Source organism: Lithobates pipiens, unplaced genomic scaffold, assembly GCF_037356315.1.
Source record: "Lithobates pipiens isolate NorthernLeopardFrog02 unplaced genomic scaffold, aLitPip1_a1.2 Scaffold_3, whole genome shotgun sequence".
In the NCBI taxonomy this organism is placed as follows: domain Eukaryota; kingdom Metazoa; phylum Chordata; class Amphibia; order Anura; family Ranidae; genus Lithobates; species Lithobates pipiens.
Window position 1 is genome coordinate 73,262,848 of NW_027507790.1, and position 72,089 is coordinate 73,334,936.

The following is a 72,089-nucleotide window of genomic DNA, read 5'->3' on the forward strand; positions in this document are numbered from 1 at the left end:
AATCGCCTGCTAGTTTCAGTTCTTGTAGAGAACTAATTATTTTTTCTTGGTCAGCTCCCTCCTATATTGGCAGACCATCCAGAGATCGCTTTTCTGACTGCAGCCTCTATTGGGAGGGTTACATGTCTTGCGAGCACATTAGGGAAGCGTCTACTACCGGTGGATGAATTAGCGAATAGTGATGGACGAACTTCCGACGGGACGTTTCGCGAACGCGAAACGCGAACGGACACAAACGTTCGCGAAAACGACCGTTCGCCGCGGGCTCCATTGACTTCAATGGGAGGCGAATTTCGCAAACCTTTAGGTCGAATTTGCGGCCACGGGGTAATTATTAGGGGGTAGCACGTAGTCCCACCACCTGGACAATAGCATAATACATGTATGAGGTGAATTTGGGATCGATAACTACAAGCATTTTTTTTTTATTTGGGAAATTGTTCTGACAATTCAGGACTATGGAGCTAATGAAGGCAATGGAGGAGAGGGAAGGTCAGGGACCAGGGTAGGCAAACAAGAGGGTGCAGGAGATACAGAGCACTGACAGCAGCACCGTAATACAGAGCACTGACATCAGCACCGTGACATACAGCGCTGACAGCAGCTCCGTGACATACAGCGCTGACAGCAGCTCCGTGACATACAGCGCTGACAGCAGCTCCGTGACATACAGCGCTGACAGCAGCTCCGTGACATACAGCGCTGACAGCAGCTCCGTGACATACAGCGCTGACAGCAGCACCGTGACATACAGCGCTGACAGCAGCTCCGTGACATACAGCGCTGACAGCAGCTCCGTGACATACAGCGCTGACAGCAGCTCCGTGACATACAGCGCTGACAGCAGCTCCGTGACATACAGCGCTGACAGCAGCTCCGTGACATACAGCGCTGACAGCAGCTCCGTGACATACAGCGCTGACAGCAGCTCCGTGACATACAGCGCTGACAGCAGCTCCGTGACATACAGCGCTGACAGCAGCACCGTAAGCAGCCCCAGGAGGAAGTCAGCACAGCACAGGGATGGTGTGATCCCCTCATAATAAGAACCCCCAGGAGGAAGTCAGCACAGCACAGGGATGGTGGGAGCCCCTCATAATAAGAACACCCAGGAGGAAGTCAGCACAGCACAGGGATGGTGGGAACCCCTCATAATAAGCAGCCCCAGTAGAAATATGACACCGCTCAACCTCTTCAAAGAGGAGGGTAGGGGCATATAGTACGGTGTGCTTTTTTGGGTCAGGGAAGTGAGCCAAATGAATTAAGAAGGTCTGTGTGCTTGATTCCAAAAATTGTTTATAGACATATACATGGTCTACTGATCACATGTGTTGAATTCCTCCGAGATCCATGCCTCATTCATTTTTAGAAATGTGAGGTAGTTAACACTGTGGTGAGCTAGGCGAGTACGCTTATCGGTCACAATCCCCCCTGCTGCGCTGAACGTCCTTTCGGACAGGACACTGGATGAGGGGCAAGCCAACAGTTCGATTGCAAATTGGGCAAGCTCTGGCCAGAGGTCAAGCCTGCCCACCCAGTAGTCTAGGGGTTCATCACTCCTCAGAGCGTCCACATCGGCCGTTAACCCAATGTAGTCGGACACCTGACGGTCTAGGCGTTCCCTGATGCTGGATCCGGATGACACCTGTCGATGGGTCGGCTGAAAGAATGACCTCATATCCGAAGTCACCAACACATCTTCAAACCGGCCTCTTCTTGCAGGCGCTGTTGGATTGGTACCCGCAAATCCTTCTCTGGGAGTGGGAATTGCTCCTCTGCCAGCGCACGCAAAAGCAGAATGCAGCATTTCTCGAAGCAAGGCCTGGAAGTGCTGCATTCTGACAGCCCTCTGCGACGGCGGTAACATTTCCGCCATTTTGTGTTTGTACCGGGGGTCTAAGTACGTTGCCACCCAGTACTGGTCCTTGACCCTCATGCTTTTTATACGGGGGTCCCTATTAAAACACTGGAGCATGAAGGCCCCCATTTGCACTAAAGTGGAAGCGGTGTGGTGGCCTGGCTCCTGCTCATCATCCAGGATAATGTCGTCCTCTTCATTCTCCTCTCCCCATCCTCGCACAACAGGGATCCCAGAAAGGTTTAAAGCATGCTCTTCTTGCTCCTGCTCATCCGCCCCGGCACCATCCTCCTCTGACTCCTCATCAGACTCCTGTTGTTGACTTGTCTCAGATAGAGTAGCCCCCCCTGGGAATTCATCCAGCATTGCGACTTCCTCATCTTCCCGCTCCTGCTCCTCCACAGCCTGATCAATGACACGACGCAATGCACGCTCCAGAAAGAAGGCATAAGGTACCATGTCACTGATGGCGCCATGGCTGCGACTGACCAGTTTGGTGATCTCCTCAAATGGCCGCAGAAGTCTGCATGTGTCGCGCATGAGCAGCCACTGGCGCGGTGAAAAAAAACCCAGCTCCCCAGAACCGTTTCTTTCGCAGAGTTCATACAGGTAGACGTTAACTGCACGTTTCTGCTGGAGCAGCCTATCAAGCATATAGAAGGTTGAGTTCCATCGCGTCGGGCAATCGCAAATAAGACGTCTGACCGGCAGATGGTGTCGCCGCTGAATGTCAGCAAGGCGAGCCATGGCCGTGTAAGATCTTCTGAAATGGGCCGAGATTTTCCTTGCCTGCCGCAAGATGTCCTGGACCCCAGGGTATTTGACAAGGAATCGCTGCACGACCAAGTTTAAGACGTGTGCCATGCACGGCACGTGCGTGATTTTGCCCTGTTTCAATGCGCTAAGCAGATTGGCACCGTTGTCACACACCACTTTACCAACTGTCAAATTGAGCGGTGTTAGCCACTCATCTGCCTGTGAACGCAAAGCTGAAAGGAGTGCCGGGCCAGTGTGGCTCTTTGCTTCCAGGCACAACAGACGCAGCACGGCATGGCAACGTCTCACCTGGCATGTGGAATAGGTTCTGGGGAGCTTGGGCGGTGCAGTGGAAGAGACGCTAGCAGCGGAAAAGGAGGAGGCAGCTGAGGAGGAGAGGGAGGAGGATGGAGTAGGAGGAGGAGAAGAAGAGTCAGGCCTGCATGCAATCCGTGGCGGTAAAACCAAATCTACACGGGTGCCACGGGTTACATGCTTGACGGCCGTCAGAAGGTTCACCCAGTGGGCAGTAAAACTGATATACCTTCCCTGCCCGTGTTTGCTAGACCACGTGTCTGTGGTCAGATGTATCTTGGCACCGACACTGTGTGCCAGAGATACATTCACTTGCCGCTGAACATGGCCATATAGCTCTGGGATGCCCTTCTCTGAGAAATACTTCCTTCCTGGGACCTTCCATTGTGGTGTTCCAATGGCCACAAATTTGCGAAAGGCCTCCGAGTCCACCAGTTTATATGGCAGTAGTTGGCGGGCTATGAGTTCTGACAAGCCAGCCGCCAACCGTTGGGCAAGAGGGTTATCCGGCGTCATCATTTTTTTACGCTCAAACATTAGGCCCACGGAAGCCTGCCTTTTTGCAGAAAAATGTGAGCTTGGCGTGATGGAAGGTGGAGTGGAGGACAATTGTGAGGAGAGAGGAGAAGGAGAAGTAGAAGACGAGGCTGGACGGTGAGAGCCTGCAGTGTGGCTTTGTGTGTTCCGTTGCTCCCACTGGGCTCGGTGATGGCTGCTCATGTGCCTTCTTAAGGCGGTCGTCCCTAGGTGAGTATTGGGCTTACCGCGACTAACGCGTTGACTGCAAAGATTGCAGATGGCAACGCTATTGTCAGCAGCGGACACGTTAAAAAAAGCCCACACTGCGGAGCCATGTGCCGGTGTCCTGGGAGCGCCAGATGTGACCGTACATGGTCGATGACTCGCTCCTGATACATTTGCAGTCTGCTTTGTCCCTGCTGTGCAATGTAAGTCATTGCTGCTTCTCCTCCCTATCTGCTGGTCCATATCTCCCTCTGAACTCCCCTCCTCTTCCTCTCTTGTGGGCACCCACGTGACATCACTAGACACGTCATCATCAACGTCACCTTCCCCACCGCTATAAGTAGAGTAGGCAGCAACACCGGGGACCAACCTCCTCCTTGGGCTGATCTGGGTACTGGCGTCAGACTGCTGAGTAGCGCTTGTTGCTACCTCCTCTTCCTGATCCAATACCAAGAGTGGCTGCGCATCAGAAATGTCCTCTTGATATGGATCGGAAAATAATTCCAGTGACTCAAGCGGAAGGTATGTGGTGGTGGTGGTGGTGGTCGTGTTGTTGGTGGTAGTGTCTTTGGGGGTGCACATAGCAGAGAGTGAAGAAGAGGGTGCAGATCGAGAGGATGAGGAGGGTGCAGAAGAGTAAGGCTGAGCGAGCCACTCAACCAAGTCTGGTGCATCCTTTAAAGTAATTGAACGCACCTTCTGCAACTTCCCACTTTGGCTCAAGCCTGTTGCTCCTGCCCTACCCCTACCACCCCTGCGGAAGGGCCTGCCTCTTCCTCTGCATGTCATTTTTTAAATGACCCTGTGACAAAACTCTTAGTCCCTATACCGCTGAAGGACTGCTGCAGTATAGGTGAGCGGTCAGCAGTGGTGCACGTCAACCCTATCTATTGTGGACCGATAGCGGTCCTTACAGAACAGCAGACTGTACCGCACTCAAGCCTATGTACCGTAGCACCCTATACCAAGTTACCAGTCCTTATAAGAACTTTTGTGGACCAAGCAGGTTGTGTATTAGTGTTTAGCAGACTGTACGTCAGTCCCTATACCGCTGAAGGACTGCTGCAGTATAGGGCAGCGGTCAGCAGTGGTGCACGTCAACCCTATCTATTGTGGACCGATAGCGGTCCTTACAGAACAGCAGACTGTACCGCACTCAAGCCTATGTACCGTAGCACCCTATACCAAGTTACCAGTCCTTATAAGAACTTTTGTGGACCAAGCAGGTTGTGTATTAGTGTTTAGCAGACTGTACGTCAGTCCCTATACCGCTGAAGGACTGCTGCAGTATAGGGCAGCGGTCAGCAGTGGTGCACGTCAACCCTATCTATTGTGGACCGATAGCGGTCCTTACAGAACAGCAGACTGTACCGCACTCAAGCCTATGTACCGTAGCACCCTATACCAAGTTACCAGTCCTTATAAGAACTTTTGTGGAACAAGCAGGTTGTGTGTTAGTGATTAGCAGACTGTACGTCAGTCCCTATACCGCTGAAGGACTGCTGCAGTATAGGTGAGCGGTCAGCAGTGGTGCACGTCAACCCTATCTATTGTGGACCGATAGCGGTCCTTACAGAACAGCAGACTGTACCGCACTCAAGCCTATGTACCGTAGCACCCTATACCAAGTTACCAGTCCTTATAAGAACTTTTGTGGACCAAGCAGGTTGTGTATTAGTGTTTAGCAGACTGTACGTCAGTCCCTATACCGCTGAAGGACTGCTGCAGTATAGGGCAGCGGTCAGCAGTGGTGCACGTCAACCCTATCTATTGTGGACCGATAGCGGTCCTTACAGAACAGCAGACTGTACCGCACTCAAGCCTATGTACCGTAGCACCCTATACCAAGTTACCAGTCCTTATAAGAACTTTTGTGGACCAAGCAGGTTGTGTATTAGTGTTTAGCAGACTGTACGTCAGTCCCTATACCGCTGAAGGACTGCTGCAGTATAGGGCAGCGGTCAGCAGTGGTGCACGTCAACCCTATCTATTGTGGACCGATAGCGGTCCTTACAGAACAGCAGACTGTACCGCACTCAAGCCTATGTACCGTAGCACCCTATACCAAGTTACCAGTCCTTATAAGAACTTTTGTGGAACAAGCAGGTTGTGTGTTAGTGATTAGCAGACTGTACGTCAGTCCCTATACCAATGAAGGACTGCTGCAGTATAGGGCAGCGGTCAGCAGTAGTGCACGGCAACCCTATGTATTGTGGACCGATAGCGGTCCTTACAGAACAGCAGACTGTAACGCACTCAGGCCTATGTACCGTAGCACCCTATACCAAGTTACCAGTCCTTATAAGAACTTTTGTGGACCAAGCAGGTTGTGTGTTAGTGATTAGCAGACTGTACGTCAGTCCCTATACCAATGAAGGACTGCTGCAGTATAGGGCAGCGGTCAGCAGTAGTGCACGGCAACCCTATGTATTGTGGACCGATAGCGGTCCTTACAGAACAGCAGACTGTACTGCACTCAGGCCTATGTACCGTAGCACCCTATACCAAGTTACCAGTCCTTATAAAAACTTTTGTGGACCAAGCAGGTTGTGTGTTAGTGTTTAGCAGACTGTGCGTCAGTCCCTATACCGCTGAAGGACTGCTGCAGTATAGGGCAGCGGTCAGCAGTAGTGCACGGCAACCCTATGTATTGTGGACCGATAGCGGTCCTTACAGAACAGCAGACTGTAACGCACTCAGGCCTATGTACCGTAGCACCCTATACCAAGTTACCAGTCCTTATAAGAACTTTTGTGGACCAAGCAGGTTGTGTGTTAGTGATTAGCAGACTGTACGTCAGTCCCTATACCAATGAAGGACTGCTGCAGTATAGGGCAGCGGTCAGCAGTAGTGCACGGCAACCCTATGTATTGTGGACCGATAGCGGTCCTTACAGAACAGCAGACTGTACTGCACTCAGGCCTATGTACCGTAGCACCCTATACCAAGTTACCAGTCCTTATAAAAACTTTTGTGGACCAAGCAGGTTGTGTGTTAGTGTTTAGCAGACTGTGCGTCAGTCCCTATACCGCTGAAGGACTGCTGCAGTATAGGGCAGCGGTCAGCAGTAGTGCACGGCAACCCTATGTATTGTGGACCGATAGCGGTCCTTACAGAACAGCAGACTGTAACGCACTCAGGCCTATGTACCGTAGCACCCTATACCAAGTTACCAGTCCTTATAAGAACTTTTGTGGACCAAGCAGGTTGTGTGTTAGTGATTAGCAGACTGTACGTCAGTCCCTATACCAATGAAGGACTGCTGCAGTATAGGGCAGCGGTCAGCAGTAGTGCACGGCAACCCTATGTATTGTGGACCGATAGCGGTCCTTACAGAACAGCAGACTGTACTGCACTCAGGCCTATGTACCGTAGCACCCTATACCAAGTTACCAGTCCTTATAAGAACTTTTGTGGACCAAGCAGGTTGTGTGTTAGTGATTAGCAGACTGTACGTCAGTCCCTATACCAATGAAGGACTGCTGCAGTATAGGGCAGCGGTCAGCAGTAGTGCACGGCAACCCTATGTATTGTGGACCGATAGCGGTCCTTACAGAACAGCAGACTGTACTGCACTCAGGCCTATGTACCGTAGCACCCTATACCAAGTTACCAGTCCTTATAAGAACTTTTGTGGACCAAGCAGGTTGTGTATTAGTGTTTAGCAGACTGTGCGTCAGTCCCTATACCGCTGAAGGACTGCTGCAGTATAGGGCAGCGGTCAGCAGTAGTGCACGGCAACCCTATGTATTGTGGACCGATAGCGGTCCTTACAGAACAGCAGACTGTACCGCACCCAAGCCTATGTACCGTAGCACCCTAGACAGACCAAGTTACCAGTCCTGATAAAGAGCTTTGTGGAACAAGTGAGTTGTGAATGATTAGCAGACTGCAGCAGAAGGGCAGCAGTCAAGTATAATATTCTTTCTATATTTGGAAGAAAGAATATTATACGTGTACAAGCCTATTACCGTACCACTGATACCAGTCCTGAAAAGAACCTTTGTGGAACTAATAGTAACAGCAAGTCTTTAAAATTATCCTCACTGCCTGACACACTGCTTCCTGCCTGTCCCTATACAAATTGGCAAAAAAGAGTAGGCTGGAACGATTAGCTGGAACAGCTCTTTTGTGGACCTGATAGTAACAGCTAATGATGATGATGATGATGATGATGAAGAAAGACTAATCTGGCTGAGCTGTCCCTAAAATAGCAGCATACAGCGCTCTGTCCCTTTATCTAAACTGACAAAAGAAACTCAGGCTGCTGACCTAACACCTATACCAGTCCTGAAAAGAACTTTTGTGTACCAAATAGCTAGCGTTTTCTCTGTCCCTACTCCACACAGGATCCTTTCCCTACAGTGACAGAAGAAAGAATGTAAAATGGCCACCGGATCGGGTGTATTTATAGGTTAGGGGGAATGTCCAAGTGTCCATGAGCTGTCATGTCTCAATTGGTTGTCCTGTAACACATGATAAACGTGTCACGAAAGGTTAAAGTTCTTGTATACATTAAACACGTAAGTCCGCCGGGGCGAACGACGGAAAAAGGCGTTCGAACCCGCGGACGGCGAAAGTCGGAAATTCGCCGCGAAACGACCGCCGGGCGAACCGTTCGGCCATCACTATTAGCGAATTCATCTTCAGCTCCTCCAGTGGATATAGCTTGGCTAACCTATTATTCAAGTTAGATCTCTTATCTGACCTTTCCAATTCATCCTTAATGAGGTCTTCCAGCTCCTCTATAAAAGGAAAAGATTCCGGCTCTCTTTTCAAATTAGGGAAGTACTTCCGTATTTTAGGAGGAGCCACTTCTGCTTCTTCCCATGCTATGGTCTACTTAACTGACCTTATAAAGGTTTCCACTAAGGTGAAATTGAATCATGTGGGCATCTCCAATTCATCATTGTTAGAAGCTGTATCTGAATCAATGGGAGTATTATGAGTATTATGAGTAACAGTCAATGTGCTTTGGCCTGCCTTGTCTTGTTCAGGAGCTGAAGATTCTGATATCTGAGGTCAGATACCTCTCTTGCATTCGACTCCTTCTCCCTGGTTGCTTCATTAAAGCATGCACGGCATGCTAATTTGCCTTGTAAAGCTGGAGCTCCGGACACCCAGCAAGCGTTTTCTGCAGGGCAAGTATGATAGCTCTTTTTGGGGAGAAGGAGACCTCCTGTGTGAGTGGCTACTCCACCAATGGCTATGGCGAGAATGGCCATGACCAGAGTGGCGATAGGGAGATTACGACTTTTAACGACTTCTCCCAGATCTCCTACTGCTTGAGGTATGGCTTGAGTGACTTTGATGCCTGGAGATTGACGAACTTGACCTGGAAGGTCTTATCAAACATTCTGAGCACCTCTTACCTTATATGTTGAGAGTGGTCTGCTTGGGCAGTGACCTCCATGAAAATAGTGCACAGAACAGGTAATCAATTCAATTCAAGATTGCTCCACGATCCGCAACCACAACATGTCCACCAACAGCTGAATAATATTACTTATATTGTAGATTAGTGAGAATAGTGGGGTTGACTTACTAAAACTGGAGAGTGCAAAATCTGGTGCAGCTGTGCATGGTAGCCAATCGGCTTCTAACTTGTTAAATTAAGCTTTTACAAAAAAACATGGAAGCAGATTGGCTTCTTTGAACAGTTGCAGCAGATTTTGCTCTCTCTAGTTTTAAGAGTTCAACCCCACTTTTTCTTACATCGGTGATCAGTGGGAACAATGTTAATTACAATGGCAGTCAGTGGAAAAAAATACATTAGTGGTCAGTACTGTATAAGAAAGAATTCCCCTTACATTGGTGATCCTTGATTCTTGGTAGAAGGGTGTTGCTGAGTTAATTCTACTGCCTACTGTCTAATTTTAATTTAAGGGCTAATATGTGGTTATACTTCTTTAGCACAGATCTATCTCCATTTCTACTGCATGGTGCAGGTCAGTAATTAGAAGGGCAGGAATGCCTGAAATCGCTAGGTTATGTTTTAAAAAGGAGCAATAAATTACGCTCTCAATGCTGTAAACCCCTTGTATTTTGTTTCTGGCATGTCTTGTTCTCTCACTTCCTTGTCCTCTAATGAGAGGAACATACCCCTTAATAGTATTTTCAGTTTACATCATACAGCTAAAATTTAAAAAATATATACTGAATGGGTTAATATACAATAACCATTTTTATCTTTACCCTGTATAGTAACTGTTCTGTGAAAGTTTGGTTGAGCAGAAGGGTTATTGTTAGAAATTCTGCAATATAGCTTTCTGGTATTTTAAATGTGAGTAAAAATAATTAACTATTAAATGCAAGTGTAGTTTATAGCAGTTTCAAAACGTGCAACTTAATTATATTGACGATTGTGGGCAAGACACTAAAATAATTTGGCAGTAAAATGCCTTTCCTCATTAGCGTACACTGTCTGAATAAAACTAATTTGTTGAGCATTTCTTTCCACTTGGTTAAGGACAATGTGTATGGAAGTGCGAAATTTAAAACACACTGCAAATTGTTAGCGCTGCTGGAGATGAGTCTTTGGTTTGCTGAAATTGGGCCAAGTCTTGAATCTGCTAATACTGCTTCTTCAGCTGTTTGTACCTGATGAAACAGGACATATGCCCTGAGAATTCTGAGAATGACATGAAGATGTTTAATTTTTTTTTTTTCATTGCTAATAGATAAATTAAATGTAGCGGCCATAACCCTTGGCAGGGCAACCTTAACTTTTGGGTTTACCAGTTACCTCCGCTTGGCTTGTTCTTCCACGTCTAGGGGTTCCCAGAGTTAGTACCCAACAACCTTGGACGCTGACACCAATAAAGTTCTTTTGAAAGGTTTTTATTTGCAGGGGTAACGTCCAACAAACACAGTCTCGTATGGGAACAGAGGGGTCGAGGGTGAAAGAACGCAGCCACCTTGAACTGCAAATATCACAAAGTCTCTACTACCACCCAGAGAGTAGCCACTCGCAGCTGGGCACTTCAAGGCTGAACAAATCTCTAGCCAGATTATGGCAATCAGCACTTTGACTCTGACTCTGACCTTGAACAAGTTGTAACTGGAAGTGAACAGGAACCTTTTTCCTCAGTACCGGGAACATTCTCCGTCTCCTTGACAGTACTGGAAAAAGCGTGAATTTGTCAGTGTCGAACAAACCGCGGTAACGAGATGTTACCGGGTTCTCCTCCTCACACACGATCGGTAACATCTCGTTACCGCTTAGTGTACACCAACACACACTGATTGCCCCCCCCCCCAATAAAGAGGACCTATCACCACCCATCATAGTACCTGTCACTCACAGTCCATCAGAGTAACCAAGTACCTGTCACAGTCCAATCAGAGTACCCGAGTACCCGTCACAGTCCATCAGAGTACCCGAGTACCTGTCACAGTCCATCCGAGTACCCGTCACAGCCCATCAAAGTACCCAAGTACCTGTCACAGCCCATCAAAGTACCCGAGTACCTGTCACAGCCCATCAGAGTACCCAAGTACCTGTCACAGCCCATTGGAGTACCCGAGTACCTGTTAAAGTCCATCCGAGTACCCGAGTACCTGTCACAGTCCATCAAAGTACCCGAGTACCTGTCACAGTCCATCTGAGTACCTGTCACAGTCCATATGAGTACCTGAGTACCTATCACTGCCCTTCAGAGTACCCAAATACCAGGCCATCAGAGAACCTGTCACCAGGCCATCAGAGTACCCAAGTACCTGTCACTAGGCCATCAGAGTACCCCAGTACCTGTCACCAGGCCATCAGAGTACCCGAGTACCTGTCACCAGGCCATCAGAGTACACAAGTACCTGTCACAGCCCATCAGAGTACCCGAGTACCTGTCACATTCCATATGAGTACCTGAGTACCTACCACTGCCCTTCATAGTATCCAAATACCAGGCCATCAGAGAACCTGTCACCAGGCCATCAGAGTACACAAGTACCTGTCACCAGGCCTTCAGAGTACTCAAGTACCTGTCACCAGCCTATCAGAGAACCTGTCTCCAAGCCATCAGAGTACCCGAGTAACTGTCACCAGGCCATGAGAGTACCCAAGTACCTTTCACCAGGCCATCAGAGTACCCGAGTACCTGTCACCAGGCCATCAGAGTACCCGAGTATCCGTCACCAGGCCATCAGAGTACCCGAGTACCTGTCACCAGGCCATCAGAGTACCAAGTACCTGTCACCAGCCCATCAGAGTACCTATCTGCAGCCCATCAGAGTACCCGAGTACCCATTTGCAGCCCATGCCTCATAGAATATACGTTGGGGTGTTTGCTTTCCAAAATAGGGTCATTTTGTGGGTAATTGCACTGTCCTGGTGCTCCAGGACCTTCAAAAGTGTGATAGGTAGGAATGAAATGAGATGTGTCATTTATGCTCCTAGAACGTCTGAAGGTACTACTTCAATGTTCGGCCTCTGTATGTGGCCAGGCTGTATAAAAGTCCTACATATGTGGTATCGCCATACTCGGGAGGAGTAGCAGAATGTAGTTTTGGGTGTAATTTTTGCTATATACATGCTATGTGTTAGAAATATCTTATAAATTGACAACTTTGTGCGGTTTAATTTTTTTTCCACATTTCCAAAAACTTCTGGAAAAAATGAACCATTCAAAAGACTCATTATACCTCACAGATTATACGTTGGGGTGTTAGCTTTCCAAAATGGGGTCATTTTATGGGCAATTCCATTGTCCTGGTACTCCTGGTCCTTCAAAAGTGTAATAGGTGGCTGTGAAATGAGATGTGTCATTTTTGCTCGTAGAACGTCTGAAAGTGTCACTTCAATGTTGGTACTCTGTATATGACCATGCTGTGTAAAAGTCTCACACATGTGGTATTGCCATACTCCGGAAGAGTAGCAGAATGTATTTTGGGCTGTAATTTGTTGTATGCATATGCTGTGTGTGAGAAATAACCTGATAATATGACAATATTGTAAAAAAAAAAAATACAAAAATAAAAATATTCATTTTGCAAAGAATTGTGGGAAAAAATGACAACTTAAAAAAACTCACCATGCTACTTACTTAATACCTTGGAATGTCTACTTTCTAAAAAGGGGTCATTTGGGGAGTATTTGTACTTTCCTGACTTGTTAGTGTCTCAAGAAATGAGATACACCTGATGTACTGAAGGCCTGATCAGATGTGATAAATTTTCAGTGATTGGCACCATAGTTGTAGACTCTATAACTGTCACAAAGACCAAATAATATACCCTAATGTGGGTTATTTTTACCAAAGATATGTAGCAGTATAAATTTTGGCCAAAATGTATGAAGAAAAATTACTAATTAGCAAAAATTTATGACAGAAACAAAGAAAAAGGCATTTTCTTCACAAAATTTACGTTTTTTTTTTATTTATAGCAAAAAAATAAAAAATCCACTAGTGATTAAATGCCACTAAAAGAAAGCTCTATTTGTGTGCAAAAAAGAACGCAAGTTTCATATGGGTGCAGTGTTGCATGACTGAGTAATTGTCATTCAAACTGTGAGAGCGCTGAAAGTTGAAAATTGGTCTGGTCAGGAAGGGGGTGTAAGTGCACTGTACTGAGGTGGATAAGATGATTCTCAGTGCAACTGTTTTTTTTTGTTTCAAACATTTTATTGAAAATCCAATATTATAACACAACAATAATATTGTCATTAAATGAACATTGTACAGTTAACAATACAGTTAAGGCATTAACAGGTGTAGTTCATGTACAGATTTAATTACGGGACTTGTATATAGATCTTCCTTTCCACTAGTGTTATCCACCAGTTATGACATTCATTCCACCTTTATGTTCTTAGTATCTTAGCTTAGTCTGCGAAAAGGAAACACATTTTGTATTGAAGCCTTTAATAGGGAGGGTGCATTTGGATGACCCAATCGTGTTGCTCTGTTCTCTGGACGCCCCTATTGGGTTCATACTGCGTCCCGAACTGTTTTTTTAATCACCCATGTTGAAGTCTCAAAAAACACTACATTTGGAATAACTATATGTATACTAAGAAATCATGATAACTAAACAAGTGATATTAATAGCAAATGATGCTCCCCTGGCAGCTGCTAACTCACCTGGATGAGTTGACCTATATAATAGATAATTGTGTGCTTTCTCCTTTAAGCGGTTCTAACCATCTCCAGATGTATCTTCAGACTCCCTTATTTTCTCAAGATATTATTATGAGGTAAAGCAGTAGAGTGTCTCAACTCAAAAAGATTAAAAAGCCATAAACTTGCTATACCACTTTAAAAATAAAACTTTATTAAAATAATTCGAAGATTACACTTTATAACTAGTGCACTGTATACCCAGTGAACACCTTTTTTTTTACCTCAAAATGTCAAAGCATTGCCCTCCTAAAGTGGTTGTAAACCTCAGACATAAAATACGAACAAAACATGTCCCTCTATAGTGTGTACTCATCTAAATTAAGAGCACTCCTAAGTGTAATTTATGTCTGCTCCTTTGTTCCTCTGCTATCATAATGAATCACTTCTGACAACTTTTCTTGACACCAAGAGAAAATGGTGACGGGGAGGGATCTCCAGTAGATTGAAAGCTTCAGATCTGTTCCTGTTTGCTGTGTGTGGGGTGTTGTCCCTTCCCTCCAATCAGCTCTCAGAGCTCTGCTTACTGAGCTCTACAGAGTGTAATTTCAGCGCTCTACCCCCTTTTTTATCATCTCAGATAAGCTTTATAAATTCTGCACTTTGAATGTATTTATAGAGAAAAGAACGCTGCAGATAAACATGTACAGCTTATGTAGGAGCATTTATTTAATCTCTGGGTAGCACCTGAGGATAGTCACTCCCCTGGTTATATATGTAAGGACTTACAACCACTTTAAGGCCTGAGAATCATCATTACCTCATTAAAAACCTCCAGCTGGTTCCTTAAGGGATTTTAAAAATACATTTTCTACCTGGTACATCTTTCTGATCTCCCAAGACTTATACAAACAATCCATGATGGTCCATTTACTGAACACAGTAAAGGCCTGTATAGTTTTTAGTTGTGGATTATTTCTTATTGGAAAATGGTGCTCCCCTCCACTTTTTCAGTGGAGTGTCTCTTGGTGTCCTCACATCCAATACAGGGCAATGGTCTCCTCATCAATCTTGATGATGTCAGAGGACCTTAGACCACTAGAATGCAGAGTGAAAGAGGCTGCAGAGGCCGATGTTATAGCACCACATAGGGTCATGCAGGACGATCAGGTAAGTAAGACTGCTTTTCCCAGTGCCCTACATACAAATAAGCAGTTAAGCCTTGCTTCACAACTGCAAGGAATTACTTCATGGGGGTCTGCTCTTGAGCTTGGCTTGGCTTCTGGTGGAGCGCCACACTTGAAACGTGTGACTCTGTGTGGTGCTCACGTTCGAGGAGCCAGGTTGTGGCATGTGGGGAGATCTGAGATATGAGGCCCAATTTCTTCAGCAGTGCATCACCCTCCGAGAATGTTGAGAAAGATTGCTTCTTGTTGCGGTCAGTAAAGTTCAGTCGGAAAGGAAACGCCCAGTAGTGTTTTATATTTATGGCTATCAAAGGATGTAGCAGTGGTTTCAGAGCTCTGTGCTTCTGGATAGTGGTTGGTGAGATATCTGCGAAGATCTGGATTTTGTGGTCTCGCAATTGCAGGTCAGCCATTTCTCTAGCTCTGGCCATTACTTGCTCTTTGACCCCGTAATAATGAGGTTTTATGATGATGTCCCTTGGTAGACCATCGTCGCAGGGTGCCGTCAGAGCCCTGTGTGCCCTATTCAAGTCCAGCTTGTGGGAAGGTATGTCAGGGATGAGGTGTTGGATGAGTTCTTTGATGATTGCTTCGGAATCAGGAAAGGATTCAGGGATGCCCTGGACCCGGAAATTGTATCGGCGAGACCGATTTCCAGGTCGTCGATCTTATTTAGTGCATCGTCCAGCCTCTTGTGTATATCTTCAATACATTCTGTATTTTGGTTGGTTGTGGCGATTAGGGATGAGCCAAACACCCCCCGGTTCGGTTCACACCAGAACTTTCAAACGGACCGAAAATTTGTGTGAACTTTAGAACCCCATTGAAGTCTATGGGTATCGAACGTTCGAAATAAAAAGTGCTAATTTTAATGGCTAATATGCAAGATATTGTCCTAAAAAGGGTTTGGGGACCTGGCTCCTGCCCCAGGGGACATGGGTCAATGCCTAAAATGATTTTAAAAACGGCCGTTTTTTCGGGAGCACTGATTTTAATGACGATTAAAGTGAAAAAAAGTAAAATATTCCTTTAAATATCATGCCTGGTGGGGTGTCTATAGTATGCCTGTGAAGTGCCACGTGTTTCCCGTGTTTAGAACAGTCCCTGCACAAAATGACATTTAACGGAAAAAAAAGTCATTTAAAACTACTTGCAGTTTTAATGTAATATCTGGTTCCGGCAATATGGATGAAAATCATTGAGAAAAATTGCATGGGTAGCCCCTTTGGGTCTTGTACGGATATTAAGGGGAACCCCGTACCCATATTAAAATAAGGAAAGACGTGGGGCCCCCAGGCCCTATATACTCAGAACAGCAGTATAGAGTCAGTGCAAACAAGACAGGGACTGTGTAGGTTTGTTGTGTTAAGTAGAATCTGTTTGTAATTTTGATCTGGTACATTTTTAAAGTGTGGCTCCAGTCAAAAAATCTATTTTTAAGCTTTTTGGAAAACATAGGGAAGGGTTATCACCCCTGTATAATTTTTTTTGCCGTACGTATTTTTTCATCACTTCCTGTTGTCTCCTTACATTTGTAAGTAGGAGTCGTTTGTAAGTTGGATGTTTGAAAGTAGGGGCCTGCCCTATATGCTCTGCAGAAATGGCGGAACAAGGTGTTGGTGTTGCCACAACAATGTAAGCCCTCAAAGTGACTCTTGGTGGGCGCTGGAGCACCCTGCTGTGAATGATTATATCAAGAATTGTAATTACATGCCATTGTTGAACAGTGGTAGAAAAATTGGGCCTTTGGTGGTTGTGGTGGTGGTGCTGGTGCCACAACACTATAAGTCCTCACAGTTACTCGGTGGGCAGAGGAATGGGCCCTGCTGTGAAATATTATATCAAGAATTGTAATTACATGCTGTTAAACAGGGGCTGAAAAATTGGGCCTTAGGCACTGCTTGCTGGTGCCACGACACTGCAACCTCTCCCAGATACTCTAGTTGGAGTGCAGGAATGAGCCCTGCTGCAAAGCATTGCATCAAAAATTGTATTACATGCCCCTGTTAAACAGGGGCTGAAAAATTGGGCCTATACACTGCAACCTCTCCCATATACTCTAGTTGTAGTGCAGGAATGAGCCCTGCTGCAAAGCATTGCATCAAAAATTGTAATTACATGCCCCTGTTAAACAGGGGCTGAAAAATTGGGCTGGTGGCATCACCCAGAACCAAAAATGTTCTTCCAAGATATCAGCGGAGGAGGAAGAAGATAGACAGTCACTCAGTATAGGCAGTCTTGAAGGGATGTGATATTTCAAAAAAATTATTCTGTTACATTAGCTTCAGGTACTTGGTGACTGTGGATGATCCAAGACTGATTCATCTTTATGAAGGTCAGGCGATCAACCGAGTCGGTGGATAGGCGCACCCTGTGATCGGTAACAAAGCCACCAGCAGCACTGAAGGTGCGTTCCGAAAGAACGCTGGATGCAGGACAGGCCAGTAGCTCAATTGCATACTGTGCAAGCTTTGGCCAGTGATCCATCCTCAAGACCCAGTTAGCCAGAGGATTTTCGGTCTGAAAGGTGTTCAAGTCTGACCTCGCCCCTAGGTATTCTTACACCATGTAAATCAGACGCTGGCAATGGTTGCTGGAACCGATCATACCTTGGGGCTGCGGGCTGAAAAATTGTCTGAACGTATCAGTCAGACGGCCACCTTCTCCACCGCTCCTTCTGACCGATGCCTCAGAAACACGTTGTCCAGGACCAGGAGTTTGTAACCTCCCAGTCTCTGGGAACGCGTTGCACAGACCTTTCTGCAAGGCCTCCCGGAGATGTCTCATCCTCTGCTCCCTCTTCGACGGCAAGATAAGCACCGCAACCTTACCCTTGTACTGTGGATCAAGGCATTCGGTCCGGAGTCCTCTGGGTCACTAAGGACAACATGTCTGCAGCTACCTCCTCCCAGCCACGTACAAGTCCACGGGTTTCTTGGGACTGTAAATCATCCGTACAAGACTGCTGCTGCTGATGCTGAGTGCCAGCCTCCACTTCCATGCTGACACAATCCTCCTCCTCCTCCTCCTCCTCCTCCTCTTCCTGTGTGATGGGTGGCACAGCAGGAACACTGTCTGGATAAAGGGGGCCTTGAGAGGCAAGGAAGTCCTCCTCTTCCTGCCTCTGTTCTGCCTCAAGTGCCCTGTCCATTATTCCACGCAGCGTATGCTCCAACAGGTGGACGAGAGGTACAGTGTCACTGATGCATTCACCTTCACTGCTCACCATCCTTGTGGCCTCCTCAAACAGTGACAGGACAGTGCATGCATCCCTGATCATGCCCCACTGGCGTGGTGAGAAAAAACCGAGCTCCCTTGACCCTGTCCTGGTGCCGTAGTCGCACAGGTACTCATTGATGGCCCTCTGCTGCGTGTGCAGCTGCTGCAGCATGGCTAACGTTGAGTTCAACCTGGTGGGCATGTCACATATAAGGCGGTTCTTGGGCAGGTTCAACTCCTTTTGGAGCTCAGCCAGCCGAGCACAGGCATTAAATGATCGGCAGAAATGCACAAAGACTTTCTTGGCCTGCTTCAGGACATCTTGTAAGCCCGGGTACCTGCCCAAGAACCGCTGCACCACCAGGTTAAGGACGTGAGCCACACAGGGCACATGGGTCAATTGACCCTGTCGGAGGGCGGAGAGGAGGTTGGTGCCATTGTCGCAAACCACCAATCCTAGCTTAAGCTGGCATGGCATCAACCACCTCTCGGCCTGCCCCTGCTGAGCTGACAAAATATCTCCCCAGTGTGGCTCCTGTCCTCCAAACAAACCAGCGCAAGTACGGCATGGCATTGCTTTGCCTGCGTACTTGCGTAGCCCCTCGAACACCTACGGAGCACTGCTGGTTCCGAGGACAGAGCACTGGAAGAGGCCATGGGGGAAGAAGAAGAGGAGGGGTGGAGGAGAGAGGTGTGTCACAACCAGTAGTAGCATTTTGGAGGCATGGTGGCGGAACAACCTCCAACACTACTGCACCTTGTCCTGCATCCTTCCCAGCTGCCAGAAGAGTGACCCAATGGGCCATGAAAGACAGGTAATGTCCCTGTCCATGTCTGCTGGACCATGAGTCAGCGGTAATATGCACTTTACCGCTGACCGCCCTGTCCAGCGAGGCAAGGACATTGCCTTCCACATGCCGGTAGAGAGCCGGAATCGCCTTCTGTGAGAAAAAGTGGCATTTGGGGACATGCCACTGAGGAACCGCACATTGCACAAACTCACGGAAGGGTGCCCGAGTCTACCAACTGAAAAGGTAGCAGTTGAAGTGCTAGCAATTTAACCAAGCTAGCATTCAACCGCTGGGCATGTGGATGGCTGGGAGTGAACTTCTTTCGCCGGTCCAGCAGCTGGGGCAGGGAAATTTGCCTGCTACAATCGGACGTGGGTGGACTGCTAGCAGAGTACCTGCAAGCACTTGGCTGTGACACACCTAATTCTTCACCTTTATTCCTTTATTCTTCTCAGTGCAGGTTTCAGAGAGGATTGAAGGTCTAGTGGGGTTGGAGATCCCAGCCGATGAGGAGCAAGGAGAGGTCTGCTTTGTTCTTTGGTGTGGGTCTTTGAGGTACGCTTGCCAACGAGCTGCATGGTAGGTCAACATATGTCTGGTCAAGCATGTGGTGCCCAATCGGCTGATGTTTTGGCCACACGAGATACGCTTGAGACATATGTTGCAAATAGCAGCGGTGCGATCTGATGCACTCGTCTCAAAAAAGGCAAACAACAAAGAACTTTTAGAATAATGCGCAGAGGCAGCGCCCTGCACAGGAGGAGCTCTGCGGTGTGATTCAGTCGGCCTACCTCTTCATCCCTGGAGCAAACCTGGCAGTATGCTGCAGCTTGTGGAACATGACTGCTAGATTGCTTCTTGAGCATCCCCTCTCTCTGCGCTCACGCTACTGCCTTCCTCTAGCTGAGTATCATCATCAGAGCCTACAAAACACTGGGCATCCTCCTGGAGCATGTATCCAACACTGTGCTCAAAGAGTTCAGGGGACTCCTCAGGAGGACGTGGTGGGTCTAGGGAAGGAGTCACTGATGATGACGACATTGAGACGAGGGAAGATGATGTGTTGGTAGCTGCTTTGCTAGTACCCTGAGCCTGGGTGAGAGAGGATGAGGAGGATGAAGAGGGCTTGGTCATCCAATCTACCAAGTCTTCAGCATGAAGCGGCTCAACACATCCAGCTGCCGAAAATAAGGACAAGCGTGTCCCATGGCCACGTGCTGATGACGATGCACCGCGTCCACGACCAGCACTGTTGTCTCTAGACACAGAGCCTGCTTGCCCTCTTTTATCGGCTCGTGCCTGTCTGCCTCTCCTTGTTGGCCTTCCAGACATGGTAATGGCCTGAAGGGAGATGGGAAAACCAGCAACTGGGTAGTGTATGTTGTGCTGGAGGCACACAATACCCACTAACTCCTGCAGATGCCTTTATTATAGAACAACAAGAATTAAAGGGTAGATACTGGTGTATACTGTGCTGTGCTGGAGGCACAAAACACCAACTAACTCCTGCAGATGGCTCAATTAGATAAGAGCAAAATAGGTGGATAAAGGTGTATACTGCGCTCAGGGCACGCAGACAACACCCATAAACTCCTGCAGACGGCTGATAGCTCAATTACAGAAGAGCAATATAGGTGGATAAAGGTGTATACTGCACTCAGGTCACACAGACAACACCCAGAAACTCCTGCAGATGGCTGATAGCTCAATTACAGAAGAGCAATATAGCTATATAGGTGGATAAAGGAGTATACTGCACTCAGGTCACACAGACAACACCCAGAAACTCCTGCAGATGGCCGGTAGCTCAATTACAGAAGAGCAATATAGCTATTTAGGTGGATAAAGGTGTATACTGTGTTGAAGGTACACAGAGAACACCCACTAACTCCTGCAGACGCCAACACACTACACAAGGCTGCCGCGCTGGCGGCCTTATATAGTGTGGGGCGTGTACTACACAGCCTGAGCTATGATTGGCCACAGGCATCCTGCCTGTGGCCAATCATGGCTCTCCTCGCTGCCGGCGCTGTGATTGGCCAAGCATGCGGGGTCACAGTGCATGCTTGACCAATCATGAGCCAGCAATGCACTGCGATGGCGAAGTGCATTGTGGGCCGTGAGCACCTCACGAATTTGGCGTGAACGGCCCAACGAGTTCAGGCTTTGCCGAATGGGCGAACATCCGGTGTTCGAGTCGAACATGCGTTCGACACGAACACCAAGCTCATCCCTACTGGCGATAGCATTGCCCAGGGTGGTTTCTATTATTCCTATACGAGAACCCGGATCCTGAAATTCTTGTTTGAGGTCAGATGTTATGCATTTACTTGCTATTTCAAGCCCTTTCTCTAACATGGTGGAAAATTGTGCCAGCAAAATGGGATCCCTCGAGTAGGTAGTTGACGGAGTGGCTGCTTGGTCACTGAGGAAAGATGCGGGCTCATCCTCCATGATTCCCTGGCTTAATGCAATGTCACATAATGCCCTGTCCATGTCTGATTGAGAGGAGAAGATGTCTGTCTTGGGATATGGAAGCTGCTTGTGAAGACCTGCTGCTCAGAGCTCTCTCTGAACCATGGACAGGCAGATCTGGGGGTTGTGGCTGTGTCTCTGAATGCAGCCCCTGTGTGTGCTTAGTGGCCGCCATTTTGGACATGCTGGCTGTGTTCCTAGCTGTCTGCAGGCACTTGGGAGGAGTTGCAGGCTTACCCCCATTCAGCAACCGAGGCCTGGAAGTCACGGGAGTCTGGCCAGGCATGCAGCAATCACAGGCAACTGCTGCTTCTCACGTTCCAGTCGTTCTAGCCAGTGGGGAGCGGAGCTGTGTGTCCTTGCCAGTGATTATCTTCCGCGGGAGGCTGTGGGAGGTTTACAGGCTTCCCCCGTGTGTCTACCAGATCCGGGTGGCAGCGGGATTCCCGGCAGATATGCGGCGGTCACGGGTGGGACCGCTAGGTGCTGTGGCAGGGTGTTTTAGGCTGGTGGGGAACGGAGCTGAAGAATTACACAGCCGCCATCTTCAGTCTTGCGCATGCGCCTCATTTTTTTATTTTTTAATAAAGGACTTGTCCCAAGCTGTCTCTTGTCTTTTTTACCATTTTGACACTTTTTTTGTGAAATAGTAGGGGTATATTTGTACCCCGTTACCAATTCACACATGGGGGAGTCCAGGATCTGGGGGTCCCTTGTTAAAGGGGGCTTCCAGGTTCCAATAAGCCCCCTGCTCGCAGACCCCCACAACCACCGGGCAAGGGTTGTGGGGATGAGGCCTATGTCCCCATCAGCATGGAGACAAGGTGCTTTGGGGAGCTACCACAAAGCACCCTCCCCATGTTGAGGGCATGTGGCCTGGTACGGTTCAGGAGGGGGGCTCTCTCTCATCCCCCCTCTTTTCCTGCAGCCTGCCAGGTTGCAGGCTCAGATAAGGGTCTGGTATGGATTTCGGGGGGACCCCTATGCCTTTTGTTTTTTAATTTTGGCGCGGAGTTCCCTTTGAAAAACAATACCAGACCCGAAGGGTCTGGTATGGATTTTGGGGGGATCCCTATGCTTTTTTTTTTATTTGGCGCAGGGTTCCCCTTAATTTGCATATCAGACCCGAAGGGCCTGGTATGGAATTTAGGGGGACCCCCACGCTATTTTTTTTTTTTGATTCGGGATTCCCCTTATTATTCATACCAGACCCAAAGGGCCTGGTAATGGACGTGGGGGGGGGGAATCCCATGCTCCTTTTTTCAATTATCTGTATCTATATTGTCGAGAATCAGTTTAGATGACAATTTTTCCTTTAGAAATTTCATTTTGCTGTGGTACTGTTCTAAACATGGGAAAGATGCACCACTTTACATGCATACTATAGACCCCCCCCCCCCCCCCCCCGATGTCCCCCGGGGCAGGACCAAGGTCCGCAAACACTTTTTATGACAATAACTTGCATATAAAGCCTTTAAAATTAGCACTTTTGATTATTTATGTTGGTGTCCCATAGACTTTTGTGTGTTCTGCCGAATTTTTTGCCTTTTCGCATGTTCTGCTGCAAACCGAACAGGAGGGTGTTCGGCTCATCCCTATTTCTGGCAGTAGGCGAAGGCAATGAATTTAGAAGATACAGTCGATCCACTTGTAGGTAATGTTTTTTCCAGATTGGGTGAGCAGGATCACAGAATAGATCAGTTTGCCATGGTGTTACAAACGCTCCTGAGTCACACGGCTCACCTGGAATCTCCCACTGTGGCTGCTCCGGTACAACCGGAGTTGCAGTCCTTCCCTGCTGCTTCTCCAGTCTCTGTGCAGGCATCCACCTTGAGTGTTACCACTATAAGAGGTATGTTTGATTCTGCTCCACTTCCCCAGTGATTTGGGGTGATCCAGTCCAATGCAGAGGGTTTCTCAACCAGGTTGAGATATACTTTGAAATGCTGCCCCAGGCATTTCTCATGGACAGAAACAAAGTAGGTTTTGTGATATCTTTGCTTTCTGAGAGAACCTTGGCCTGGGTAAACCCTCTACGGGAGAAAAAAAAACAGTTGTCTTGCGTTATCCTGAGTTTGTGGCTTATTATAAAAGACTATTTGATGTTCCTGCATGCTCCGCTTCTACTGCCAAGTGCCTCATGTTCATCAGAGTACAAGAACTGTTGCCGATTACACCATTGAATTTCATACTCTGGCAACAGAGGTTGCTTGGAACTTTTTCTCATGGTCTCTCAGATACCATCAAGGATGAGATAGCAGCCGTACGTATATCCACTGAGCTGGAGAAGTTGATCATGTTTGCCATACTCATTGACTCCAGACTCAGAGAAAGACTCTCTTTAACGGAGCGCTGGCGGAAGCCTCCTGTACATTTGTCTCCGAGCTTTGCAGTCCCACCCTTGCCTCCCTCACCTCCCATGCCTTCTGGTACTGAGTTGGTCACTGAAGGTAAACCCATGCAATTGGGTTTCACGCATCTCTCTGCGGATAAGAGAACCTTTAGGAGAAGAGAGAGATTGTGCCTTTATTGTGGCCAGGCAGGTCACTTTTTGAAGTCTTGTCCTACCTGTCCAGGGAAAGCCTGAAACTTGAGTTCCTGTCATGTATAGACCTTAGGTGGTGTTGTTTCACCCCCAGTTATCCAGAAGGATAAGCCCCTGGTTTCGGTTACCCTTTCTTGGACTGAGTCGCCTGTCGAGATACAGGCTCTAATCGACTGTAGGGCGGCAGGCCTGTTCATTGATACTGCCTTTGTATTAAAGCACTCGATTCCGCTGAAGATGCGTGACACTCCACTTGCCATTGAGGCTCTTGACGGGAGACCTCTACAGCTTGCCCATGTTACTCATGAGACCATTCCATTGTCCATGGTTGTAGGGGCTCTTCAACATTAGATAATCCAATACCAAGTTATTTCCTCACCTAAGTTTCTGCTGGTTATTGGTTATCCTTGATTACAGAGTCACAACCCCTCTTTTGATTGGATCCATGCCGAGGTTCTCTCCTGGTCACCACAATGCAGTAAGACATGCTTCCAGAAGGTAGCCAAGGTCTTGTGCACCTCTTCCCTTTCCTCCCTGCTGGAGGAGTACTGCGATTTTAGAAATGTCTTTGACAAAGGTCAATCCGGTAGTTTGCCTCCACACCAGTTGTATGATTGCGCAATTGAACTTCAACCTGGTGCCATACCCCCTCTTGGCTGGGTTTACCCTTTGTCAGTCTTGGAGGATAAGACCATGGAGGAGTATGTTGCAGATGCACTTTCTCAAGGTTTCATCTGCAAATCCTCATCTTCTGCTGGTTTCTTCTTTGTGAAGAAAAGGAGTGGTAAACTGAGACCTTGTATTGATTATAGGGGTCTCAATCATTTCATGATTAAGAATGCCTGTCCGATTTAGTTGATTACAGAGTTATTTGACCACCTCAAGGGAGCAACAGTTTTCGCAAAGCTTTAATTTGAGAGGGGCATACAATTTGGTGAGGATTAAGGAGGGTGACGAGTGGAAAACTGCATTTAATACCAGAACAGGCCACTATGAGTACCTCGTAATGCCTTTTCGCCTTGGCAACACCCTGGCAGTTTTCCAGGAAGTAATTAAAAATGTCCTCTGAGATTTGTTGCAGTTATATGTGGTGGTTTATTTTGACAATATCCCTGGAGATCCATCACACAGATGTAGGTCATGCGCTTCAGAAACTAAGAGAACAATTTCTATTGTAAATTGAAGACGTGTGAATTCCATTGAGAACAGGTTAAATTCCTTGGTTATGTAATTTCCACTGCTGGTTTTTAGATGGACCCAGAGAAACTTTCAGCAGTCCTGCAGTGGCCCCGACCCATGGGTTTACGTCCTCTGCAGCATTTCCTTGGCTTTACCAACTATTATCAGAAGTTTATTTGTAGCTTCTCTTCTGTGGTCAAGCCCCTAACTGATATGACCAGAAAGGATGGTAACCCACAGAGTTGGTCTCCAGAGTCCATTAAGGCCTTTGAGAGTCTCAAGGCTGCCTTTCTTTCTGCTCCTGTGTTGGCACATCCTGATCCTATGTCACCTTTTATCCTTGAGGTTGATGCTTCTGAGACTGGAGTTGGCGCCCTTCTGTCTCAACGTCCTACCTCTGAGAGCGGTTTACATCCTTGTGGCTACTTTTCCAAGAAATTGTCACCTGTGGAGTGCAATTAGGAGATTGGTGACAGAGAGCTGTTAGCCCTGAAAGAATGGAGATCTCCTCGAAGGTACCACTGTGCCAGTTCTCATTCTTACTGATCATAATAATCTTGCATGCTTGTCTGAGACTAAACAACCCTCTCCCAGAAGGGTGCAATGGGCTAATTTCTTGTCAAGTTTCAATTGCCTGGTACTAAAAATTTAAGGGCTGACGCTTTGTCACAACAATTTTCCTCCACTTCCAAGATGGAGTCAGTTCCGGTTCCTGTGATTCCTCCTGATCCTATTCTGGCTACGGTTAGCACCAGTCTCACTTCTTCTTTGGGTGACAAAATTCTTGCTCCTCAGGTCCATGCTCCTCCTGAGAAACCTTGTGACCGCTGCTTTGTCCCAGAGAGTCTCTGTACTGCTGTGCTCCAAACTTACCATCCTCCCAAGGCTGCTGGCCACCCTGGGAAGAATCAACACTTTGGGGCCATTTCCCAACAATTCTGGTGGCCTAGTCTACGTGCTGATGTAACCGCCATTATAGCTGCCTGTTCCATGTGTGCTCAGGGCAAGACTCCACGACACCTTCCAGGAAGTTGGTGCAGCGCTGCGCTAATCACAGGCAGTGAGACATTGCCCCGATGCGCGGCTGCAAAGATTGGGCAATCACTGCTTGTGATTAGCGCAGCACTGCGCCGACCTCCTGGCAGGCTCTGCACGTGGAGTATGTGAACACGCCGGAGCTCATCCCTACCAGGGATAGAGGCAGATGAACCTACCCACTCATTGCCTCATATAAAGTCCTAACTCTCTTCTCCCCCTGTTCTCTCTTGTAACAGATGTTTTTATCTTTGAGAAAAGCCTTGCGTCCCACATGGTCTTTGCTCTTAAGGTTCTGCACTTCAGCAGAGGATGTAGCATCTTATGCAGAGGGCAGAACTTACCAGGGTCACTGTCTTGATCCTCTGGCTGAGACTTTGCAGATCTGTGGGAAGAGATGTTAGTTTTTTGCACTGCTACTGGAGCCCTGTGTTGCTTGCTTACGAAACTGGGATCCTCTTTCGTTCCTGCTTGTATGTCTACAAAGTCCACAAACTCTTTAAAGAGTGGAAAAGGTACATTGTGTTTTTGTTTGTAGTTACAGCCACGGGTGATCCATCTTTCATGCAACTCCTAAGGATGTTTTTGTGCTATGAAGTTAATACCTCTAGCTGAGTCAAGAAAAGAAAGGTCAGGTAAGTCTCCTTCTCTTTTAGCAAATTGTAACTCCATACACTGGTCCCTGAATTCTGAGTCTCTGGTAACTCCTGCTAAGTATTCTTGGGAAGTCCTCGATCCTTTTAAATCGTATACTGTCTATAGCTTCTAGTGAGCCATAACATCTATCCAGTGTGTTGCAGATGTTTGGCCTATTTTTGTGTGATTTATATTAATGTCTCTGATTCTCTTGGCATGCTCAGCAGAATCATTGCCAAGACACTTTACAAGGAGATCTATCTGTTCCCTGCAGGATAGATCTAGACTTTTGATGGCACTCTGGAAAGAACACTGCCATGCTCTGTAATGCTGGCTGGGGGTAATCAATGAATTTCACCTTGGACCTTGTCCCTGGGTAACTAACTCATGTTTTGCAAGGAACCTAGCATGGTCTATAGTAGCTTGATTAGTATTGGTGTGGTGTATGGGCATACCTGGTAGAAGTCTCTTCTTTGGGGTCATACTTGCATAATGTTGGCAGCTTGTACCAGCTTGTTTCATATTCCCTTGGAGTGAAAGAAGGTGTTTGATGCTTGTAAGAAGACCGAGTACCTTGCTGAGTAGAAGGTTTGGTTAGAGCTGGATAACCTGGATCTCGGACAGATTTTTCTTGCTTGTAGCACTAGGGTTCAAGGTTGGCCTCCTGCTGGTTTGTTTGATGTGACATCATATTTGATTTGGAGTACTGCTTGGGTTAGTGTGCTGGTAGACATAATCTGAAGTGCACTGAATGAAATCTCTGGGTCCTCCTCTGGACCAAGTATGCAGTTACCTACTCTTGACTGACCGTAGGCAGCTGCTTCTAATGCTTCTGCAATGGTGGCAGTGGTGCCTCAGTCCACTGCCAGCCTCTCCATGTTAGCTTCTAGGATAGCCTGCTGCATTTTCAGAGATGCCTCTTTCTGAGCTAGTTCAGCCCCCAGGCATACTTTTTGTTGCTCTCTCTCTTGCTCCATGCGTATTCTCTCTTGCTCTATGCATATTCTCTCCTGCTCTCTCTCTTGATCCTGCCTCAGCTTTTGTGCATCAAGATGAGCCTTTTTTCTTCTCATCTGCAACTTTTGGTCTGCAAATGCGGCCTTGGCCCTCGCTGCCTCAGCTTTTGAATGGGCGATTACTGCTGCATTTGCTACAGATGGCTTGGATGAGTTTGCTTGCAATCGTGTTTTGTAAGAAGACGCTTGACGGTGAGACATGGCAACGTTGCAGTGGAGAAGCTGTCCTGCTGTGTAGAGACCGCTGTAGTGTCAAGTGCAGGGATGCTGCGTCACAGAGTGCATCTCTGTGTAGCCTGGCTGCTTGCCTCACCTGCTGAAGGACTGTTTCATCTAAGGCATCTGATTGTATGGACACTGCGTATCCCCAGGCTGTACAGTCTTCCAAAGTCAGCTGTTCTTCACCTCAGAGGTCAGCAAAAATGTCACTCCTCAGCTTAAAAAATGTCACTGTTCTGTCTCTAGGACAGAGAGCTAAACCTGCTTATTCTATAAACTTCAGTTACCATTTTTCGTTGATTCTAGATTTATTGGAACAAGCCAGGTGAAACTACAAATCAATAAAATAAGCATCAATCAGTACAATATTGCATATAATAAAGAAACAATGCTCTATAACAGAATGAGATAACAAGAACTTACTTTTTAAGCTTGCTAAGGGGGTGATGGCGAGAGATTGAAGAAACAGTCTTACAGCCTTGCTGTGGTTTCTTAAAATGGTGGCTGATTCACTTCCTCTGGAGAATCCCCAGAATGCTCTATTTCCTAACAACTTTATTAACACATTCTAAGAAATTACAATGTTTAACTAAACAAACAGCTAAAGCTATACCAGAATGGAACAGAAGGTGTCGCTTATGCTCTGCATATAACTAGCTTGGCATACATCAAGGAAAAACAAACATATTGTTTAATCATATAAAACACTGTAACTGAATAAGGCCCGGTGGGCAGAACAGACGGTATTATTGGCATTTTACCCTCTTGCTAACACTTTGCTGTAATGTAGTAACTACCTACAATCGCCTTTTTGACCAATCAACTTCCTAACAGACTCTTTACTCTTCCAAATAACATATACGGATTACAATTATGCAGGGTCCATTCTCTTGTGCCTGTCTCTCTTTTTTTGTCCCCTCCTCTTCTACAGTATACGCAATCTCCCTTTTTTCTAATCTCCCCTTTCTTCATTGCCCACATTTCTTTCATGCCCTTTACCTCTAGTCATAGGTTTTGCATAAATCATTATGTGTGTTGTTCTAAGCATATGTATTATTTTATACTAATACTATTCCAGGCTACTTAGAGGTAATACATTAAAACAATTGCTTTCTTGCTCTCTATTTCAATGTTTGAGATATAATAAGTTGAATTTGCTACACTAAATAAAAGTTATTATGAAGCTTCCTGTGACTTAATAGGTTAATGCAGTCATATCCAATGAGTGCGTATTATGCTGCTGCTTTTAAGTATATATATTGATTCAGTGGGCCAAGTTCTTCTCTTGGCTGGAATCTCTCTTTAAATTGGCTGACTACTCTAGTTCATGTCCCTCTAAAAGGTGAACGGTAATTACATTTTCATCATAAATGAGAAGACTTGCCCAGTCCTAGCTGTAAATAGGAAGATAATCAGTATTAGCAGAGACCTAATGTTTCAATGGCTTTCAATCTATGAGTTTGACAAGTGGGCAGTTGGTTTGGAGTTTCAAAGTCATTGCAAAGAAAAAGTTGTTTTCTAGCAATTATCATGTAATTTTCTCAAATCTGCCAATACCAGATAATGGCTGTTTCTATGCACAAAGGATTTAAATATGTTTTGACAACCAAATTATACTGTGAGACTTGCATCTTGTTTTTCTGACCTAAAGAATTAAATATTTTAAACACAAAGCATGATTTTTGTGTTGTCTGTGTTAGACAGGGTTGTTCTTAGGCAGCCAAAGGCATTTAGGAACTCTACAGAATCCTTTCCATCCCTTTATCAGCAACGGTGTTGTTTAGTCAATTAAAATATAAAAGAACATGGTATGCATAAAACAATATGATTGAAACAAAACTGCACCATGTAGTCCATTAATCAAGAGTAAATAGAGAAAGAGAAAATAACAGAATTTTTTTGCTTAGGGAATTGTCCCCCTCAGACTCAAGATTTCTCCCCAATGAATGCAGCAGAATATAAGCTTCCATAGCCACGGGATAGGTGCAGAACCATGCAGAGATTCTCAAATGAAACAAGTCTCTAAGCTGTCAATGTCAACATGGAGCATTACAATGCAGTGCAGGCAGTAGATGTAGGAGTTCTTTATTAGAAACTCTTGCAAAAAAATGTGCCTATAAGGGGCGTGACATGCAATCAAAGACTTAAGCCTGATGCACACTATAGTTTTTTGTTTTTTTCTTTCAACCCAGGGGACTGAACAAAAAAATCTGAAGAGCTCAGGAGGAGCTCGCTGTACTAACATTGCATAGTTAGTGTGCAGTTCTCCCTGCTGTGCTATTGTGTTCTGACTGGGGGACTGCCTCCCCCCATCAGAACACCCCATTGGCTGCCAGCGATGATCAGATGCCGGTTTTTGCAGCATGCCCGTTTGGCAGAAGACAACTGTTCAGCTTATATCGGATAGACTGGTGTACACATGGGATGAATGTTGGCTGCTTTCTGTTGAACTGTCCGATATCGGCTAATATTCTGGCTGTGTATCAGGATTTAGATCTTTCCCATAAGACATAAAGTACACGTTTTATATTGTACATCTGATATTAATTGATAATGTCTGAAGTATTTAGAACACAATGCCAATTGAACTGGGTTGTATGGAGAAGTGTTCATTTGTGTTAAAAATGTAGTTTAACCACTTGCCAACTGGGTTATAGCCAAATGACGGCCACAGCGTGGTCGGCTAATAATGGGAGGGCGTACAATGATGTCCTCCCGTGAACGAGCTTCTCACGTGCCCCCCCCCCCCCCCCCTGGGTCCGTGACCGCCAGGTTCTCAGGACCCGATGCATCACAGATCAGGGTAAAGGGTCAATCCCAGCGGCCCTTTACCACGTGATTGCTTAATCTACTGATGGAGCGATCACTGTCAACAAACAGGGGTCAATTCAGGTTCTCTCCTCTCCTCACACTGATTGTAAGAGGAGAGTAAGGATGAGCTCAGGCGTGTTTGCATGCTCCATGTGCAGAGCCTGCCAGGAAGTCGGTGCAGTGCTGCACTAATCACAGGCAGTGAGACATTTCTGATCTCTGCAGCCACGCATTGGGGCAATGTCTCACTGCCTGTGATTAGCGCAGTGCTGGCCAACTTCCCGGCGGGCTCTGTACGTGGAGCATGTGAACACGCCTGAGCTCATCCTTAGAGGAGAGGAGGGAGAAGTTGAAGTGTGAGGCTGCTTGTGTTTTTTTTATTCCAAGTGCCCAACAGTGCTCTACAGTGCCCTACAGTGCCCAGCAGGGCCACATTTGTGCCACAGCAGTACCCCATCCATGCCACATCATTGCCACCTCTGTGCCCAGCAGTGCCAGACCCATGCCCCAGCAGTGCCCTATCCATGGCACATTAGTGCCCAGCAGTGCCACATATCACATCAGTGCCCACCAGTGCCAGATCTGTGCCCCGGCAGTGCCCCATCCATGCCACATCAGTGCCCAGAAGTGCCAGACCCGTGCACCAGCAATGCCCTATCTGTGCCACATTAGTGCCCAGCAGTGCTACATCTTTGCCTCAGCAGTGCCAAGCATTGGCACATATGTGCCCCATCAGTGCCACAGCAGTGCTCTACAGTGCCCCTTCAGTGCACATCTGTGATCTATCAGTGCCCAGCAGTGCCACATCAGTGCACATATGTTCCACAGCAGTGCCCAGTAGTTCTCCACAGTGCCCCATCAGTGCACATCTGTGCCCCATCAGTGCCACATCTGTGCTCTATAGTGCCACATCAGGGCCCATCAGTGAACTATAGTGCCACATATGTGCCACATCAGTGCCATCAATGCCACTAAAGTGCTCTACTGTGCCCATCAGTGCCACCCTATCAGTGGGTCCTCATCAACCCCCGGGCAGTCATGTAAAAATGTGTAAAGAATGCGTAGAAAATGCGTTTTAATTTTCTTTCCACATTTTCCAAAAACGTGTGGAAAAAAATTACATGTTCAAAAGACTCCTTGTGCCTCATAGAATGTATATGTTGTGGTGTTTGCTTGCCAAAATGGGGTCATTTTGTGGACTTTTCATTGTCCTGGTGCTCCAGGGCCTTCAAAAGTGTGATAGGTTGTCAGGACATTATATGTGTCATTTATGCTTTTAGAATGCCTGATGGTGCTCCCTGCATGTTGGGCCTCAGTATGCAGCCAGGCTGTGAAAAAGTTCCACGAGTATGAATATGCCATGTGAGAGAAATAACCTGTTAATATGACAATTTTGTGAAAAAAAATAAAATCTTAATTTTGCAAATAATTGTGGGAAAAAAAATTACAACTTGAAAAAACTTACCATGTTACTAAATACCTTGGAATGTCAACTTTGCAAAAAGGGGTCATTTGGGGGGTATTTGTACTGTCCTGGCTTGCTAGTATCTCAAGAAATTTGATTATTTTTACCAAAGATATATAGCAGTATAAATTTTGGCCAAAAGTTATGAAGAAAAAATACTAATTTGCAAAAATTGTATAACAGAAACAAACATAAATGCATTTTTTTTTACAAAATAAAAATAAACTCAGTGGTGATTAAATAACACCAAAACACATTTGTGTGGAAAAAAATGAGAACAATTCCATATGGGTACAGCGTTGCATGACAGCGCAATTGTCAAAGTGTGGCAGCACTAAAAGCTGAAAATTGGTCTGGTTAGGAAGGGGGTATAATTGTCCAGTGGCAAGTGGTTAATATGCCTATATTTTGCCTTCCCTTTCACCTCATCAACATGCTAACTACATTTTAATTAGCAAAGGCTTTTAATTAAAGCATGTGGAAACTAACTCATTACTATATTGAATGTGATTTCCCTGCATCTGGTCTTTTTCTCAATACTGACTTATGTCTTGTTATGTTGTGTGAGGGAGGGTGTTTATTCTTCACCTATTTTACCAAAAATATGCAGATTATTGATTGGTTTGCGCAAACTTTATAGCGTTTTCAAAATAGGGGATAGTTTTATGGCATTTTTATTAATATTTTTTTTTTACTAGTAATGGCGGCCATCAGCGATTTTTTTTATTGTGACTGTGACATTATGACGGACACATCGGACATTTTTGACAAAAATGTTGGGACCATTGTCATTTATACAGCAATCAGTGCTATACAAATGCACTGATTCCTGTGTAAATGACACTGGCAGTGAAGGGGTTAACCAGGGGGTGGCAGTGTAGGGGTTAAGTGTGTCCTAGGGGTGTGTTACTAACTGTGGGGGGCTGGGCTGTGTGTTAGTGAACACTGATCTCTTCTCCAATCACAGGGAGCAGAGATCAGCGTCACTTGTTGCTAGGCAGAACGGGGAGATGCTGTTTACATCGGCATCTCTCCATTCGGCCTCCCCGTGAGATGATTGCAGGTATCCCCAATGGCGATTGAGTCCACGGTACCCGCGAACAGACTCACGGGGGTCCCGTCCGGCACACGGCGGCATGCACGCGATGGCAGGGCAGCAATTTCGAATAAACATACCTGTACGCCAATTTGCCTGCCCATACCATTCTGCCAATCGTTGTGCGCCAGTCGGGAAGTGGTTAAAGTAGAACTATAGGCAAAACTTGTTTTTTCCATTTTGGATAGAGCATGGGAGGGTTATAACCCATGTGAGGTTTTTTTTCCCTATTTGTTGTCCAATTGTGGAGATTTTTCTTCACCTCCTTTGTCATAGCCAAACAGGAACTGAGGGGAAATCCCTGCAAATTATGGAATTCGTTGGGGACCCCCAGGTCACCAGAACTATAGTCCCCACTGGAAGATTTCCCCTCTATTACTGTTCTGGGGACAACCTAAAAGTTGGGTTTTTCTTTTATTTTCATAGTCAATGATAATGGTAAACAGGACAAATAGGGAGGGAGAATCTCCCTAATGGGGACACTGACAGCAATAAACACTGAGGCCGCGTACACACGGGCGGACTGTTCGCCCAACCTTGTCCGCTGAACAGTGTTTGGGCGGACAGTCCGCTCGTGTGTGGGCTTTCAGCGGACAGTTTCAGCGGACAGTTGGACGGACAAAGTCTTTCGGAAATTCCGAAAAACTGTCCGCTGAAACTGTGTTTGAGCGAACAGTCCGCCCGTGTGTGGGCCTGTCCGCTGTACTTTCGAAATGAGCGGACTGTTCCCGCTCGGAAAGTCCGCCCATTTCGAGCGCGTGTACAGGTAGGCGGGGCCCGCGAAGGAGACATCGCGGGCTCCGCCGCCTGGAATGGGCTTAAAGGGGAACCCCAACGCCGAAAAAAATCGGCGTGGGGGTTCCCCCAAAGTCCACACCAGACCCTTGTCCGAGCACGCTACCCGGCCGGCCAGGAAAGGGGGGCGAGCGAGCGCGCCCCCCCTCCTGAGCCGTACCAGGCCGCGTGCCCTCAACATGGGGGGGTGCCTTGGGGAAGGGGGGGCCTCGCGGCCCCCCCACCCCAAAGCACCTTGTCCCCATGTTGATGAGGACAAGGGCCTCTTCCCGACAACCCTGGCCGTTGGTTGTCGGGGTCTGCGGGCGGGGGGCTTATCGGAATCCGGGAGCCCCCTTTAAGAAGGGGGCCCCCGGATACCGGCCCCCCACCCTATATGAATGAGTATGGGGTACAATGTACCCCTACCCATTCACCTGTGAAATAAAGTACAAAAAAAAACACAACACAGGGAAAAAATATTTTATTGCACAGCTCCGGGGGGTCTTCCGTCTTCGGGGGTCTTCTCGCCGGACTCCTCCGCTATCTGTGTGTAGCTCTTTTACTAGCGGAGGAGTCCGGCTTTCTTCCTCCCCGCCGCCGGCCTCTTCTCCCGACTTCGGGGGTCTTGTCCCCCTCTTCGGTTCTTCTGCCGGGCCACCGCGCCTTCTTGTAGCTCTTTTACAGGCGGTGGCCCGGTCTTCTGTCGCCGCTGTCGTCGCCGCCGCCGCCGCCTTCCGTTCTTGTTCTTCTTCTTGTTCTTCTTCTTCTTCTCCTGGAGATGTTGACTCGACGAGCTCTCCGGCCGGAATGCCAGAGCCGCGCTGTGCGGTCACTTATATAGTGACAATGGGGCGGTGTCACATGGTATATGTCACATGGGTTGGTCACATGGTGACCCCGCCCCCTTACGATGTCATAGTCCCCATGTGACATCAACCCATGTGACCAACCCATGTGACATATACCATGTGACACCGCCCCATTGTCACTATATAAGTGACCGCACAGCGCGGCTCTGGCATTCCGGCCGGAGAGCTCGTCGAGTCAACATCTCCAGGAGAAGAAGAAGAAGAAGAAGAACAAGAAGAACAAGAAGAACAAGAACGGAAGGCGGCGGCGGCGGCGACGACAGCGGCGACAGAAGACCGGGCCACCGCCTGTAAAAGAGCTACAAGAAGGCGCGGTGGCCCGGCAGAAGAACCGAAGGCGGCGACAGAAGAACGGAAGGCAGCGGCGACAGAAGACCGGGCCACCGCCTGTAAAAGAGCTACAAGAAGGCGCGGTGGCCCGGCAGAAGAACCGAAGGCGGCGACAGAAGAACGGAAGGCAGCGGCGACAGAAGACCGGGCCACCGCCTGTAAAAGAGCTACAAGAAGGCGCGGTGGCCCGGCAGAAGAACCGAAGAGGGGGACAAGACCCCCGAAGTCGGGAGAAGAGGCCGGCGGCGGGGAGGAAGAAAGCCGGACTCCTCCGCTAGTAAAAGAGCTACACACAGATAGCGGAGGAGTCCGGCGAGAAGACCCCCGAAGACGGAAGACCCCCGGAGCTGTGCAATAAAATATTTTTTCCCTGTGTTGTGTTTTTTTTTGTACTTTTATTTTACAGGTGAATGGGTAGGGGTACATTGTACCCCATACTCATTCACATAGGGTGGGGGGCCGGTATCCGGGGGCCCCCTTCTTAAAGGGGGCTCCCGGATTCCGATAAGCCCCCCGCCCGCAGACCCCGACAACCAACGGCCAGGGTTGTCGGGAAGAGGCCCTTGTCCTCATCAACATGGGGACAAGGTGCTTTGGGGTGGGGGGGCCGCGCGGCCCCCCCTTCCCCAAGGCACCCCCCCATGTTGAGGGCATGCGGCCTGGTACGGCTCAGGAGGGGGGGCGCGCTCGCTCGCCCCCCTTTCCTGGCCGGCCGGGTAGCGTGCTCGGACAAGGGTCTGGTGTGGACTTTGGGGGAACCCCCACGCCGATTTTTTTCGGCGTTGGGGTTCCCCTTTAAGCCCATTCCAGGCGGCGGAGCCCGCGACGTCTCCTTCGCGGGCCCCGCCTACCTGTACACGCGCTCGAAATGGGCGGATTTGCCTCCGCCTTACGTGGGCGAGTCCGTTCATTTCAAAAGTTGAGCGGACTGTTTGGCAAACAGTTCGTTGAAACAGTCCGCTCGTGTGTGGGCAAGTCCGCTCATGCAAATTTTGAGCGGACTGTTTGCCGAAACTGTTTGACGAACAAGGTTGGGCAAACAGTCCGCGCGTGTGTACGCGGCCTGAGAAGTGTTCTAAACCCTCTACACTTTACCAAAAAAACAAACAAACAACAATGTTGCACTTAGTTATACTTTTATGTGCTATAGCAGCTTGATAAACCAGATCCCATGTGACTTTGTTATATTTATGGGTAGGGTGCCGTATTTATAAAAGCTAATAATATTTGCATTCCTGTTATGCTGCGAACACACGATCGGAATTTCGGTCAGCAAAAGACTGATGAGAGCTTTTGGTCCGAAAATGCGACCGTGTGTATGCTCTATCAGACTTTTGCTGGCAGAATTCCAGCCAACAAAAGATTGAGCGCATGTTCTCAATTTTTCAGTCGGAAAAAGTTCTGATCGGAAATTCCAATCGTCTGTACCAATTCCGACACGCAAAATTCCTACGCATGCTCGGAAGCATTGAACTTCATTTTCTTGGCTCGTCGTAGTGTTGTCCGTTGACGGTCGAAAGTTCAGCAAACTTTTGTGTGATAGTGTGTATGCAAGCCAAGCTTGAGCAAAATTCTGTCGGAAAAACCATCCAAGATTTTTCTGACTGAAATTCCGCTCGTGTGTTCGCAGCAGTACAGTTTTGAATATTTGACCTGTCATTGTGGCAGGTTAGAAAATGAATTCTGGGTACAAAATTTTACTGATGATTTTCTTGTTCAAGAATTTTTACTGATTTGCATCATCAAGAAAGCACTTGGAGCACATTGAACATTGCAAACTTTGTATCGTGCAGTAAAGGTACAAAACAACAAGACAACATCAAAAGGTCCATTAATAGGTGAGGTTGTAAGTCACCTGTTGAAAGCAGTGATATAAAAAGATAATAGATCCTTATGATGTCTTTGTCAAGTAAGTAACAATGTTACACGTGTAAAGCCTCCCAGGCAGGAGCACAACACAAAGTAAAATCAAAGTAGATATAATGGTCTAAATAATAAAGGCATCACTGGGGGGGGGGGGGGGGGGGGGGGGGTGAGTTTATGTTGTGAAGGTGGGGTGAGGTTTAAATCGTGCCACTTCAGCGTGATTTCAAAGCCACAGATCAGTGCGATTTGGACCTTTGATTTCATTGTGTCTTGTGACTTAATTTAACAGAAGTCAATGGAAGTCGCAGTGAAATCTCAAAAAAGTAGAGCAGGAAACTTTTGCAAAGTTGCTGCAACTTGAGTGGCAACAATTTGAACGGTCCCATTGCCGGCAATGGAGTGAGACTTGTCATGTGATTTTGAACTGTTAAGTCGCATGACAAATCACACTGGTGTGAACCAGTGCTAGTTTTCAAACAGCTAATTTGTTAATTGATTTTTATGGTTTCCATATGAGTTAACTGCCAAAAAGAGGTTAAAACCCCTATTATTTGAGATTAAAACTGTTCATGTAACTTAGCCCATACATTTGATTTGGCTGCTGTGGGCAGAACTGACACTTTTATTTAGTTAGTGATTTCATAGAGGGCCACTTTTTTTTTTTTTTAACAAAAAAATATATATAACCATAACAAACTGATATTATTTGTATACTAATGTACACATTTAGCTAAAAGTATATAGCTCTAAATAAACTATATTACATTAAAATATAAAATATTTCATATCATAATCATATTCATAATATTAAAAAAGAAAAACATAAACCATGATCAGTAGGAAAGGTCATGTTACGACTGTAGAAAACATAAATAAACTATGTCTGTTTGTCCTATTTTCCTCATGGATGTTACAGATGGTATTGACTTATGTGGGCTCAGCAGGTATCACCACTGCGTGGTCACCTCTTGAGAAAAGCAATTTAGGTCACATGGGGCTTGTTTTGTTGAAACGCATTAAGCCACTAGTTTCATGATGTATTTGAACTGGATATAATAAAAATAGTTGCTACTTAAGATGGATATGTGCACAATTTTACACAATTTTAATACTGCAATCATTTTAACCACTTCACCCCTGGAAGATTTGGCTGCTGAATGACCTAGCCGTTTTTTGCGATTCGGCACTGCGTCAATTTAACTTACAATTGCGCAGTCGTGCAATGCTGCACCCAAACAAAATTTAGAGCTTTCTTTTGGTGGTATTTGATCGCCTCTGCGGTTTTTATTTTTTGTGCCATAAACAAAAAAAGAGAGACAATTTTGAAAAAACCCCACAATATTTTGTACTTTTTGCTATAATAAATATCCCCATTTTTATTTTTAAAAAAGCATTTTTTTCTCAGTTTAGGCTGATATGTATTCTTCTACATATTTTTGCCGCGCTAATCACAGGCAGTGAGACATTGCCCCGATGCGTGGCTGCAGAGATCGGGAAATGTCTCACTGCCTGTGATTAGCGCAGCGATGCACGGACTTCCTGGCGGGCTCTGCACGTGGAGTGTGCGAACACGCTGGAGCTCATCCCTACTAGCTAATAGGAACACATGATCTGTTGCTCCTGTCAGAACAGGGAAGTGTGTGTTTACACACACTCATCCCTGTTCTGTGTCTCCTGCTCACGATCGCTCATGGCCAGCGGTCATCACAACCGCCGGCCACGAGCATCAGCACCCCCGCTGTGCAGCAGGCACATGCGCCTGCTATCCCAATCCTGCGAGCCGATATATAGCTATGATGGTTTGCGGGATCGTGCCGACCTGCCACAGTAAAATGATGGTGGTTGGTCGGCAAACGGTTAAAATAAATAAGAATAATTGATACCTTAATTTATTGTCTTGATGTTTTTATATGTCTTTGTTTTAGTCCCCTTGCACACTGAGGCACTTCTAAACTGGCAGTAAAACATTTGAGCACTTTTGAAGAGCTTTTCAGGCGCTTTTGAAAAGCTTTCCATTCATTTCAATGGAGACAGGCATTTTTTCACAGCCCTGCCAGCCCACTGCCCCAATGTGAAAGCATTCATTGATTTTAATGGAAATAGGTTTTCGTGAGATTTTTAGGCACTTTTTGTAGCGTAAAAGCACCTGAAAAGAGCCTCAGTGTGAAAGGGGTCTAAGAGTAAGAAAATGTATATGGAGACCAATAGGCCGTGTACATATGTGATCCTCTAAGGTGTACTTCGAGGGCTAATTCACAAATAGCGCAGTGACAAGCCTTTTACTTCATTGTAGAACGCTTTCCTGTATGTTCCATTCACACTGCAAAGCAGCCCAGAGCTGCTCTACAGTATGCTGCAATAAAACGCAGACATGCTACATTTTATCGTAGCACATTGTACAGAACTGCATGCCAATGTACAAGAGAGCAGCACATCATGCTGCTGTACAGTGACATGAATGAAGTGTACTTTTTTTACACTTCAAATAAAGTTTGTAAAAATAAAAAAAGGGAGCTGTGTGTGTGATGTGCTGCATCGTGCACCGCACTGCCCCCTACCACAGTCAGGAACAGACTGCGCTACAAAAACTGTCAATTCCTGTGTGAATACAACCTGAATCTCAAGGGCTCCATGCCTCAAGAAATGTGCTATAACCTCACATCCAACAACCCACCATATTTTTACTTTCTGATGTACCAAACAACCTTACCGACTTGATCCTGTCTGTACTCAACAACCTGCCCCCTAAAAACCCTTGAAATCTGTATCCCTACTCTCATTTGTCACAACTGACTTTCTGCTTTCTACAAGTGTGCCATTTTTCTAAAGAGCTACAGAATGATAAAACACAGTAGGGTTGATTTATTAAAGGAAAATAGGCTCTTATCTTTCCCCAGACCTTAGTGAATGTGTTGAAGCTCAGCTGACTTCCATCATCCAATGCCCCCCCCCCCCCCATGCATGTGATTGGGTATTCTTTGGCAAGTGAAACTTCCCTATTCAATAATTGTGTGTGCTGACTGTTATCAGTTAGCATTGTTCCCAACTATCTTTGTAGATACAAAATATCTCCCCCATGTTATTAAAGCCTAAAGCCTCATACACACTATAGGACTTTGTACGAACTTTCCCTTGGATTTTTGTACAATGGGCGTCGGCCCTGAACTTGTGTTGCATACACACACGGCAGGACTTTTTCAGCCAACTTTCACCAAATCATGTGGTTTATCTGCTCTTTACCGCCACCTTTGGTCAACTTCTGTATTGTTGTCTGATCTTTTGCATTGGTTCTGAGCATGCGTGTTTTTACTTTGTACAAAAGTCCTATGGTTTTCTGTACACACAATCAGACTTTGCTTCATTGGACTTTTGTTGCCAGAAAGTTTGTCCAGTCGCACAGCCAACAAAAGTCCGATGAAAACCAAAAAAGTTTGTCCGATGGAGCATACACACGGTCGGATGTTGCTCCAAAACAGCTAATTTGCATGTTTGTTGTCAAAAAGTCTGATCGTGTGTATGAGCCTTCATACTCACGATCGGACTTTGTACAAACTTTCCTGTGGATTTTTGTACAAAGGGCGTCGGCCAAGAACTTGTATTGCATACACACGACAGGACTTTTTCAGCCAACTTTCATCAAATCACATGGTTTTTCTGCTCTTTACTGCCACCTTTGGTCAACTTCTGTATTGTTGTCTGATCTTTTGCATTGGTTCTGAGCATGCATGTTTGTACTTTGTACAAAAGTCCTATGGTTTTCTGCACACACGATCAGACTTTGCTCCATTGGACTTTTGTTGCCAGAAAGTTTGTCCATTCGCACAGCCAACAAAAGTCAGATGAAAACAGAAAAAGTTTGTCCGATGGAGTGTACACAAGGTCGGATGTTGCCTTAAAACAGCTAATTTGCATGTTTGTTGTCAAAAAGTCTGATCATGTGTATGGGCCTAAAGAGTGGTAAAGTGAGTTGGTGTTGTCACCCTAAAGATCAGACTTTGTACAAACTTTCCTGTGGATTTTTGTACAAAGGGCGTCGGCCAAGAACTTGTATTGCATACACACGGCAGGACTTTTTCAGCCAACTTTCACCAAATCACATGGCTTTTCTGCTCTTTACTGCCACCTTTGGTCAACTTCTGTATTGTTGTCTGATCTTTTGCATTGGTTCTGATAATGCGTGTTTGTACTTTGAACTTTGTTTGTACTTTGTACTTTGAGCCTCATACACACTATAGGACTTTGTACAAACTTTCCCTTGGATTTTTGTACAATGGGCTTCGGCCCTGAACTTGTGTTGCATACACACACGGCAGGACTTTTTCAGCCAACTTTCACCAAATCATGTGGTTTATCTGCTCTTTACCGCCACCTTTGGTCAACTTCTGTATTGTTGTCTGATCTTTTGCATTGGTTCTGAGCATGCGTGTTTTTACTTTGTACAAAAGTCCTATGGTTTTCTGTACACACAATCAGACTTTGCTCCATTGGACTTTTGTTGCCAGAAAGTTTGTCCAGTCGCACAGCCAACAAAAGTCCGATGAAAACCAAAAAAGTTTGTCCGATGGAGCATACACACGGTCGGATGTTGCTCCAAAACAGCTAATTTGCATGTTTGTTGTCAAAAAGTCTGATCGTGTGTATGAGCCTTCATACTCACGATAATTGTGTGTCCTATGGTTTTCTGTACACACGATCAGACTTTGCTCCATCTGACTTTTGTTGCCAGAAAGTTTGTCCATTCGCACAGCCAACAAAAGTCAGATGAAAACCGAAAAAGTTTGTCCGATGGAGCATACACACAGTCGAATGTTGCTCCAAAACAGCTAATTTACATGTTTGTTGTCAAAAAGTCAGATCGTGTGTACAGACCTTAAGGCTCTTTTCACACAGGATGGACTCTGGCTGCGATCCACTTGCTCAGGAGGGAATCTGTCCACTTATCCCCCACTGAGCAGGTGAATGACATGTCCATGCCCACTCTGCTTACACAGAGATCACATGGACACAGCCTGCTCTCCTATATCAGCAGTTGGATGTAAATGAGCCAGCTGTCCATTTACATCTGACTGCAATCCGATCCATTCTGGCCACACAGAGGGGAATAGATCCCCCCTCCATTTTTTTTTGCTACATTGGATTGGAAGTATGTGGCTGTAAACAGGCACATGTCCGTTTTTTCACCCACCACTCCATAGAGGACAATGTAGGTTCCAATCGGGTCCGCCTGAAAAACATACAGGCGAACCCAATCAGAACATTCGTTTGAAAGTAGCCTAAAACAAGAAGTCTGCTTCTGGTGGGATCACCAGGTAAAAATTAAGTGAAAAAGCCTCAAAAAAGAAAACCTGAAAGAACCATCACATTTAAGTGAATTAGTGAACTACAATATATGAATTTTTTCTTGGATTTCCATGCACTTCACGTGGATTGTAGTTTTTTCCTAAGTAATCAAAGGTTTGTAGGCACAGATAGGTGAACTGGGGAGAATTTGATTTTGATAAGATGCTCTTCATACGTAGCTTATTTGGGGGAAATCAATAAAGTCAGGAATATTGCAATTACAGTACAAATATATTTCTCCCAGAACATCAGTGGTACATTTCAAACAACTTCTAACTAGTATTTTAGGGCAATCAAGCTCAAGTATGGAATCACTTTCTGTATCTTGGATAGCTGCAAGGTATAATATTCAAATGGATATGGTGTGTAGACAAAGTTAATTGAGTTTGTGCTTGGAAGTGTAACTTTTACACTGGTGCTTGGTCAGTTTACTGAGTTCCAAAAATGAAGAACACAGAGCATGTATTTACTCATATAACTAGGAGATTAAAAGTTTTAATAATTAGAAACAAAATCTGTTTCAGAATATTTCACTGGATATGCAGAAAAATATTACTTTGATCATGGTGACAAGTGCATTGTAGGAACCATGCTGTGGTTTCTTTCACTGGCCAAATTGTACATTTGTATGAAAGGGCTTTGCTTGCCTGCACTGGATGTACAGGTGTTTTATGCATCCTCCTTTTAGGCAGTCCGATTCATATCTATTGGAATGCATTGGTTGCACGGACACAGTCACTGGTCCCAATGGGATGTGGGTGACATAGCTGTCAAAGGTTTCATTCACATCTGTACGCCTGTACTGTCCGTGTTTGAGGCTATGCACCTGTCCATGCATGCAGTGGATGGGAGCATGGATCTGAGATACACCAGCAGTGACACGGAATAGAAATGAGCTTGGGCATAGTCCCTTCAAACTCATTTCTAATCCAAACTCCAATAAGCAGAAGGACAGATCATTTGAGTACAAAAAAGCAGGAGTTCAGAGTTTAAATTAGAAATGATTTTGGAGGACGCACAAGGTCATTTATAATAGGGAGTAGTAGCATTTCAACACATAAGATATCAAAAAGCTAGTTTTACAGCCTCTTCTTTCATAGATAATGGCAGTAAACAAGAGGCAAAACTAAAAATTCCTGTAATTTGAGAGGAGCTACATGTTACAATTTCACCTTAGCATAAGGTTGTGCGTGACAACAAAATTCCAATTAGATACAGGTTCCCAAAATAACGATCTACAATCATACCATGGTTCCAATTGTTTGTGGAAAAAGAGCATAGTAAGGTGTAAAGTATGAAAGATACGGTCCATAAGCATCCTCTCAACTCATACAATTTCAAAGCCGCATTCCAGTCCAACTTCAGGGCCGTCTTGAAAGACATCTGTGCGGGTTCATGTCTATTAAAATTGTCCCCCTGAAGTCACCAAAAGTAGTGCAGGGACCGATTGAAACACTTCTATTGCCGTCATTGACCTAACAAATTGTGTCGATGTGAATAGGGGCTAAGACTGGGGTGGCATTAAAGTTCCTATGCATGTAAAGGCAGGTGTCACAATACTTTTGGTAATATAGTGTATGTACAGAGTTTCTGGGAATTGGAAGCCTTTGAAGTAGAGCAGGGATACTGCAGGATAAATAGCACGTAGTTTATGTGTATAAGCTTTATTGGTGCTAAAAAAAAATTGTAATGTACAGCTGTAAATGGAAATCCTTGCAATTTATTGTTTTTTGTTTTTTTTCTAGGTCTCGTTGGAAATATTTATCTTCCCTCCTTCCCCAGTGACACAAAAGTAAGTGCAAGGAAATGTATCTAGAGTGGAAAACTTACCTCTTAGATAATGGTTACTGGAACACTTGCCCTTGCTTGAATGTTTTCTCTCATTTACTCTACATGTGTAAAGTTTATCATTTCCCATTACTTTTTGTCCCACTGGTGGTCAATAGAAAACACAGAGTACATTTGCAGTGAGCAAACAGACAGCAATAAACCTTTGTGGGGGCTCTAACCCTTCCTTACCTTATCCACAAAAAAAAAAACTGCTTATAGATGCAGTTTGAATGGTCAAGCCTGTTTTCGATATATTGGCACCCTTTCATTAAATCTCTGAAATTTCTTTATATTTTAAACCCATTTTTCACTGTCCCCGTTTTGATGTTATCTATTTGTACCTGAATCTTCCCGCTCATTAAGTGATGTAGACTAGAGATTGTATTTTCAGTTAAGGATAAATTGACATTGAATTAAAAACAAACACGTTCATGGGAGAAAACAACACAGGTTTTATCTCTTGCAAAGTAAGTAAATGTTACTTTAATGACCACATGTCCACTTCATTTAAAATCACTATTAAATGATAAGGCAGACTGAATTTATACTGAGATAGTCAAACAGATGGGCAACAGTTGTATAATTTTATTAAGCAATAAAATAAGTAATAGCAACCTACAAAAAGTGTATGGCTTGACTTTTTAAGCCTTCTTTAGAAAACCTGTATAGATGGCACTTTTTCTTCAGGATAATCAAAACCATTGAGCAACCACAGAGGTGATGTCAATTAGGCAGTTTATTCTCATTATGATGATGAAGCACTTCGTATATCACCTGTTGTGACCAGGAACAGCGAGAAGACAGCAATCAATACACTATGGATGTTCTTATTTAAAGTAATCAATAGGTTAAGAAAAGCTCCCCAGAGAACTAGAATGAAAGTAGAACATCTCACTTCTGAAAAACTTTTCAAGATGCAAAGGCAGCCTTTGTCAAATTTGTATTCGTTCAGTGAATGCACAATATGATTGGGTTATCTATTGTGTCATTTTATCATTCATGGAAAAAAGAAGTTAGGAATATTTGCTCAAAGAGATTGGTGCTTTGTTTCTTTGGTTAATACAGCTTGCTGTTTTGCAGAAGAACTTGCTGTGAAATCCCGAATTCCTGTTCCTTTAATGTGATAGAGAAACGAAGAACCCAGCTGCTAGCGCTGCAGTAAAGGTGCAGCTTTGATAACACCCTCCACATAAAAAAAAACAATACAAGCCCTAAATCACACTGGAAAAATATAGTACAATACTTTTTTTTTTTTTTTCAAAATCTCTCAGCTCATACTAAAAGAAATATAAAAAGTACTAAATGTACTCATCAATATTAGATGATTATTGTCCAGTAGGGATGAGCTGCGGCGTGTTTGCATGCTCCATGTGTAGAGCCCGCCAGGAAGTCGGCACAGTGCTGCTCTAATCACAGGCAGTGAGACATTGCCCGATCTCTGCAGCCGCGCATCGGGGCAATGTCTCACTGAATGTGATTAGCGCAGCGCTGCGCCGACTTCCTGGCGCGCTCTGCACATGGAGCATGTGAACACGTCGGAGCTCATCCTTATTGTCCAGTACCAGAAAGATCAGATAACAATCTGCAAGTCTATGAAGTAGAACATGCTCTGCAGACATTACCAAAGGAAAGAAGGCTATCAGCAAGGTTTATTTTCTTTTGCCAAAAGAGGCTTATGGCATTTTTTTTTTTAAAGTGCATTAAAATAAAACCTAGCGCATCTCCTTCAATATCATGTTCCAAAACGTAATTAAATAACATTCTGTTCCTTAGCACAAACCATAAAAAATGTCAAACAAATAATAATATAATAATCTCTTCCACCATACAAATCAATTGGAAATGGCTCCACAGTGTCTTCCATGTGTATTAACGGTTATGTGCCCAACTGCAATATAAATAAAAATTTTCTCAGCGCAAATGCTAATAATAATTATCTTTATAATCCTTCCATGAAAACCATCAGTGTTCTCCCCAAGCCAGAGCTTAATCAGACTCGCCATAGTTTCAGGGATCATTCACACTTGCGGTTAGGGGGCAGTAAAAAAATGTTGTCTGAGCCTCTGATATTACTGTATGTCAGTGCTTCCAGCCATTATCCCTAATCACTGCCACAGCAGTACAATGTCACCAGATCAGTGCTGTCAGTCAGTGTCCCTATCACCGCCACCCACTCACAGTGTCCTTAATCACTGGCACCCACTCACAGCGTCCTTGATCGTTTGTAAAGAATTCTGACTGAAAAAGGGCCACGCATGCTCAGATCAAATTACGAGACCAAAGCTATTGGCTACTAGCCTTTACGTAGTCCCATTGTATGCAACAAACGTCACCATGTTCCGAACGTTCAGATTTTCCGACAACTTTGTCCGACCATGTGTATGCAATAGCAGTTTCGGACAAAATCTGTTTGTGGTCGGAATGTCCGACCGTGTGTACAGGGCATAAGAGGTGACTGGTTCATAATCAGTCCAGACAGTGTAAAAGTCTTACACATGTGGTATAGCCATACTCGGGAGGAATAGCAGAATGTGTTTGGGGTGTAATTCTAAGTATACCCATAGTGTGTTAGAAATATCTTGGTAACTGACAACTTTGTGTATTTCTGCATTTATCAAAAACGTTTGGTGAAAAATTAGATTTTCAAAAGACTCACTATGCCATTCAGAAAATACCATGGCGTGTGTTCTTTCCAAAATGGGCTAACTTTGTAGATATTTCCACTGTCCTGGTGCTCCAGGACCTGCACTAATGTGTTAGGTAGTCAGGAATTTAGATGCATAATTTTAGTTTAAGTATGCCTATACTGTATGTGGGAAATAAGGCTCGGTTCACACAGGGGCAACACGACTTTCAACACGATTTTTTGAGGCAACTTGGACACGGCTTGAACACGACTTGGGGTGACTTACAAAACGACTTTAACTCGCCCCAGGCCAGGCGACTTTTGCTGTGGCCAATCAGAGAATGAGCTCTCAAGGTGCCAAATTAAAAAAAAAAAACGCCATGGGTTCCCCCTCCAAGAGCATACCAGGCCCTTAGGTCTGGTATGGATTTGAAGGGGAACCCCTTACGCCGAAAAAAACGGCGTGGGGGTCCCCCCAGATTCATACCAGACCCTTTTCCAAGCAGGCTACCCGGCCGGCCAGGAAAGGGGGTGGGGACGAGCGAGCGCCCCCCCTCCTGATCCGTACCAGGCCGCGTGCCCTCAACATGGGGGGTCCCTTGGGGAAGGGGGGGCCGCGTGGCCCCCCACCCCAAAGCACCTTGTCCCCATGTTGTTGAGGACAAGGGCCTCTTTCCGACAATCCTGGCCGTTGGTTGTCCGGGTCTGCGGGCAGGGGGCTTATCGGAATCCAGGGGTCCCCTTTAATAAGGGGGCCCCCGGATCCTGGCCCCCCACCCTATGTGAATGATTATGGGGTACAATGTACCCCTACCCATTCACCTGTGAAAAAAAAGTAAAACAAAAACCACAACACACAAGGGTTAAAATAGTTTATTGCACAGCTCCGAGGGTCTTCTTCCGTCTTCGGGGGTCTTCTCGCCAGACTCCTCCTCTATCTTCTGCTCTTTTGCTAGCTCTTTCACTAGCGGAGGAGCCCGGCTTTCTTCTTCGCCACTGTTCTCTTCTTCCGACTTCGGGGGTCTTGTCCCCCTCTTCGGTTCTTCTTGCCGCCTTGTGTGTTTTTTTTTTTTTTTACACTTTTTCACAGGTGAATGGATAGGGGTACATTGTACCCCATACTCATTCACATATGGTGGGGGGCCAGGATCCGGGGGCCCCCTTATTAAAGGGGGCCCTCTGGTTGCGATAAGCCCCCTGCCCGCAGACCTCAACAACCAATGGCCAGGGTTGTCGGGAAGAGGCCCTTGTCCTCATCAACATGGGAACAAGGTGCTTTGGGGTGGGGGGGCCGCGTGCCCCCCCGGTATGGCTCAGGAGGGTGGGACTCGCTCGTCCCCACCCAATTTTCTGGCCGGCCAGGTAGCGTGCTCGGATAAGGGTCTAGTATGGATCTGGGGGGACCCCATGCCGTTTTTTCGGCGTAGGGGGTTCCCCTTCAAATCCATACCAGACTTAAGAGCCTGGTATGCCCTCGGAGGGGGAACCCACGCCAATTTTTTTTTATAAATTTTGTGTGGAGTACCCTTTTGAGAGCTGATAATTCTCTGAGAGTCGCCTCCGTATAGACGGAGATCCAACTTGGAGGCTACCTCCATTGAAATCAATGGGTACCAGTCGCCTCCAAGTCGGATTGAAGTAGTACAGGAACCTTTTCTGAAGTCGTAGCGACTTCAGTAGTGTGCATTAAGATGGCTCTCATTCACTTACATTGATTTCTACATGTTGTGCGACCTGAGGCGACTTGGGGCGACTTGAAGTCGGATCTGAGTTGCCCCTGTGTGAATGGACTCTAACTTTATAAAATGGCAACATTGGGAAAAAATATTTACTTTCCTAATTTTCCAAAAAATCCTGACAACAATTACAATTTCAAAAAACTCATCATGCCTCTTACTAAACATTCTACCTTCCACAAAGGGGTCCTTTTGGGGGTATTTGTACTATCCTAGCATTTCAGGGCCTCAAGAAATTATATAGGCAGTCAGCAGCACATAAGGACTGATCAATTTTTTCAAATATGTATACCATAGTTTGTAGACTATAACTTTCACACAAACTAAATAATATTTGGGTTATTTTTGCCAAAGAAATGTAGCAGAATATATTTTGGCCTACATTTATGAAGAAGGATTATTTATTTGCAAAATGTTATAACAGAACTAAAGAATGCTTTTGTTTTTATTTTTACATTTTTAGTATTTTTTAATTTATATAGCAACAATTAAAAACTCGGCGGTGATTAACCACTTAAGGACTGAGCCTCTTTCTGAGATTTGTTGTTTACAAGTTAAAAACTGTTTTATTTTGTTAGAAACCCCAAACATTATACATTTTTTTAATAACACTCTAGAGCAGGGATCTGTAATTAGCGGACCTCCAGCTGTTGCAAAACTACAAGTCCCATCATGCCTCTGCCTCTGGGTGTCATGCTCGTGGCTGTCAGAGTCTTGCTATGCCTCATGGGAATTGTAGTTCGGCAACAGCTGGAGGTCCGCTAATTGCATATCCCTGCTCTAGAGAATAAAAATGCGGTCATTGCAATACTTTCTGTCACACCATATTTGCGCAGCAGTCTTTCAAGCACACTTTTTTGGAAAAAAATACACCCTTTTGAATTAAAAAATAAGACAACAGTAAAGTTAGCCCAATTTTTTTTTATATTGTGAAATATAATGTTACGTCGAGTAAATTGATACCCAACATGTCATGCTTCAAAATTGCACCCGCTCGTGGAATGGCCACAAACCTTTACCCTTAAAAATCTTCATAGATGATGTTTAAAATTTTACAGGTTGCATGTTTTGAGTTACAGAGGAGGTCTAGGGCTAGAATTATTGCTATCACTCTACCAATCAGGAGGATACCTCACATGTTTGAACACCGTTTTCATATGCAGGCACTACTCACGTATGCGTTCGCTTCTGCACACGAGCTCGGCAGGACGGGGCTTGTTAAAAAATGTTTTTCTTATTTATTTTACCTTTTTATTTTTTATTTTTACATTGTTCTTTTAAAAAAGTGTGTCACTTTTATTCCTATTACAAGGAATGTAAACATCCCTTGTAATAGAAAAAAAGCATGACAGAACCTCTTAAATATGAAACCTGGGGTCAAAAAGACTTCAAATCTCATATTTACACAAAAATGCAATAAAAAAAAGTGTAATTTGAAAAAATAAAAAGTCTCTTTAAGAGCTACAGTATGGGTGGAAGTGACGTATTGATGTCGCTTCCGCCCTGCAGTGGTATGGAGATGGGTGGGGACCATCTTCCCCTCACTCGTCTCCATACCCAGACAGCAGAAGGACCCGATCACCTCCGCCACTGCCGACGGCTCCAGTAAGTGGCGGAGGGCACCTCTCCTGCTGCTGATAAATTATCTTGTAGAAGTCAAACCATCCACCAAAGAAGAGGATACCAGGGTTATGGCAGCTAGCTGCTGCCATAACAAAGATATCCCTCTTCAAAGTTAGGACGTATATCAGCATGTGGCGGTCCGGAAGTGGTTAAATACCACCAAAAGTAAGCTCTATCTGTCTTAAAAAGTGACAAAAAAATGTATTTGGGTACAGTGTTGTATGACTGAGCAATTGTCATTCAGTATGTGACAGTGCTGAAATCTAAAAACTGACCTGGGCAGGAAGGGGAGAAAGTGTCTAGTATTGAGATGGTTAAAGTGATAGTAAAGGTTCATGCTTTTTTTTGTTTTGTTTTAATAATAAAACTGTTCTGTGCAGTAGTTTTGCACAGAGCAGCCCCAATTCTCCTCTTCTTGGGTCCCCTGCTGGCACTCCTGGCCCTTCCCCCTTGCTGAGTGCCCCCAAAAGCAAGCCACTTGCTATGGGGGCACTCATGGGTGCTTTCTCCCAAGCCACCACTGTGTATCCATAAGTCAGCTTGCTCCCTCCTCACTGGCTGTGATTGACTGCCACAGGAGCCAATAACTCCTGCTGCTGTGTCTCAGCCAATGAGGATAGAGAGAACCATTGCTCTCATGCACATCGCAGTATTAGGGGGATCAATGGGGGAATCTGCACAAAGAAGGTATTTTACCTTCATGCGTTGAATGCATATAGTAGAGCTGCATTCTGGCTAAAATGAGAATCACAATTTTTTTGCTTAGAATAAAGATCCCAATTCTCTCATGATTCTAGTGGCGTAACATCATCTTTCACATTATACAAAAAATTGGGTTAACTTTACTGTTTCTTTTTTTTTTTATTCATTGAAGTGTATTTCCAAACTATTATGTTTGAAAGACGGCTGTGCAAATACAGTGGGACTCTGCCTATATATATATATATATATATATATATATATATATATATATATACTCTCTAAGTAATTTTCTAGCAAAAAATAAACATTAGTAGACCATAGCATACTGTAAATAAACTGTAATATAAGAGTGACATCAGCTTCCTGTTGCTTGGAAGGAAATTCAGTTTACATGATGACATACATTGCCTATTGCAGATGTTGGTTGGTTGTTCATGTGTTCCCCACTTTACACACCTATATTAAAACCCCTACTGAAAACATTTACATTCATTAGCTTTCGGCAGTAAGGTTCACCTGGGTTTCAGAAATCATGTGCAAAACAGAGGACATGGAACGTGCTGAAACACAACCTTGCTTTATTCATACTGTAATAAGGCGAGCACAAATAAGACATTTAGACTCGCCAGCGTTTTTCCTCTTGGGGATAGCAATCCAATAAAAAGCCACTGCATAGTCAATATTTATAAAAGCAATTACCTCCATCTGCTTGTGAGGATATTGAATGAGGCATACTGCCACTTTAAGTTTCCTCTGCTAAGCTTTCATCAAGCGCAATGTGTAAAGTCCAATATTCTGTACAAGGCAAGGGCTACAGTTTAGCAACTTGACTGTATTTCTGTGGAAGCCAAATTAGCATTTCTGCAGCTTTGCTGTAAGAAAATGAGCTGTTGAAAGAAGCAGAATGATTGCATTTCATCATTTAAGAGATCAAGAACTTGTCTGATCCTTAGACTGACAAGTTCTATTCTTTTTGAAAGGAGTGCCACTCTTAAAGAATCTTTAGGATTATACAGCAATGGTCAATATCAATATGAATTACAAATTATTTAACCACTTTATTATAGGGCATTTTAACGCCCTTCTGGCCTAGGCAAATTTTCAGTTTTCAGCTCTGTCGCACTTTGAATCACAATTGCGCGGTCATGCAACACTGTACCCAAATTAAGCTTTCTTTTGGTGGTATTTGGTCATCTCTGAGGTTTTTATTTTTTGCGCTATAAACAAAAGAAGAGCGTTAAGTTTGAAAAAAAAAATATTTTTTACTTTTTGCTATAATAAATATCCCAATTTGTTTTTTTTCTCAGTTTAGGCCAATATGTATATTGATTGAAAGTTATAGTGTCTACAATATTGGAGATGGTTGTATGGCATTTTTATTTATTTATTTATTACTAGTAATGGCCGCAATCTGCAATTTCTATCAGGACTGTGACATTGCAACGGACATATTGGACACTTTTGACACCATTTTAGGACCACTAACAATTATACAGCGATCAGTGCTATCAAAATGCATTGATTACTGTATAAATCTCACTGGCAGGGAAGGGGTTTACAGTATGGGGCGATCAAGGGGTTAATGTGTTACCTAGAGAGTGATTCTAACTGTAGGGGGAGGGGACTAACAAGGGGAGGAGACCGATCGGTGTTCCTCTCTACACTGAACACATCAAACCTCAACATTACACGCTCTTTCTCCCGATGAGTGGTATTAAAAACCACGAAACGCATAGAGCTACGAGTTGCCGTGTCTTTACCAAACATATCATGACTTCTTAAGTGATTATGCAATTTTACTCCTCCAGGTCCAGTGAGTCCATAGGTCCTGCAGGCCATATCATTTTAATATTGGTTTATATCTATTCCTGTGAGGTGAACCAAGGAATTGAATGTGTGTATACTATGAGAGACTACCATTAACCTCTCGTTTATTGCATATTACTGTTATTATGACGTTTATGTTGACTGTGTTTAATTGTCTTATTACTATATGTATGTTACCATGTATTACGATTACCAGGAATTTGTATGTTTTTCAATCTAGCTTTTTAATAAAATTCCTTGCTTCATCCTAGTACTCTTTTGCTGGCCGGTGTTTCATATAAAGTCCCACCCCCCTTTGTGTTAAACACACTCCCTTTCTCGATGTATATGGGATGGATATTCATGATCTTTCCAGAACATGATATAATTTAAATATCATTTAAATTCCCTAGGGATTGAAATACAAAACCTTACCAGGCTTCCTGAAAGTCCCTATTCCCCCAAAAACTTCCCTTTTTTATTGATTATGACATATCTCTCTAACTATCGTGAGAATTTGTCAGGAAGGGAGGGGGATAAGACATAAGAGGGCCAATGAGAGCTGCAGGGCTGGAGGTGTGCCTCTGTGTGTCTGTATAAATCCAGGAAGTGAACAAGCAGCAGCTTCAGCTGCCCAGAGTTAAAATGATAGCAGCCAGACTCAATGGAAGGAGATTTCTGCAGCATATTTGGCAAGTACAGAATAACAGTATATATAAAATAATATGCAAGTGGTTGGAGGGAAGCTTCAGAATGGCAAATATGTTTTTATTACAAATTATGTGAGCAGACTGCAATCCTCTTTAAAGTGATTGTAAAGTCTTGTTTTTTTTTTTCTATAAAAAACAAACATGTTATACTTGCCTCCGCTTGTGCAGTAGTTTTGCACAGAGCAGCCCAGAGCCTCCTCTTCTCTGGTCCCCTGTTGATGCTTCTGGCCCCCTTACTCCTGTTAAGTACCCCCCCCCCCCGCATCAAGCAGTTTGCTATGGGAGCACCTGAACCAAAGGGTGGCTTTATGTCTTAATGGATACCGTCCCCTCTCTCCTCATTGTCTGACTTTGATTGGCAGCAGCGGCATCCAATGGCACAGCTTCTGTGTCTCAACCATTCAGGATGGCCGAAACACTCATTGACATCGCTGTATAGAGATGGGGCTCAGGTAATTATTAGGGTGTCCTGGGGCGGCTGCTGCACAAACAAGGCTTTTAATCTTAATGCATTACGATAATAAACTTTCTGCCTTTTACAATCACTTTTAATGGCTCCTTGTCATCCTGGTCTATAAGCCTTTTACGTGGGAACAGGGGCAAGCGAAGCCAAACAATCAGCGGATAGATATGGAACACCAAAATTCATTTTTGATGTGCTTGCCTGATGAGATCTTTGTTGTAAACTTAAGACATTCATAAGTGAAACAGTTAAACAAGAAAAAAAATAACCTATAACTTGCTGTTGATCACATAATAATATTGTAATACTTTTAAAATTCCCTATTTGTTTGTGAGCTGTTGTAAACACACAAATGCAGGGCAAAAACCTTTGTGGCATTCAGTATCTACGATTATGATTACTCTTCTTTTCAAACACACTTCAGGCTTATTCACCAAAATTCTGAGGAGGAATGATAAAAAAAGCAAAATTAAGTACTTTGTTTACTGAACTCTCAGCAGTGTGTCAGAATAAAGCTGTTTTTATCTAATGGGCTGATGTGTGCCCTTTATTCTGCTCCTGCATGCCAAGAGAACATGGCAGGATAATTAATTTATTACAACCTACGCAAGATGTCAAAAATGCATTGTACAGAGAGAACCTTCTGTAGACCTGAGCAGCATTTACACTGGGTGGGTTTTGTTCCTGTTCTCCTTACAATTAACTTTCTTGACTTTGATGTGCTTGAGTAATCAGAGCTTTGCAAAGACAAGTTGCATATATTCTATTAGTATGTTTTTCTTTTACTTGAGTGCTCCAACAGCATTTTTCAAATCTGTGATGACATAATAACACATTCAGTGGCAGTTTCCTAATAATCTAATATTTGTTAATATCTGAAAAAAGTGAGGTCTTTTGTTTGCTCACAAGACCTGTGTTTAGTTTAAAGACCCATCTAAGTTAAAAGAAAGCAAAAGAAAAAAAAAATGGATCCCCATTCAGCTGACTGCATGGGGTGGTTAAGCTGAGCTAAAGCTCCACACTTTTTTTTTTACATTTTGGACAGAGTAAAGAATTATAAACCCTGTCAGTTTTTTGCCATGTGTGTCCCATTGGGAAGATTTCCCTTCACTTCCTGTCCCATAGCTAAATTAAGAAGTCAGAGGAAAGCCCTCCAAAGTAGGGGGAATCCTTAATTGTCAATGTGTTTACCAGAACTAGTGTCAAGATTTCATCTCTATTCCTGTTCTGGAGACAGCTCAAAATTTTCCATTTTCTCTTAGCCCTTGTACACACGGTTGGACATTCCGACAACAAAATCCATCGGATTTTGTCCGAAACTTGTGTTGCATACACACGGTCGGACAAATTTGACGGAAAATCCAATGGTACGTAATGTGATGACGTTATTTCATTACGACGGGACTACGTTCAGGCTAGTAGCCAATAGCTTTGGTCTAGGAATTTGATCTGAGCATGCGTGGCACTTTGTCCGATCGGAATTCTCTACACACAATTGGACAAAGTCCAATCGGATCATGTTGTCGGAAAGTTTTATAGCCTAGCTCTAAGACTTTGTCCGTAGGATATTCCGACGGAAACAGTCCGATGGAGCCCACACACAGTCGGATTATCCGACAACACGGTCCGATCGGACATTTTCCGTCGGAATGTCCGACCGTGTGTACAAGGGCTTACTGTAAAGTGGTTCTAAAGGCAGAAGTTTTTTTTTTTTATCTTAATGCATTGTATGCATTAAGATAAAAAACTTTCTGTGTGCAGAAGCCCCCCCCCCTAATACCTGAGCCCCATCTCAATCCAGCAATGTTGCACAAGAGCCACGGATGTCAGAGACTCTCATTGGCGGTGACAGCAGCAAGTGCCATTGCCACTGACTGCTTCTGTCAATCAGAGTCAGTGAGCCAATGAGGAGAGAGGGAACAAGGGAGAAAGGTTCCCCCAAAAGTGGGGTTTTTAGGCAGCAAATTAAAAGAATTAAGTCAGTATTATATGAAAAAAGAGTTGTTTATTAGTAGTACCAACTACCAAAGGGCATAACATGATGGTTAAAACGTGAGCTCCAGTAGGAAGATTAAAACGAAACCAAATATACACTTGCAGACAGGAGTTTCATAGCAACATTAGTAATAAAATGTTGACAATATGAAAGATTTGGCTGACACGTTTCAACCCATATACCAATGGTCTTCAGAGGATTGGTCTTCTAAAAAAATATAGGTATACATGTCAAAATTATTTTTATGCACAATGGAAAAACAATAAATGCCAAACAGTACAGACATGTAATATAGTTACCCAATAGTGTATGTTCAACAAAGAAAAGACTTCCTACATGGAGATCCCTTTTTCCTCTCCCCAGGTGGTCCCAGAGCACTCCACAGTCCCAGAAACTGAGCCGGGGCAGTAATCCAGCGATATGGCTTACGAGAAGTCACACTGAAAATTACCCCCAATAAACAGACGGTGGTCGGGTGTGGGGGGGGGGGGGTCACACCTATGGCATAAATCCAGGGTAAATTAAATAACCTGCCCACAGTGTACGTGAGCAGTCAGAGAGAAAACAGAAAATTCACATGGTCATAACACCCAATTACTTAAGATAGTGGATGTGACAACATAAGCACACATATACATATATATAATACACATGCATATATAGGCCTTTGGTTGTTCAAACAATATGTGCATAAAAATAAACAAAATAAATAAACTGAGTCAGAAAAACACTAAGCATCCGCTCTATAAGTAAAAGTAATATTCCATAAACATGTGTATTCTGCACCGGAAAAAAAAAAAGCAGAAGGGGGGGCGGAGCTAAGCCACTGTTCTTTGTGTCTGAATGGACACACAGAGCAGTAGCCTGGGTGCTCCCATAGCAAGCTGCTTGCTGTGGGGGCACTCAGCAGAAGGGAGGGGTCAGGGGCACCGATGAAGGACCCGAGTAGAGGAGGATCTGGGCTGCTCTGTGCAAAATCACTGCACAGAGTAGGTAATTATAACATGTTTGTTATTTTTAAACAAAGAACAACAAGACTTTAATATAATTTTAACTGATAATAGTCAATGGCATAAATATAGAGGTTGAATCTCCTTAAGGGAGACACAGTAAGCAATACAACAAAAATTACAGGTATTCTGATCCTTCTCCACTCTGTCCAATGCTAAAAAAAGTTATGTCTTTGGTTATAATTTCAAGTTTGTATAAATTTTGGGACATAGTGGGGGTCATTTACTAAAGGCAACTCCACTTCCAAGAGCACTGAAAGTGCTCTTGGAAGTAAAGTTGCTGTAGATCCGAGGGGGACATGCAAGGAAAATAAAAACAGCATTTTAGCTTACGCATGATTGGATAATAAAATCAGCAGAGCTTCCCCTCATTTCAGATCTACCCCTCAGATTTTCAGTGCAATTTCAAGGGCACTTTTCACTTGTAGTTTGCACTTGTAGTGCAAAGTGAATTTGCCTTTCGTAAATAACCCCAGTGTTTAGTGAAACACCCTCTTATGATACAGTAAATACAGTAAAAAATAATTCACAAAATAAAATGTGATTTCCTGTCATGTAATGTGATTGTTGGTGTTGCTCTTTAATCTAGGAAAACAATTAGACTGCTAATTTTTAAGGTTCCTAATGAAAACCCTTTTGGAGAAAATATGTAAGCTGTCATTGCTGAACTACCCTTTTGAAAATGCCAGCTGCCTGAAAAGCCATTAACCTAGTGTGAGGGAGGAGTTCTGACTTTCCTTTGACTCTACTGCCATTTTCTGAGGCTCCATCTGGCCACGCATGCGCAGAACGGCCGATGTCCTCCCGATGTCCGCGCAAAATGGCAGAGGGTGCCTGTGGCGCCTGGTTCGTAAGGAGATTACGTAGGGGGTCCCAGACTTACGTGCGTAAGTCTGGGACCCCCTGTAGCGCAATTGTCAGCTAAAATGACACAGTGCAGTATTGCAAAAAATGGCCTGGTAAAGAAGGGGGGAAATCCTTCCAGGGCTGAAATGATTAAATTTCATTAACGGATCCAGTGCCTCCGATTGCCACCTTCCAAACTGCTAGATAACAATGACAGTGTAAATTTGCTGTCCCCTCAAAATAACTCAACACACAACCATTAATGTCTAAACCGCTGGCAACAAAAGTGAGTACACTCCAGTCCTAAGTGAAAATGTCCAAATTGGGCCCAAATTGTCAATATTTTGTGCGGCTACCAATATTTTTCAGCAGTGCCTTAACCCTCTTGGGCATGGAGTTCACTAGAGATTCACAGGTTTCCACTGGAGTCCTCTTCCACTCCTCCATGATGACATCACGGAGCTGCTCATTTGAGGATGCCCCATAGATGCTCAGTAGGGTTTAAGTCTGGAAACATGTTTGGCCAGTCCATCACCTTTACCCTCAGCTTCTTTAGCAAGGCAGTGGTCGTCTTGAAAGTGTGTTTGGGGTCGTTATCATGATGGAATACTGCCCTGCATCTTAGTCTCCAAAGGGAGGGGATCATGCTCTGCTCCAGTATATCACAGTACATGTTGCCGTTCGTGGTTCCCTCAATGAACTGTAGCTCGCCGGTGCTGGCAGCCCTCATCCCCAGACCAAGACTCTCCCACCCCCATGCTTGACTGTAGGCAAGACACTCTTGTCTTTGTTCTACTCACCTGGTTGCCGCTACACACATTTGACACCATCTGAACCAAATAAGTTTATCTTGGTCACATCAGACCACAGGACATGGTTCCAGTAATCCATGTCCTCAGTCTGCTTGTCTTCAACAAGATGTTTGCGGGCCTTCTTATGCATCATCTTTAGAAGATGCTTCCTTCTGGGATGACAGCCATGCAGACCAATTTGATGCAGCCTGCGGAGTATGGTCTGAGCACTGACAGGCTGACCCCCCACCCCTTCAACCTCGGCAGAAATGCTGGCAGCCATAATATGTCTATTTCCCAAAGACAACCTCTGGTTATTACTCAGTTTCAGGGTCTTGGCAATCTTCTTATAGCTTAGGCCACCTTTAAGTAGAGCAACAATTCTTTTATTCAGATCCTCAGAGAGTTCTTTGCTATGAGGTGCCATGTTCAACTTCCAGTGACCAGTATGAGAGAGTGAGAGCAAAAATACCAAATTTAACACACCTGCTCCCCATTCACACCTGAGACCTTGTAACACTAATGATTCACGTGACACCAGGGAGGTGCCAATTTGGACATTTTCAATTAGGGATGTACTCACATTTGTTGCCAGCAGTTTAAACATTAATTCTACATTGTTATACAAGCCATACACACACTACTTTACATTATAGCAAAGTGTAATTTCTTTAGTGTTGTCAGATGAAAAGATATAATAAAATATTTACAAAAATGTGAGGGGTGTACGCACTTTTGTGAGATACTGTATATCAAACAATGTTTTTTTTTTTTTTATCTGCTTTCTCTTCTGTTTATTGATCTACATATTTTTTTTTATGGCAAATAAATAAGAGAATTTTTTTTTCAATAGTATTGTGTCATTGGCTCACAATTTCCTGTCATCGGGTCAGAGATTGTAGCAGCTCAGGCCCATTAAATCCTTGCAGGTTCATAGCCTGTTGGTTCCGCCGAAAGTTTTGCCAAGGCAAACTTTGTTTATGTTAAAAAGGCAACTCTAATTTTGAGGGATGCCTTAAAGCTATATGAGGTGTTATGAAACAGTATGATTTTCACGGATAGTCAGTGACAATATACTGGCAGTGCATATTTAGCTATGGAATTTGATTCTTTTTTCTTAGTTTTTTAGCTTAGTTACATACAGCAGCAACATCCTAATCTGATTCATTTTGGTTTGAAAAACAAAGGCTAGCTACAGGCAGCTTTAGCAGTGACGCATGCTTTTTCTTCAAATTGGAATAAATCTGCTTTGACTAGCAAAGCTGAGCTGGGGCTGTCCAAATTTCCCTGATGCAAAACTGTCCTGCTGCTTGCCAGTTTCTATCAAACTCTTATTAAGAATTAAGAGACCACAGATGATACCGCAAACTTAGTCAGCATCGGGACAGTTTTTTGGGATAGTAGGCTTAACTGGTGTATGTCTAACTTTTGCTCTATCTATGAGTATAGGGGATGAATATTTTTCTCGCAATTATCTTTTTTCTTCATTTAGATGTAGCAGCATTCTGCAAACAAAAGCAGCTCCAAAAACAGGTGGTCATTAACAAGTAAATGCTCTAGTCTGGGAACCACAACCTTTAAAAAGCCCTATTAATAAAAAAAAGAAAAAAAAAAAAGAAACACATGACCACACCTGAATCAAAAGCTTAAGTTTAAAGTGTTTTTTTTTTTTAAATAACAAAACATGTTATGCTCACCTGCTCTGTGCAGTGATTTTGCACAGGACAGCCCGAACCCTCCTCTTCTCAGGTGCCTCTTCTGTGCTCCTGGCCCTTCCCTCCTTTTGAGTGCTCCCACAGCAAGCAGCTTGCTATGGGGGCACCCGAGCTGAGCTGCAGCTCCTTGAGTCCATTCAGACATGGAGCTGAAGTTTGGCCCCACCCCTCTCCCTCCTGATTGGCTAACTGACTCTTTGATTTTGTTTTTTGTAATATAATTTTTATTAGTTTTACAATAACAGTAGCTGAGTAACAAGCAGTTGTAATATAAACTACATTTGTAAATATAATGTTTACAGAAGCGAAAAAACTAAAACAACAGAAAGAATAATACCAGACTGGAAATCGCAATGACATGGGAGAATCATTATCACAAAGGTTAGGCTAACGAGAAAATGTTCATAAGACAAGTTTTTGGCGCAAATCAGAGATAGTATTATATTCCCACTGAGAAACAAAGTCTATGAAAGTACATATAATAGTGAGTGCAAAAGTGCACTGCTTCATCAAGTCCAAAAAGAGGAATTGGATACTCTTTAGTTCATTTTGTGGGGGAGGGGGGGTGAGGAAGGGGGAAGAATCCACATACAAGGCTGCCACCTTAGGAGAGCTGAAACTAGGCTCCTGGATTGCTGCAGATAAAAAGAAAAGAAGAAAGGGGCGCCTCTGGGTGCAGATTTTTCAAAAGTTTTATTTACAATGTAATAGTAGTAGAATTTGCACTCACATTTAGTAGGCAAAAATAGGCATTTGAACACAAGAGGGGTCATCTGGTGTATCTGATTCAAACGTCAGCCAGTGATCCGGTCCACATCTGCCATCCTGTCATTCCTGTTCCTCTCAGTATGGTCCACTACTGGTGTTTAGAAGAAAGCCGGCTTATGGTGGACGCAAAGTATGTAGGTATAAAACGAGGCTTGGGAAGCAGAGATGGCCAGGGCGCGGAGCTGTGACGTCATAGACATGCGACGCGTTTCTTGAGCGTGTGGGTCGAGATTGTCAGACGACCGCGCTCTTTCATCAGGCAAATCAGAATGGAATGGGGGGAGCCAGGAATTTAAATAGGGGCAGGTTAAAAACATCAGGCGTGGCTAAAGGCGGACTAGGACGAGTGATGGGGCGTGGCCAGAGCGGAGTGTGAGGAAAGGATAGATGTGATGGGTTGTGAGAGGGAGAGGGACGAAAGAAGAGATGTACGGCATGATTATAGAGAAGGGGAGGGGGAAAACTATCAAGTGACACTACGGCAAGTGGGTCTATGGGGAAATGCTATGTGCATATAGGCAATAGCCTGAATTCTGTTATACTAATAAGTAAACGGAGAAAAAGCAACATGTACATTTGACAGGAGTTGGGGTTATATAGAGAGGGAAGAGACATGTAAAGAAAAGGAACGGTATATATATATATATATATATATATATATATATATATATATATATATATATATATATATATATATATATATATATATATATAGAAGTATGTAAACATGTATGAAAGAAATAGTAAATAATAAAAAAATCTATGGGAGATGCTAATTAATTGGAGAATAAATTAAGAAAGTATATGTGAGGGAATTAAGAAAAAAAAAAAAAAAAATATATATATATATAAATACACATATATATATGTCAAGGATTAAAAATGAAAAAGATAATATGAATAGAGTATAAGGAAATATGTATGGTAAAAGGTGTATACATGATGAATAGTAGTATGAGGAGAGTGAATGAGAAGAGGGGGGTAATAAATTCTAGAGATTAAAAAATGGGTAAAAGAATGCAAGACACATATATACATATATATACACATATATACACATGTAAAATGGAGAGTAGAGGTAAAAACAAGATGTATACACATACATACATACATGTAAACATGTACGCACACACATGCGCATAGGGCACGGAGGGAAAAGGGAAGAGTACGGGGGAGTGGAGAAAAGGGGGGGGGGGAATAGATAAAAAAGTAGCATATGTGAAAATACACATCCTAAAATTCTGCCTAAAAAGGTATGATATAGGGAGAAAGTTTTTTTCACTAATACAGAATAATACAAATTATTTTCTATACGTGCATAGATACAGATACAAACCAAAATATTAGTATCAATACATAATCATTTAAAAAAACATAATCATTTAGAAAAAACAGTAATGATAAAACATGAGACAATAAACTATCTTGTTATAATAGCCAATCTATTTCCCTTACAAGGGCATGGATTGGAGGCAAAGGGGTGGCCACAATAGCCATAGGGTACCACTATAATTAATAAAAAGGAATATATATGTGAGTGAATATATAAATATATATAGCATGTATATTAATTAATAGGAAAAACATGCAGATTGAAGTGATATATATATAAGAAGGAATGTTTTCATTATGGAGTCATGTTATGTAATTGGGAGAACGCCATAGATGAGGTGTATCTAGTATGAGACAGTTTAACATCTGCAAAAACAGCAGGTAGGCTACCGAATAGTGATACATCAAAGAATGGTGACGATTTCGATACATTCGTTGATTCCCCCTGGGGAGAGTGCGTCAAGGGTATAGATCCAGAAAGTTTCCCGAGAGCATAATTTTTTGAATCTCTCCGCCGGGGGGAAATGGTTAGGGATCTGCTCGATAACCCAAACCTTGAGGCCTAATGTGGACCCTTTATGAGAGAGGGCAAAATGCCTAGGCACGCTGTGTGGATCGGTGCCTCCTTCTATTAATCTACGATGCTCGCCGAAACGCTGTCTGAGTGTCCTAATGGTTCTCCCTACATATATGAGGCCACAGGGACAACTCAGTCCATATATTACGAATTCGGATGAGCAATTAAAGAATTCCTTTAATGCGTAGGTTTTTCCCTTGGTGGTAAATTCTTTTTGTCCGTGATTGACAAATTTACAGGTTTTACAGAGTACTTTACGACATTGATACATCCCAGTTAGGGGTATCAGTTTAAAGGTTGTAGGGAAATTGGGTTGGGTTTTTAATTTACTGGGTGCAATTTTATTTCTCAGGTTTGGGGCCCTACGGTAAGTAACAGATGGTCGGGCTGGAAGTTCGGTTCGCAGGTGAGGGTCCTGCTGTAGGATACTCCAGTGTTTTTTTTTTAATTCTTTCCATGGTTTTGTGCTCATTATGGAACGTGGTGATGAATCTACTTGAAAAATTCTGTGGAGGGCGGTCTGTTTTTGCCGCTGTTTTTTCTGAGAGGCTGTCAGGGAACTCACCGTACGTATGCCCGTCCCCGTAGAGCTGCAGTTCCCCTTCGTTCCAGGCGCCATACGCGGTGTCCCCGTCAGAGGCGTACGAGTTCTAGGATGAACGGACGTATGCTAATCCGAACACATGGACGTACGCCAATCCGAACACGCGGAGACACCCGCGCAAACTGAACGGATGTACGTATTCACGCACGGACGGCCACTTCCACCAATCCTGGCTCACTTCCCTCTATATAACTAGGATCCTGGCCTGACACCAGTGCTGGATCGTCTTCAGCTATTCCTGCAAGACCTGATCGTCGCCTCTGTGACCTTGTTCCTGTGAACCTTGTTCCGTGACCTTGCTCCTGTGATCCTTGTTCCTGTGACCCGTTCATGATACCCTCTCCTTGGATACCCCGTGTTACTATCTCCCGGACTACCTTTGACCTCGGCTTGGACTCTCGACTTTGGCTTGCCTCCTGATTCTGTACCTCATTTGCTAACACGTTACCAGACCCCTGCTCGTCCTTGATTACGCACCTGCCTCTTGTTATTGTGCCGCATTGCCCGCCAGTTGCCGACCTTGCCTGTTACAGACACGTAGTGCTTCCTGCACACCTGCTGGACTTCCGCTGCCTACCTCCGTGACCAGTCAACACCTCTTCTACCGTGAGGACCCAGCGTATCCAAGGTCTTCAAACTTCCACCTGCAGGCACCTGCACCCTTTCGTTGTCCTCACGCTCCCTGTTCCCATCTCCAGGGGCGCGGAGACCGGAAGCGTGCGAGAGGCCACCCTCAGCAGTCTGACTCCGCTGTAAGGTACATGACAGTACGATCAAGCCACAACATGGAGTCAGACAGGGGGGCCTCACCCTTGGAAGCTTTGTGCCAACAAATCTCTGCCCTTACCCAGGCAGTTCAGGGCTTGCAAGATGGTTACCATCAACTTGAACAGAGGGTGGAGTCATTAACTCCGAACACTACTGCCTCCCAAGGGGCTACAGCATCTCGGTCCGCCAGTCCGGCAGCTCCAGCATCTATGCCCGCAATAGTGGTGCCATCCCCTGAGCCTCGTGTTCCTACTCCAGAGCGTTTTTTCGGAGATCGCAGCAAATTCCGCGCTTTTCGTAATGCATGCCAATTATACTTCCTGCTACAGCCTCGCACCTTCTCCTTGGAAAGCACAAAAGTGGGGTTCATCGTCTCCTTGCTCCAGGGGGAACCTCAGACCTGGGGCCATCGCCTCTTAGAACAGGCCAGCCCTCTACTTGACACTATGGACTCTTTTTTGAACGAGATGGCTAAATTATATGATGATCCTCAGCGTGCCACAACTGCTGAGGCCAGTCTCCACGCTCTGCAACAGGGTCGCAGACCTGTAGAGGATTATGTGACGGACTTTAGGTGGTGGAGTTCTGATACTCAATGGAATGACGCCGCCCTACGTTACCAATTCCGTATTGGACTGTCCGAACCATTAAAGGATGAATTGGCCCGTATCGGAGTTCCTAGTTCTCTAGAAGACCTCATACAAGTATCAATCCAAATCGACCGCCATCTCAGGGAACGGAGATCTGAAAGAGTTGGCCAGTTTCGCCCCACTTGGTTCCAAATCATCCTCCCATTTCCACACCTGCTCCCATCTCCGAAGCTCCAGAGCCAATGCAATTAGGATTACTTCGCTCACCATTGTCTCCTGAGGAGAAGCTACGCCGACGCCAGAACAATCTTTGCCTTTATTGTGGAGAGGCTGGTCATTATGCGAAGACATGTTCAAATAAAATTCGTAAGTTCAAAGACTCATCTCTTGTATCCAATGCATTACCTCTGACAAGATCTATCCATATAGCTGTTCCCCTTTCCTTACAGCTTCCAGGAGAAACACGTCCAGGTTCAAGCTATAATTGACTCGGGCGCCTGTAGCTGCTTCATTGACCATGCTCTTGTTCTGCAACACAACATTCCATTGACACTCAAGCAACGCCAACTTTCCATACGGTTAGCAGATGGATCCAAGATCAGTTCAGGCCCCATTACCCATGAGACTTAACCACTGTTCGCCAACATTCTATCCGATCACCAAGAATTAATCCGCCTGGATGTCATCTCTTCACCACTCTTCCCAATCATTCTGGGAATGCCATGGTTACAAGCCCATAATCCCCAAATAAACTGGATAACTGGTGAGGTAGTGTTTCGGTCCACTTACTGCCTCCAAAATTGTATCAAGATTTCAAACCACCTGGTCCCGGTCATTGCCTGTTCGGGCCCCACATCCGAGCTCCAGAGGTTGGTCCCACCCACATACCATAAATTCCTGGACGTATTTGACAAACGAAAGGTGGACACACTTCCCCCTCATCGGGTCTACGATTGCCCAATCGAGTTATTGCCTGGAGCCGAAATTCCATTCGGGAGGATATTCCCTCTATCGGAACCTGAACTCCTGGTCCTCAAAGAATACATCGATGAGAACCTCAAGAAAGGATTTATCCGACATTCCTCTTCTCCAGCTGGTGCTGGAATATTCTTCGTTGAAAAAAAAGACCGTTCGCTCCGCCCATGTGTGGATTACAGGGATTTAAATAAAGTGACGATTAAGAACCGCTATCCCCTTCCATTGATCCCAGAATTATTCCAGAGACTTCGATCAGCCAAAATATTTACAAAGCTGGATTTACGAGGGGCCTATAACCTAATCAGAATCCGTAAGGGGGATGAATGGAAAACGGCTTTTCGGACACGTTTTGGCCACTTTGAGTATCTGGTCATGCCATTCGGACTCTGCAACGCTCCAGCTACTTTTCAACATTTTGTTAATGACATTTTCAGGGACTTTTTGGATTTATTCGTAATTGTTTATTTGGATGACATTTTGGTATTTTCAAACTCTCTAGAAACCCATCGTGACCATGTAAAACAAGTTCTCCTGAGATTAAGGCAAAATGGGCTATACGCCAAGGCCGAGAAGTGCGAGTTCGAACGGCAGACCATTCATTTCCTTGGTCTGGTGATATCAACAGAGGGAATAGAGATGGATCCCCAAAAGGTGTCAGCCATTTTATCCTGGCCACCTCCAACTGATAAAAAAGGGGTACAGCGCTTCATTGGATTCTCTAATTTTTACAGGAAATTTATCAAAAACTTTTCCAGTGTTATAGCTCTCATCACGCAACTCACCAGCAAACAAAACCGTTTTCAATGGTCTATCGAGGCCCAAGCTGCGTTCGATAAACTAAAAGGACTATTCACATCGGCCCCAATTCTCAAACACCCTGACCCTGCTCTACCCTATACTCTGGAGGTGGATGCTTCAGAGAACGCTGTAGGCGCTATTCTGTCCCAACGCCAAGGGCTTAAATCATTAATGCATCCTGTAGCGTTCTTTTCCAAAAAACTAAATACGTCAGAAAGGAACTACGATGTGGGAGATCGGGAACTTCTGGCAATCAAACTGGCTTTAGAAGAATGGCGGTACCTTCTGGAGGGGGCAACACATCCAATATTGATCTTTACAGATCATAAAAATTTGGAATATCTCAGAACAGCCAAGCATCTCAGGCCCCGGCAGGCAAGATGGGCTCTTTTCTTCTCCCGTTTTAATTTTCACATAACCTACAGACCAGGATCCAAGAACAGTAAACCTGACGCATTATCCCGTATGTTCTCTGAAACTGAAGCCTCATCCCCTCCAGACACTATTCTGCAAGCTGGGAACTTTCTATTAACACAAACCAGTTTTCTATCACAGGTTCGGCAGTCGTCTCGAGGTGCAGCAGTCCCTCCAGATATTAACCTCCAAGAAAAGGATGGTCTTCTCTGGCGAGGAAGTAAACTATTCATTCCTCAAAACCTTCGCACCTCCGTCCTACAGGCTTGTCATGACTATCCCCTGGCGGGTCACTTTGGGGGTCACAAGACGATAAATTTAGTTCAAAGGCATTTCTGGTGGCCAAACCTCGCAAAATACTGTAGGAACTATGTTAGCTCTTGTTCAACCTGTCTCCGGAATAAGAATAGCAAAAACAAGGCCTGGGGATTGTTGAGACCATTACCCATCCCTGAAAGACCATGGGATAAGATCGCAATGGACTTTATTGTTGAGCTTCCTCCCTCTGAAGGATTCTCCTCTATTTTCGTGGTGGTGGATCGCTTTTCCAAGATGGCACACTTCATCCCCATGAAAGGAACTCCGTCTGCAACTGAGACAGCCAGAGTATTCATTAGAGAAATTGTCAGACTCCATGGAATTCCCGGTGATATTGTCTCTGATCATGGAGTCCAATTTACGTCAAAATTTTGGAAATCATTGTGTGAAGCTCTGGGTATCAAGTTAAATTTCTCTTCAGCCTACCATCACCAAACAAACGGGCAGACCGAACGCACTAATCAAACGTTGGAACAATATTTACGTTGTTTTACTTCTTTTTCTCAGGAAGATTGGGCCTCGTTACTACCTTTGGCAGAATTTGCATTCAATAACTCTACTCACTTTGCCACAAATCAGTCACCATTTTATTCTAACTATGGTTTTCATCCCTCCTTCCTGCCAACATCCCTACCAGCCGTCCAGGATAGGCTGAATTTCTTTGTTATCAACAATCAGGTACTTAAAGAAACCCTCTCTAAGGCACAGGAGGAAGATAAAAAAAATTTCGACAGGAAGAGAAGGGGAGAATTGGATTTAAAAATCGGTGATCGTGTATGGCTTTCAACCGTAAACCTGAAACTGGCGTGTCCCTCTAAAAAATTGGGACCCAGATATTTGGGACCTTTTCCTATCAAGAAGAAAATTAATTCAGTGGCCTATGAACTTGAACTTCCCGGCTCATTCAAGATCCATCCTGTATTTCACACTTCTCTACTTAAGCCTGATGTACCTAATTCTTTTCCAGGTCGAGAGTTGGGCTCTCCAGAAGCTATATTGATAGATAGAGAGGAGGAGTTCGAGATCGAAGCCATTCTGGACTACAGGAAGCGGCAAGGACAAAATCAATACTTGATTAAGTGGAAAGGCTTTGGCCCTGAAGAGAATTCCTGGGAACCCGAAGCAAATCTTCATGCCCAGAGGCTTATACGGGCTTTTCACCGCTCTCAAAGGTCGGTTCAAAGGGGCACCCGGAGGCTGCCCTTAAGGGGGGGACACTGTCAGGGAACTCACCGTACGTATGCCCGTCCCCGTAGAGCTGCAGTTCCCCTTCGTTCCAGGCGCCATACGCGGTGTCCCCGTCAGAGGTGTACGAGTTCCAGGACGAACGGACGTATGCTAATCCGAACACGTGGACGTACGCCAATCCGAACACGCGGAGACACCCGCGCAAACTGAACGGATGTACGTATTCACGCACGGACGGCCACTTCCACCAATCCTGGCTCACTTCCCTCTATATAAACAGGATCCTGGCCTGACACCAGTGCTGGATCGTCTTCAGCTATTCCTGCAAGACCTGATCGTCGCCTCTGTGACCTTGTTCCTGTGAACCTTGTTCCGTGACCTTGCTCCTGTGATCCTTGTTCCTGTGACCCGTTCCTGATACCCTCTCCTTGGATACCCCGTGTTACTATCTCCCGGACTACCTTTGACCTCGGCTTGGACTCTCGACTTTGGCTTGCCTCCTGATTCTGTACCTCATTTGCTAACACGTTACCAGACCCCTGCTCGTCCTTGATTACGCACCTGCCTCTTGTTATTGTGCCGCATTGCCCGCCAGTTGCCGACCTTGCCTGTTACAGACACGTAGTGCTTCCTGCACACCTGCTGGACTTCCGCTGCCTACCTCCGTGACCAGTCAACACCTCTTCTACCGTGAGGACCCAGCGTATCCAAGGTCTTCAAACTTCCACCTGCAGGCACCTGCACCCTTTCGTTGTCCTCACGCTCCCTGTTCCCATCTCCAGGGGCGTGGAGACCGGAAGCGTGCGAGAGGCCACCCTCAGCAGTCTGACTCCGCTGTAAGGTACGTGACAGAGGCACTGTTTAAAAGCGTCATCTATAAGAGGTACGGGATAGTTTTTTTCTATAAATTTAGTTTTCAAGATGTTACTGGATTCTATGTAGTCAGTTTGTTTGGTGCAATTTTGCCTTAAACGCCAAAATTGTCCCTTTGGGATGTTCTTGATCCATTTTGGGTAGTGACAACTATTAAAATGGAGGTAAGAGTTACCCGCAGTTGGTTTCGTGTAATTTTTCCAGACAATAGTGTGGCCTTCATGTCCCAGTTCTAAGTCTAAAAATGCTATGGTCTCGGGACTAGTATTGGACGTAAAAGTTAGGCCATAGGGGTTATTATTGCAATGTTGAACAAAGGGGGGGATTGAGTCAGCTGCTCCATCCCAAATAAGGATCAGGTCATCTATATATCTGCCGAAAAAGATTATGTTTTCTGAAAAAGGATTATTTTAATTGATAAAACGGGACTCCCAGAAGCCCATCGCAAAGTTTGCATATGAGGGCGCAAAATTGGCGCCCATAGCTGTGCCTTGGGTCTGTTGGTAGAAGTCACCGTTAAAAGTAAAATAGTTGTGTGTCAAGCAAAAATTAACGGACTTTAGCACGAAGTTAACTTGCCGCATATTTACTAGGGGCTCGTTGATTAGGTAGTCTTCAATGGCTTTTAGGCCAAAGGCATGTGGAATAGAGGTATAAAGTGAGCTAACATCCAGGGAAAGCCAGGTATAGGAGGTTTCCCATCTGTAAGGGGCCAGAAGTTCCAGGAGATGACGACCATCGCGAATATAAGATTGTAGTTGTGTCACCAGTGGCTGTAGGAACTGATCAATATATAGACTAAAGCCAGTGGTGACACTGTCCATGGCGGCCACAATTGGTCAGCCGGGGGGATGATTAAAGTTTTTATGTACTTTGGGTAAGTAATAAAAGTAGGGGATTTGGTAAAAAATTCTTATGTAAAAAGGCACCTTCTGTTTTTGTGAGGATGCCTTCTTGGAGGGCTGATTTAATTAGAACCTCGGCTTCCTTCGCGAAGGTATTAGTTGGGTCATGGGTCAGCTTTTTGTAAGTGGTGTCATCTGCAAGGAGGCGGAGGGACTCCGCCACGTAATCAGATCTATCCAGGAGGACTATTCCGCTCCCTTTATCAGCGGGCTTGATTACTAAGTCTTCTTTATGTGTTAGCCTGTCTAGGGCTTGGATTTCAGAGCGAGTGAGATTATTTTTATTTTTATGAGATTTTGAAGTGGTGGTACATAATTTGATCATGTCAGCATAGACCACTCGATAGAAGCTTTCAATGTATGGGCCTTTTGAGTGGGTGGGAAAGAAAATAGATTTGGGTTTCAGTGATGTATGGATAATGGGAGGGGATGAGATGAGATGTTGGGTGAGTAGCTGTGATGTCATTTCCTCGTCATTTGAGATTTCTAAGGTGTCAATGTCAAAAATAGATGGGTCCGAACTAGATCCTGAATGGTCATGAGCTGGAGATGTAATCAGTGGGTTAGGTAGTTCTTTTGTCTCTTTAAAGTTTTTTTCTTGTTTTATGTGGAAGTGTCTTTTAAGAGTCAGGGTACATACGTAATTATTCAAATCTTTGAAAATGGTGAATGGATTGGGTCTATTTCGTGGTGCAAAGTTTAATCCCCGACTAAGTAATGAAATATCAGCAGGTGATGGATTGTATGAAGATAAATGAAAGATTTTTACAGTTTTTGGTGTTTCAATATGTTTGCGTAAGTTGGTCTTTCGCCCTCCTCTACAACCTCTTCTGTAAGTTTTCTTTTTCTGGGGTTTGGGGTTGGAGGAGAACTTTTCACTAAAAAAGACAGTGTAGTATAGTATACTGTGAGGGGTAAAATCTCTGGGTTGTGGTTTGTTTGTAAGAGGATGGTTGGAGATTCCACCATACTAAGGTTTTTTATATTTGGGTTGATAGGGGTTGACTGGGATCTATTCTCATTCTTATTATAGGGGCTATTGTTTCTGTTTTTATTATTGTTGTTTCCCGGGGTTACAGTTTGTGTTGCACTGGTTTCGTTGGATTCCAGTCAGAGCACTGGGGGCCCTGGAGATCTATTATAAAACTGATTGAGTAATTTTATTATTTCATCCATTCTCACTGTGTTCTTATTTTTATCTCTATTTGGATTTTTGGTACTTTGTAGTTGATTTGGACCTGTGCTAGAGGTATGGGGTAAGTGATTGGGATGATTAACGTGAGTGATGGGACCAAAGGGATCAATACTCATTAATGCAGGAGGGAATTGTTTGTACAATTTCTTTGTGTTAGGATAGTTAGTGTCATGTTGTATTGAGATTTTTGGTTTGGTAGGAAAGAGATTGGATACAGGGACATCGAGAATTGGTGGTCGATGACCATTTTTAGTATTCCAAGAAAAGATGTGGTTTGTATTATAATCATCTAGATCGCGTTTGAATTTACCTATTTTGGTGGTAATGAGGCCATCCTCTAATT